General features: G+C 44.6%; 3 protein-coding genes across 5 annotated transcripts in view; 2 read left to right on the top strand and 1 right to left on the bottom strand.

Moving 5' to 3' along the window:
• Nucleotides 1-7,306, top strand: part of LOC112241938 — a 10,398-nt gene extending 3,092 nt beyond the window's left edge. The window contains exons 2-16 of one of the 3 annotated variants that reach the window (XM_024409961.2): nt 1,153-1,257; nt 1,405-1,538; nt 2,053-2,087; nt 2,345-2,430; nt 2,835-2,856; nt 2,976-3,058; nt 3,183-3,205; nt 3,411-3,481; nt 4,401-4,479; nt 4,696-4,721; nt 4,813-4,874; nt 5,250-5,316; nt 5,417-5,812; nt 5,907-5,978; nt 6,103-7,306. In XM_024409961.2, the coding sequence (XP_024265729.1) occupies nt 1,153-1,257; nt 1,405-1,538; nt 2,053-2,087; nt 2,345-2,430; nt 2,835-2,856; nt 2,976-3,058; nt 3,183-3,205; nt 3,411-3,481; nt 4,401-4,479; nt 4,696-4,721; nt 4,813-4,874; nt 5,250-5,316; nt 5,417-5,812; nt 5,907-5,978; nt 6,103-6,179 (1,338 nt within the window). In that variant the 3' untranslated portion in view covers nt 6,180-7,306. Of the gene's footprint in view, nt 1-1,152; nt 1,258-1,404; nt 1,539-2,052; nt 2,088-2,344; nt 2,431-2,834; nt 2,857-2,975; nt 3,059-3,182; nt 3,206-3,410; nt 3,482-4,400; nt 4,480-4,695; nt 4,722-4,812; nt 4,875-5,234; nt 5,317-5,416; nt 5,813-5,906; nt 5,979-6,102 lie in introns of all 3 variants that reach the window. The other 2 variants (XM_024409956.2, XM_024409949.2) reach the window with 2 other exon arrangements.
• A 17,515-nt stretch (nt 7,307-24,821) lies between these two features.
• On the top strand, nt 24,822-26,930 carry LOC112245977 (ADP-ribosylation factor-like protein 11). Its single transcript, XM_024414230.2, has one exon. The coding sequence runs from the start codon at nt 25,047-25,049 to the stop codon at nt 25,641-25,643; it is 597 nt and encodes a 198-aa protein (XP_024269998.1). The 5' UTR covers nt 24,822-25,046; the 3' UTR covers nt 25,644-26,930.
• Nucleotides 26,931-27,904: 974 nt separating this feature from the next.
• LOC112242008 (importin subunit alpha-4) lies at nt 27,905-59,602 on the bottom strand. The gene is made up of 17 exons (XM_024410006.2): nt 59,398-59,602; nt 57,094-57,138; nt 44,621-44,710; nt 42,507-42,536; nt 42,356-42,408; nt 41,965-42,060; nt 41,504-41,589; nt 41,223-41,309; nt 40,198-40,367; nt 39,973-40,017; nt 39,724-39,855; nt 39,197-39,325; nt 38,927-39,031; nt 35,466-35,537; nt 35,081-35,243; nt 34,899-34,993; nt 27,905-30,910 (listed from the first exon to the last, which is right to left on the bottom strand). The coding sequence occupies exons 1-17, from the start codon at nt 59,464-59,466 to the stop codon at nt 30,815-30,817; spliced, it is 1,563 nt and encodes a 520-aa protein (XP_024265774.1). The 5' UTR covers nt 59,467-59,602; the 3' UTR covers nt 27,905-30,814.
• Nucleotides 59,603-71,347: the final 11,745 nt, after the last annotated feature.

Raw genomic sequence — 71,347 nt, 5'->3', positions numbered from 1 at the left:
GTGAAGACACTTGCCAGTTGGTCCGTGCTTTGAGTACACATCCTGGTAATCCTTCTGGCCCCGCGACCTTGCGAATGTTGACCTGGCTAAATTTCTTGCTCACATCGGCTACGGAGAGCTGTTTGGCTGCTACTGTCTGAGCAGAGATGAGATGACTTTAAGGAATTCAAAATAATAAAGTAATCAAATAAAAACAAAGTAATATATAAAACTTGAAACATTGTATTATTTCATAGTAATTTCCTAATCTATTTATGTCTACCCCAGGGTTTCCTCAAACTCAGTCCTGGGTGTCCCCCAACTGCTCCCCAGTGGCATAGTGGTCTCAGGCACTGCATCTCAGTGCTACAGACCCGGGTTTGATCCCTTGCAGTATCACAACTGGCCGTGATCGGGAGTCTCATAGGGCATTGCACAATTGGCCCAGCATCGCCCGGGTTAGGGGAGGGTTTGGCTGGGGTAGGCCGTCATTGTAAATAAGAATTTGTGCTTAACTGTCTTGCCTAGTTAAATAAAGGTTAAATGTAAAAATTAATTGTGCTGAGCGATTACAGTGCTTTTCTAGGTCGTTTTGGTTAGACCAGAGTTTCCCAAACTCGGTCCTGGGGCCCCCACCGGGTGCACGTTTAGTTATTTGCCCTAGCACCACACAGCTGATTCAAATAACCAACTATGACCGAGTTTGGAAACCCTGCATTAGGGGAAATATATATACTCGTCAGCAGAGCGGAGAGAAAATCCCCCACCCCAAAACATCTTCCCGCGGCCATGCATTCCTTATGAGTTTAGTACAACTATCATACACACTCAGAACCCCCAAAATAACATGCATGGACGCCCAAAAATAACATCCATTGTTTGTTTGTAAACAATGTAATTGTAAACAAACACTGAATGGCTTCAAACCATGGTTAAAACTAATGTTTATCTCATGGATGGTCAGTCCTCCCATCCACAGCTCTGTGAATTTGATTGTTTACCTAACATTTAGACCTATTATGTGTTTTATTTGTATTTTTGGGGGGGAGATACGTGTTATGTAACCACTCAAATTCATAGATGCAAGGACTGACCATCTATGATAATCCCAGATTGTTGTTTGAATCCTAGATTGCCCCTTTAACTCTCTGCTCTGTGTTGTCTGAATTGCAGCTGTATTCATCAGGGATTATTTGCCAGAATTCGCCAGAGTTTGACGACTTGTTTGGTTTCTCTGTGGAAGACGTCCTTAACGAGTTGAAAAGGGGAAACAGACTGGTGAGGTTCATTTATTGTTTCCTTTGGTTGTTTGAAGGAATTAATTCTGTTTTCGTCGGATCAACTAGTTCTGTATGATGTTTAGTTTAATCTAATGTAGCCATTACAAAACAAACTGTTGCTTACAGTACTTTTTCTCCTCCCCAGATTTGTTACAGATGTAAGAAGAAGGGTGCCACGGTGGGATGTGAGGTGAAACGCTGTAAGAAGTCCTACCACTACCCCTGCGCTGTGCGAGATGGGGCCCAAAACGTCGATGACCACACAGAAGAGAAGTTTACGTAAGTGCGAGGCACAACGTCTTTTCTTTCTAAACAACTGGGAAATATATTTTTCAACTTCATTGCAAATGAGAGGTGGTTCTCACTTACCAACTTAAAGGGATACTTCAGGATTTTGGCAATGAAGCCCTTTATTTATTTAGTTGAAATTTTGCAGGATGAATTATTTTGAGATGCACCATCTTGTTTTCAAGTGTCCAAATGAAAAAGCAAAATCAAACAAACAATAATTATCCACTTCCCCAGAGTCAGATGAATGTGTGGATGCCATTTTTATCTCTGCATGCAGGTGGAAGGAAGTTGCTTACTAGGGTTAGCGCAATGCACTACCATAGACTTTCAGTCATTGCGCAAATGATAGTTAGCATTGACTCACGAAACTACCTCTAGCTTCCTTCATACTGGATGCAGAGACATACAAATGACATCCATTAGTTCATCTGACTCTGGGGAAGTAGATAAAGGTCATGAGCATGTTATTAAATGGGTCTCTGACTGTCTCTGTGTTTTACAGGTTGTACTGTCTGAAGCATAATCTGGCGACAGCAGGTGAGTTGGCTGGTTCATGCCTGTAGGCTACCTGAGTAACTGTTACTATAGTAGACATCAATGAATTTGTTTATCCCAATATCCATCTGGTTGTGTTTAGTTGATTTAAATACCTATTCGTCCATCAGGGCAAATCTTCCTGTCTTTGTACACAAACACGCAGCCTCTGCCGGTCCAGCTGGCAGTTCCAGCAAAAAGCTGTAAGTTAGAGGTTTTTCTTTCAATTGTTAATGAGGGATGTTTCTGTCTCAACACAGCAACCAATGAAACAGTGAGTAGAGCTTTGTCTACCAACGGTGATTCAGACACAACGATGAACAACAATGGAGAAACGTCACCCAAGGTCTGTATTCCACTGACTGTACTGTAATAACACACATACAGGACCATTGTGGAATGGATAGTTAATAGCTAGGCCTTTATATGACTGATTACCTGGTCACCATCATTGAACCACATCATCCAGCTAAATTCTGAGAAGCAAAAACAAATAAATGAATCTATTTCCGTTCCCATTTCCAACTGTTTTGTCTGGTCTGTGAGAGGAAAGAGGAAAGCCTCAGTCTAGAGCACATCGATAGTGGCATTGTCAAGTGAGTATGAGGAGGCGTTTTTCATTCCAAAACAACATCTTTGCTCCTTAATTTCTATCATTAATGTCAGTACAGTGCTTTATTATTTAGTTGTGAGAGCCTGGCATGTCTGTCTTTGTCACTTAGGCTGTATTGTAAAAAGCAGAAACCACAGTCGTTGCAGAAAGAGCTGAAAGGTGAGTCATTTGTCTCCATTGACTCACATCAACATAGACTTGACTTCTCCTTTGGTTGTGTTTCCCTGTAGTTTAAAGATCAGATTTATCATGTAGAAATGTATGTTTCAATTGTAAAGGACTTGATGCAGTGGCCGGATCCTCATCTTACCATAGTGACTCCAACATGTCTAGTAAACGACGGCAGAAACAAACACCCAAGGTGTGTATTTAGCTGTTGAGAATGGATGTGTCATCAGTTAAGAAAGTCATGGAATATGCTCATGTAATCATATATGATAATATCATAGTGAACCGTAATCTCTTTGCTTTTGCTGTTGGAACAGAGACGGTTGAGCTGCTCTGGCACGTAAGTAGGGAATTCATGTATGCATGTTAAAGTTGGGTGGTCTGTTTCTTTGATGCTGACCTGCCCTGTTCTGTTTTGCTTTTTGAGTGCATGTAGCTTTATTAACATTCTTTGCTGTCAAAAAGTGAAATATGTAAATATTTCTCTTTAATTCTCTGGACACCATTTTTCTGAAAACTGCAAGTTGTTACTTTTTCTGTCACAGACCGGAAGTGGAATCATCAAAAAAGTCCAGAAAGTGGAGCAGGATAATTCAGAACAGTTTCTCAAACTCAGGTTACGTTATTTTTCCTATTTTTCCAGTAGGCTCCCTTTTCATTATCTTGATTGTTGTCGATTTATATTTATACTGAACAAAAATGTAAATGCAACATACAACAATTTCAAACATTTTACTGAGTTACAGTTCATATAAGGAAATCAGTCAATTGAAATAAGTTCATTAGGCCCTAATCTATGGATTTCGCATGACTGGTCAGGGGTGTAGCCATGGCCCACCCACTGGGGAGCCAGGCCCAGCCAATCAGAATGAGTTTTTCCCCACAAAAGGGCTTTATTACAGACAGAAATACTCCTCAGTTTCATCAGCTGTCCAGTGGCTGGTCTCAGACAATCTCACAGGTGATGAAGCCAGATGTGGAGGTCCTGGGCTGAGGTTGAGGCCGGTTGGATGTACTGCCAAATTCTCTAAAATGACGTTGGAGTGGGCTTATGGTAGAGAATTAACATTAAATTCTCTGGCAACAGCTTTTGTGGACATTCCTGCAGTCAGCGTGCCAATTGCACACTCCCTCAAAACTTGCTACAGTGCTACAGAGACACTCGCTACAATGCTACAGAGACATCTGTAGCATTGTGTTGTGTGACAAAACTGCACATTTTAGTGGCCTTTTATTGTCCCCAGCACAAGCTGCAACTGTGTAATGATCATGCTGTTTAATCAGCTTCTTGATATACCACACCTGTCCGCTGGATGGATTATCTTGGCAAAAGAGAAATGCTCACTAACAGGGATGTAAATACATTTGTGCAAGAAATATGAGAGAAATAAGCTTTTTGTGCGTATAGAACATTTATAGGGTTTTTTATCTCAAGAAACACTTTACATGTAGCATTTATATTTTTGTTCAGTATAGTTTTTACAAAGACGAGTGATGCATTGCATTGATTAGTATTTGTGTATGTTCTGTAACAGACGGAGTTGTGAATGGAATTGACATGGAGTTAGCCCCTTTGGAGTCTGATCTAGAAGACAGTGTGTTCTCTGAACACAGGTAATGATGATGGTGCTCCAGTCTGGTATCAATAAAACTACTGTTTAGTCTGATGGGTATGAAAACCCAATCATGAGACATGTTATCTTTTCAGTGTTGAGGTGGTTCCTGTGTAGGCCAAATATTCTAGAAAGGGGGAGGGAGGGAGATAACAGTTGCCTGCCTCTGTATTGTACAGTGACGTTAGAAAAATAACATTGCTCTCTTACATCCCAGAAATCATGCTGAGGCTCTCACCAGAGGTAAAACATGTCAGGGTACACGCACACAGCATATTGCCAGGAGGTTTAATATCAAACCTGATAATAACAAAACCACTGTGGTTTTCCTCAGGATGTCAGCCAGAACCTGAACACAGTGACGATAGCGATGGGGACCAAACAGTCATAGACTCAGTGAGTTACACAACTCTGACTATTCTTGTCCAACACTTCCTGTGGCATTACTGTGTCTCTATCCTGGTCCTAAACTATTGGTTTGATCATTACTGTCTCTCTATCCTGGTCCTAAACTATTGGTTTGATCATTAGTGTCTCTCTATCCTGGTCCTAAACTATTGGTTTGATCATTACCGTGTCTCTATCCTGGTCCTAAACTATTGGTTTGATCATTACCGTGTCTCTATCCTGGTCCTAAACTATTGGTTTGATCATTACTGTCTCTCTATCCTGGTCCTAAACTATTGGTTTGATCATTACTGTGTCTCTATCCTGGTCCTAAACTATTGGTTTGATCATTACTGTATCTCTATACTGGATGCTGAGTCTCAGAGTCTGTTGCTGCCTGTGATGCTGTGTGTGGTGTCTGAAGAACCCTCTCAGGACCCAAACCTCTCAGGTAACTACTCACCTTCTACACTCCTTACTATCCCTACTTATCAGTTCAGTCTTGGAAAAGCTTTGATAATGCAGACATTTTTTGTTCTCTCTCCTCTCAGTGTGCAGTTCTCAGCCGTGTTCTGTGGCTAGTCCTGGTTCACCTGTCCTCTCTGGTCGACAGGGCAGCTCTCTCACACTTGGTCCCATCTCATCTGTCCACTCTGGTCCACTCAATGTCACCAACACACCTACTCGTACCAGTCCACCAGTCTCACCTGTCCCGCCTGATTGCCCTAACACCCCTGTGTCCTCTCCACACTCTGTATCCAATCATCCCCTGGCTGGGCCCGGATGCCTGGGCTCACCTATTGGTTCTGGCTCTGACTCTGCAGCCAGCAGAGTGTTCTGGAGAAGGTGTAACGAAGCAGGCTGTACACAGTCCATCTTCACCACCTTCTTCTCTGACATGGTCAGCATCTCCAATAGGATCCTGTCAGATAAGGCCAGTCAGGAGGGTGAGTGGCACGGTTGGGTTGTATAAAATAAAACCAGATGAATCCATGTTGGGAGCATATTATCAGAATCGGTGACTGTGTTTCTCGCTCTCAGATTATGATCTCTCTCTGAGAGTGATGGAGGCTTCTGGAAAATTATCACAGATGCTCTCAGAGCAAGAGAGAGGTGAGAATTGGTGGTTTAATTATTGGTGTACAGGAGTTTTCATAGCATTGTGTGAATGTTAAGGCTTCTTATTATTTTAAAGCTTGTGAAATCTAAATCTAATGTATTCTCCCCCTTTGTTCAGAGTTTAAGAAGAAGCAAATGGAGTTACAGAGCGCTACGGCAGCCATAAGGGATGCCAGGTCAGCCCTGAAGAGATAAGCAGCCCTGCCAGATCAACTACAACCCCCATAATCCACCTTCCCTCATTCAGTTCATTGGCATCACAAGATTTTATGGGGTGCATTATGCAGCCATATTGAGAATTTGATTTCACAATAGTTTTCACGTAGATCCACTTTCTTACCTTGTCAATATTATAATCCCCCCCAAAAGTACTGTTGTTGTTTATACTGTATGTTCAAACTCCGAGACCGAGAACCAATTATGAAACAAGAGGCTGCCATTTTGCTTGCCAGTAACAAAAGGATGTTTTACCTTTAAACAATATATATTTTTATATAAATATATATATTTCTATGAATAAATCCCAAAAAGTGTTGCTATTGTGTTGATAGCAAGTATACAAAACATTAAGAACACCTTCTCTTTCCATGCCATAGACTGACCAGGTGAATTCAGGTGAAAGCTATAATCCCTTATTGATGTCACTTGTTAAATCCACTTCAATCAGTGTAGATGAAGGGGAGGAGACAGGTTAAAGAAGGATGTTTTAGCCTTGTGACATGGATTGTGTATGTGTGCCATTCAGAGGGTGAATGGACATGGCAAACGATTTAAGTGCCTTTAAACGGGTAACCACCCAAATGACAGCCAGCCAATCATACTGGTTTGTGTCAAGAACTGCAACATTGCTGGGTTTTTCACACTCAAAACACTTTCCCGTGTGTATCAAGAATGGTCAACCAATGGTCAGCCAGCTTTACACTACTATGGAGTCAACATGGGCCCACATCCCTGTGAAACTCTTTCGACACCTTGTAGAGTCCATGCCCTGATGAATTGAGGCTGTTCTGAGAGCAAAAGGGGGTGCAACTCAATATTGTGTTCCAAATGTCTAGTATACTCAGTGTATATTTGTATGTGAAATTGTTGCATTGCGTAGTACCTCAAAGCATTCATTTCAATCATTTTTATATCCCGGACTGAAATTTTTAACATCTTCTGTACCTAGAACTTCTTATCTACATGATTAGGATTTAGAGTTATTCCTAAATCCTATGGGTAGGAACAACTTGCATGTGTCTAATTGCTCATCCACTTCTTTTAACCGCACTGTTACATGTTTCCACACTTTTTATTCATTCAGTAATAAATGAAGAACCAAACTTGTCTGTGGCAGATTAGAGTTCCCTGGATTTGAACCATGAACATTCTGCATGGCAACCGGCATGTTATGCCCTCCACCCTCACTATTACATCATGCTGTAAGCTATGGTCTAAAGTACGTAAGTTGTTTTTTGTGGTATCTTTACTTTACTATTTATATTTTTTACAACTTTTACTTTACTACATTCCTAAAGAAAATGTACTTTTTACTCCATATATTTTCCCTGATACCTAAAAGTACTCGTTACATTTTGAATGCTTAGCAGGATAGGAAAATTGTCTAATTCACATATTTATCAAGAGAACATCCCTGGTCATCCCTACTGTCTCTGATCTGACGGACTCACTAAACAGGCATAATTTACAAAGAGTTTGTGAGTGTTGGAGTGTGCCCCTGGTTATCTGTCCAAAAACATAAATGGTGCTCTTTGCTTAATAAGGAATTAGAACGGGTTTATACTTTTACTTTTGAAACTTAAGTATATTTAAAATCAAATACCTTTAGACTTTTACTCAAGTAGTATGTTACTGGGTGACTTTCACTTGTCATTTTCAATTAAGGCATCTTTACTTTTACTCAAGTATGAGAATTGGGTACTTTTTCCACCACTGTAAACCTGGTGTTTAGGCCAATCATATAAGCTCTGAAAAAGATCTGATGTGATTGGTCAAAAGAGCAATTAGTGAAAAAAAATATAAGTTATAAATTTCATTCCACGGAGGGCCCAGTGGGTCTGCAGGTTTTAGTTTTTTCCTTTCAATTAAGACCTAGACACCAAGGTGAGGGGAGTTCCTTACTAATTAGGGACCTTAATTCTTCAAGTACAAGGGGGGGGACCACTGCTCCCCCCCTGTCAACCCCTCGTGCCACACAGTTTGGGCACCACTGATCAAAGGTGTTCTGCCCTTGAGGTAAAGTGGCCTTCAGAACTGGATCCAATAAGGAACACTGTACTGAGCTGGTCAGTGTATTTTTATTGGTTCAGCAGTCTGGGGTCATATTGAGAAAGGCCAACTGGCACTTCGTACACAATTGGCATAGTCATGTCATAGAAATAAATGACTGATTGTTGGAATGGAATCAAAACTGGAACCAGACACTCGTCAAAGCAACCGTGACCCAGCCGTCTCACACTCCGCATGTCAGTAAATATATCTACAAATTATTTATAATAAGCATCATAAAAATAGACAATTATAATATTCCTGTACAGCTAAGATACTGTATAGTACATACATTACTGAAAAGTAACAATACCGTATGTCTGAAATAATCTGTAACATCTTTCAACACAAAATACTGCATCCAATAACTCAGCCAACCCAATGTTCTCCAGGAACTCTTTGGTTAGCTAGCTAGCGATTTGTTTTGCCATATTAGTATTGACATGAAATCAGTCAAAACACCTAAAAACAACACGTGGTATAAAACTAGCCAAAACTAACCAGGTAGGATTCCGCCCATGGCAGCTTCGTGTCGTTGTCTCTAGCTAGTTGATCGTTCAGAATCTTCACAAAGCACGGACTCATCGATGCGTGCGCAGTATTTTCATGATGTCGGCACAATTGGAATTTACCTTGGCATTTTTACGTGGCTCTTCCGCGATATGGATTGAATCCAGCCCTATGACAAGACAAACATTTTATAACATGAGACCCTCTTCATTTTGGAGCGTGGATATCACCAGAGTGATATCTGGCCATAGTGATAAGATACATACTCAATCTCACACACTCTCCCACAACCCACTGCACATCAGGAAGTGCAGATGTGCTCCTCACGTGTCAAGAACAAACTCAATCCACACGTATGATTGGAAGGAACAATGGGAAAATAAAAAAACTGGCCTTCAGAGACGCAGGATGAAACTACCAAATCGCAGAGGGAGACAGAAGATGATATCCATATCTAATAGGGCCTCTGAACAATTATTTAACAACCCTAATACAGTGGTTAGGGTAGTTTCTTCTGAATGTCCTTTGCCACCAATCTCATGTGCAGTAGACAGACAACCAGAAGCAGACACTGTGGCTAACACTAAGGCAAATGGTACAGCTGGGTGGCTCTGTATCAGACTGCAGGCCAGGGCCTTGTTAGCGCAGCTTTAACATAGCCCCCTTTGAGGGAGACTGTGGGAGGGGATCTGCGTGGTTCAGTGGTCAGTTCGGGTTCCACAGCAGCTGGCTCTGCAGATTAACTCTTTGAACAGGATGCATTGGATATGCCAGAAGGCCACAGTCTGGTTCACCGCCGTTAGGTGGTGCACACAGAACTTAAAGCAGAACTCCTCCAGATCTGAGAAACACGACAAGGTTAAACAGGAAGTAGGATGTTAACACTCCAACCATCACACCGGAATAGGAATTCAACCAGAACTCAACTGACCCTAACCCTCCTGGGTCATGTTCAGTAGGCACGAAATGGAAGAAAACGGTCTGAAACTGGGGAGGTACTAATTAAACCTGTCAAATGACAAACACTCGTCCTTCTTTGCTACGGTGTTCCCTAGTGAACACGTCTCTGGACTAGGCTTGGTAGAAGATGCACTAATGAACACGTCTCTGGACTAGGCTTGGTAGAAGATGCACTAATGAACACGTCTCTGGACTAGGCTTGGTAGAAGATGCACTAATGAACACGTCTCTGGACTAGGCTTGGTAGAAGATGCACTAATGAACACGTCTCTGGACTAGGCTTGGTAGAAGATGCACTAGTGAACACGTCTCTGGACTAGGCTTGGTAGAAGATGCACTAATGAACACGTCTCTGGAGTAGGCTTGGTAGAAGATGCACTAATGAACACGTCTCTGGACTAGGCTTGGTAGAAGATGCACTAATGAACACGTCTCTGGACTAGGCTTGGTAGAAGATGCACTAATGAACACGTCTCTGGACTAGGCTTGGTAGAAGTTGCTCCTAACCACAGCTACAGGGTGAAATATGATAATGCAGATTGGATGAAGGGTTACCTGTTGCTAGGTGCTAGAAATCTACTCAACATTGACATAACTCCACCCCTGGTTAACCACTATTGGCTTAAAAAGATCGGTGTCCCGCTAGCGGGACAACATCCGGTGAAACTGGAGGGAGCGCAATTCAAATAAATAATCATAAATATTATGGATTTTAAACATTTAGGTACATATAAGTGTCTTATATCGGCTGAAAGCTTAAATTCTTGGTCATCCAACTGCACTGTCCGATTTACAGTAGCTATTACAGCGAAAATATGCCATGCGATTGTTTGAGTATGGTGCCCCACATCAAAATGTTTTTCCACTGGCACAGGTTTCAGACATTCTCATATATAAAGATTAAATATTCACTTACTTCTGAAAATCTTCCTCTGATTTGTCATCCAAAGGGTCCCAGCTATAATTGTAGTGTCGTTTTGTTAGATAAAATCCTTCTTTATATCCCAAAAAGTCTGTTTATTTGGCGCCATCGATTTGAGTAATCCACTCGTTCAACTTGCAGAGAAAGGAATCTGAAAATCTACCCCTAAGCTTTGTTTCAACAAGTCAAAATAAATTTATATTTACTCCTCAGATACCCTAAAATGTAAACAAACGATAATATTTATTTTGTAAAGAAGTATGTTCAATAGGAAACCGATTTTAGCGGGTGCGTAATTTCTTCATGGAGTGTGCAAACACAAATTTCAAGACTTGGTCTTTCTACTAAAACTGTTATTTCTTATTTGTTTTTGAAGTTACAAGCCTGAAACCTTGACCACAGATTGCTGACACCCTGTGGAAGCCATAGGACTTGCATCCAGGGAGCTAATTTTCAATATGACCTTTCTCTTGCATTTCTAAGAGGATGGTCTCTCTCAAATAAAATAATTCCAGTTTGTTTTTCTTTGGATTTTCTCCTACCACATCTATTGTGTTATATTCTCCTACATTATTTTAACATTTCTACAAACTTTAAAGTGTTCTTTCCAATGGTAACAATTATATGCATATCCTGGCTTCAGGTCCTGAGCTACAGGCAGTTTACTTTGGGCACGTCATTCAGGCAGGAAGTGGAGAAAAAAGAGGCCTAGCCCTAAGAAGTTTTAAAAAGTCAAAACTAACACAATATTTGCCAGTACATTTCCAGCAATATTGCATGTCTGTCTTTGGTATGCACGTTTGTCTATCACTGTGTGTTGCTAGTTGATGAGGTAACCATCTTGTGGGATAGAAATACTTTCTCCACTCCTTCTCAATTAAATGTTACCTGCAAAGTAGGCTTCCATGGCAGATTAATGTATATCATGAGTAATTATAATTGAGCTGGTCATGGGTGCCCCTCAGCCACGCTCAAGGTCCTAAACGATATCTTAACCGCCATCGATAAGAAACATTACTGTGCAGCCGTATTCATTGATCTGGCCAAGGCTTTCGGCTCTGTCAATCACCACATCCTCATCGGCAGACTCGACAGCCTTGGTTTCTCAAATGATTGCCTCACCTGGTTCACCAACTACTTCTCTGATAGAGTTCAGTGTGTCAAATCGGAGGGTTTGCTGTCCGGACCTCTGGCAGTCTCTATGGGGGTGACACAGGGTTCAATTCTTGGACCGACTCTCTTCTCTGTATACATCAATGATGTCGCTCTTGCTGCTGGTGAGTCTCTGATCCACCTCTACGCAGACGACACCATTCTGTATACTTCTGGCCCTTCTTTGGACAATGTGTTAACAAACCTCCAGGAAAGCTTCAATGCCACGCAACTCTCCTTCCGTGGCCTCCAATTGCTCTTAAATACAAGTAAAACTAAATGCATGCTCTTCAACCGATCGCTGCCAGCACCTGCCCACCTGTCCAACATCACTACTCTGGACGGCTCTGACTTAGAATACGTAGACAACTACAAATACCTAGGTGTCTGGTTAGACTGTAAACTCTCCTTCCAGACCCACATCAAACATCTCCAATCCAAAGTTAAATCTAGAATTGGCTTCCTATTTCGCAACAAAGCATCCTTCACTCATGCTGCCAAACATACCCTTGTAAAACTGACCATCCTACCAATCCTCAACTTCGGCGATGTCATTTACAAAATAGTCTCCAATACCCTACTCAACAAATTGGATGCAGTCTATCACAGTGCAATCCGTTTTGTCACCAAAGCCCCATTTACTACCCACCATTGCGACCTGTACGCTCTCGTTGGCTGGCCCTCGCTTCATATTCGTCGCCAAACCCACTGGCTCCATGTCATCTACAAGACCCTGCTAGGTAAAGTCCCCCCTTATCTCAGCTCGATGGTCACTATAGCATCACCCACCTGTAGCACGCGCTCCAGCAGGTATATCTCTCTGGTCACCCCCAAAACCAATTCTTTCTTTGGCCGCCTCTCCTTCCAGTTCTCTGCTGCCAATGACTGGAACGAACTACAAAAATCTCTGAAACTGGAAACACTTATCTCCCTCACTAGCTTTAAGCACCAACTGTCAGAGCAGCTCACAGATTACTGCACCTGTACATAGCTCACCTATAATTTAGCCCAAACAACTACCTCTTTCCCTACTGTATTCATTTTATTTATTTCCTTTGCACCCCATTATTTTTATTTCTACTTTGCACTTTCTTCCACTGCAAATCTACCATTCCAGTGTTTTACTTGCTATATTGTATTTACTTCGCCACCATGGCCTTTTTTGCCTTTACCTCCCTTATCTCACCTCATTTGCTCGTATATATCGTATATAGACTTGTTTATACTGTATTATTGACTATATGTTTGTTTTACTCCATGTTTAACTCTGTTGTTGTTGTATGTGTCGAACTGCTTTGCTTTATCTTGGCCAGGTCGCAATTGTAAATGAGAACTTGTTCTCAACTTGCCTACCTGGTTAAATAAAGGTAAAATAAAATTAAAATAAATAATGAACAAAAATATAAATGCAACATGCAACCATTTCTAATATTTTACTGAGATACAGTTCTTATGAGGAAATCAGACAATTTAAATAAATTCATTCTGCCCTAATCTATAGATTTCACATGACTGGGAATACAGATATGCATCTGTTGGTCACAAATACCCTTAAAAAATAGTTAGGGGCGTAGATCAGAAAAGCAGTCAGTACCTGGTGTGACCGGATCAGAAAAGCAGTCAGTACATGGTGGGACCGGATCAGAAAAGCAGTCAGTACCTGGTGGGACCGGATCAGAAAAGCAGTCAGTACCTGGTGGGACCGGATCAGAAAAGCAGTCAGTACCTGGTGGGACCGGATCAGAAAAGCAGTCAGTACCTGGTGGGACCGGATCAGAAAAGCAGTCAGTACCTGGTGGGACCAGTATTTGCCTCATGTAGCATGACATCTCCTTCGCATAGCATTGATCAGGCTCTTGACTGTGACCTGTGGAGTGTTGTCCCACTTCTCTTCAATGGCTGTGCAAAGTTGCTGGATATTGGCGGGAACTGGAACATGCTGTCGTACACGTCGATCCAGAGCATTCCAAACATGCTCGATGTCTTCTGAGCATGCAGGCCATGGAAGAACTGGGACATTTTAAGCTTCCAGGAATTGTGTACAGATCCTTGCAACATGAGGTGATGGGGGGCGGATGCAGCACGACAACGGGCCTCAGGATCTTGTCACGGTATCTCTGTACATTTAAATTTCCATCGATAAAATTCAATTGTGTTCGTTGTCCGTAGTTTGTCTGCCCATACCATAACCCCATCATTACAACATTGACATTAGCAAACCGCTCACCCACACGATACTATACATGTGGTCTGTGGTTGTGAGGCCAACTGGACGTACTGCCAAATTCTATAAAAACACGGAGGCAGCTTATGGTAAATAAATTAACATTAAATTATCTGGAAACAGCTCTGGTGGACATTCTTGCAGTCAGCATTCCAATTGCAAGCTCCGTCAAAACTAGAGACATCTGTGACATTGTGTTGTGACAAAATTGCACATTTGAGTGGCCTTTTATTGTCCCTAGCATAAGGTGCACCTGTGTAATGATCATGCTGTTTAATCAGCTTCTTGATATACCACACCTGTCAGCTGGATGGATTATCTTGCCAAAGGAGAAATGCTCACTAACAGGGATGTAAACAAATGTGTGTGAAACATTTGAGTGAAATAAGCGTTGTGTATGGACATTTATGGGATCTTTTATTTCAGCTTAAGAAACATGGGACCAACACTTTACATGTTGAGTTTATATTTTTGTTCAATGTATATCATGTGTACCTGTTATTTGCAAACGTTGCCATGAAATAAGTAGCAGCAGTACAGAAACATTGCTAGACCTGCACATTCCTCACTCGCTAGATTCGCAATTAAAGGGCCAGATGCACAAGACGAATTACACAAACAAATCTTCCAGACCTAAAAATATTTTTATGTAAATGTGATTTAAGCATTGACATGGACTCAGAACATCACATTTGATTATTTCTCATGGAACTATTCTCATTTTGAGAGTGAAAAAATAATCTCAAACCAGGATTTTTTTTACTGAGAAAACACAATACAGGGCCCCCTTAGTTAAAAATAAATTTCGTGATTTCGATCTTGTCTCATGGCTGCAACTACCCAACAGGCTCGGGAGAGGCGAAGGTTGAGTCATACGTCCTTCTAAACATGACCCACCAAGCCGCGCTTTCTAACACCCACTCGCTTAACCCGGAAGCCAGCTGCACCAATGTGTTGGAGGAAACACTGTTCAACTGATGACCGAAGTCAGCCTGCAGGCGCCCGGCCTGCCACAAGGAGTCACTAGAGCGCGATGTGCCAAGTAAAGCCCCCCCGGCCAAACCCTCCCCTAACCCAGACGACGATGGGTCAATTGTGTGCCGCCCTATGGGACTCCCGGTCATGGGTGGTTGTGACACAGCGGCTTAGAACCCCAGGCTGTAGTGACGCCGCAACACAGCGATGCAGTGCCTTAGACCGCTGCGCCACTCGAGAGGCCCCTTTAGTTGTTTATTAACCATTATTTTACCAGGTATATTGACAGAAAACATTTACTTCTTGGACACTAAAGTCCCGTGGGAAGAGTTGCATAGGAGAGGAGAAGAATGTGCCTATTTGAAAGCTACAAATAAGAATGACTAGCACGCGACATGCTTAATTTTTTAAAAGTAGTTCTCATGCTATTAAAAGGTTGGAGACCCCTGGTGTAGAGGAACTCCAGAAAGGAGCGGTAGACGGGGTAGGAGAAATGGTCGATCTCTATCACCTCCATCAATCCTCATTCCAATGGTACTGGAGAGTGAGAGAGGACTGTTAGCTGTTATGAAGTGCTCACAACTAGCAGTAGAGAGGTAGAGGACAGCTGTAAGCCAGTTAATCAGTTAACATAATTAAATATTCTCCATTTAAGTGTCTGGGTCCTTGAAAAGCACTCTGTACAACTTGTGTTTTATTATATTCTGAAACAATGCCACATTTCTTTACTCACTATGAAAGATAGAACTTGCAATGGGTCTGGTAAAACAACTTGACTCAATAGCCCATTCATCTTCCAACTTTCACTATAATCCAGAAAGTTCTTAGTATGTAATGATGTTAGCTGGCTAACTTGATCTTGCTTCGTTAGAGCCCAGTGAGCAACCTACCTGACGTGGAGCATGGCCTGTACGTGGATGTTTGCGCCGTCCACGCTGAACTTGAGGTCGGCCATCTCTGGGATATCAAACTTCTCCTTCAGAGACTGGGCCGCCATCAGGAAGTCATCATGCTCCGGATAGAAGACACGCACAATGCTCTGTCAACAGGGGAGGACACACGCATAATGTTCTGTCAACAGGAGAGGACACACACACAACTCTCTGTCAACAGGAGAGGACACACACACAATGCTTTGTCAACCGGAGAGGACACATGCACAATGCTCTTTCAACAGGAGAGGACACACACAATGATCTGTCAACAGGAGAGGACACACACACAATGATCTGTCAACAGGAGAGGACACACACACAATGCTCTGTCAACAGGAGAGGACACGCACACAATGCTCTGTCAACAGGAGAGGACACACACACAATGCTCTGTCAACAGGAGAGGACACACGCACAATGCTCTGTCAACAGGAGAGGACACACACACAATGCTCTGTCAACAGGAGAGGACACACACACAATGCTCTCAGGACCAGGGAGTAGGCAGGGCCAGACGCTATCTGGAGGGGAGGAGAGGAGTGAACGTTAGAGGAGGTAGTGTATGTACTCACCTTTTGCACACAGAGACCCTGCAGGCCCACCAGGCGACAAGGTGTCAGCTGATTCCCATTGTTGCCCAGCAGCACAACTGAGAGAAACACACACAGGCTGATTAAATACAAATATTAAACACATCTCATATCAAACCCACGTTCAAACAGTGGTCACTCTCACTCAACTCTCCATTCTCAACCACAGCCAGAGGAGGTTTGACCTCAGGTGACGCTAACAGCCACCTTGTTCTGCAGACAGTTGGACAAACTCCTGGGGTTGGGCTGGTTGGCTGTGGACCCTGGCCCCACCTGGCAGTTATTGTAGCCCCACCCATACAGGAGGGGCAAACAGGAAGGGCTGCATACAGGAGGGGCAAACAAGAAGAGCCAGAGAGTCACATTCAACTGATTAACTTGATTTTCTTCAGGTTTAATAATACAGATCTAACAGCAGTACCCTGACAATACAACAGGTTCATTCTAGAATGGTGTCAGTCGCTGGATCACTGTGACATAAAGCTGAATCAACAGATGTTAACAATAGGGCCTTTATATCAGAGCTTAGGTTTATAGGTTCACAGTAAGGGAGTTTAGACCAGGGCACAATGGTAAGGGGTTTAGACTGCACTGTTTCTCAATCTCAACCCATGGTCTGTGGAATGTTGTTGGGAAGCCCCTCAGATGGTTATCTGACAGACACAAGTGTTATTTGGAATATAAGTAGTCCTCCATGGAGAAATATAATATAGGGCAGATTCCATCTTTCACTCTGTCTTTCCCTGCTTTCTCCATCCATCCAATAAAAAAATAAAAGTATCACATTTTCTTCCCAGTTGCAACCTTGTCTCATCGCTGCAACTCCTTAATGGGCTTGGGAAAGTCGAAGGTTGAGACATGCATCCTCCGAAACATGATTTACCTAGCCCCTACTTCTTAAACACACTCCACGCAGGAGTGGACGACCGAAGTCAGCTTTCAAGTACCCGGCCCACCACAAGGAGTTGCTAGAGTGCGATGAGCCAAATAAAGCCCCCCGGCCAAAACCCAGGCAGTAGTGGTGCCTCAGCATTGCGATGCAGTCCCTTAGACCGCTGCACCACTCGAGACCTCACCATCCATCCATCCATCTCTCTCTATCCTTTCAGGATAGTCAGTTTAAGAGGGTATGTTTGGCAGCATGAGTGAAAGAGGCTTTGTTGCGAAATAGGAAGCAGATTCTAAATTGAATTTTGGATTGGAGATGCTTAATGTGGGTCTGGAAGGAGAGTTTACAGTCTAACCAGACACCTAGGTATTCGTAATTGTCCACATATTCTAAGTCAGAACCGTCCAGAGTAGTGATGCTGGACGGGGGTGCTAAGGAGTATTTCTGTCTGTAATAAAGTCCTTTTTGGGGAAAAACTCATTCTGAATGGCTGGGCCTGGCTCCCAAGTGGGTGGACCTATGCCCTCCCAGGCCCACCCATGGCTGCACATCTGCCCAGTCATGTGAAATCCATAGATTAGGGCCTAATGAATATATTAAATGGACTGATTTCCTTCTATGAACTGTAACTCAGTAAAATCTTTGAAATTGTTGCATGTTGAGTTAATATTTTTGTTCAGTACAGATGACCTCATTGGCAGAGGTTCCAAATGCACAGGCCTGCAGTATGGACAAGAGCTTCTCCCCCCTAAAGTAAAAAATCAGAAAAATAAACACAATAACAAGGCTATATACAGGGGGTACCGGTACTAAGTCAGTGAGCCGGGGGTACAAGTTAGTTGAGGTCACTTGTACATGTAGGTTGGGGTAAAGTGACTATGCATAGATAATAAACAGCAAGTGGCAGCAGTGTACAAAACAAATGGGGGGGCATTTGATTGGCCATTTGATTAATTGTTCAGCAGTCTTATGGCTTGGGGGTAGAAGCTGTTAAGGAGCCTTTTGGTCCTAGACTTGGGGCTCCGGTACCACATGCCGTGCGGTAGCAGAGAGAACAGTCTATGACTTCACTGACAATTTTATGGGCTTTCCACTGACACCGGCTATTATATACACAGTTGAAGTCGGAAGTTTACATACACCTTAGCCAACTACATTTAAACTCAGTTTTTCACAATGCCTGACATTTAATCCTAGTAAAAAAAATCCCTGTCTTAGATCAGTTAGGATCACCACTTTGTTTTCAGTATGTGAAATGTCAGAATAATAGTAGAGAGAATGATTTATTTCAGCTTTTATTTCTTTCATCACATTCCCAGTGGGTCAGAAGTTTACATACACTCAATTAGTATTTGGTAACATGCCTTTAAATTGTTTAATAACTTGGGTCAAACGTTTCGGGTAGCCTTCCACAAGCTTCCCACAATAAGTTGGGTGAATTTTGGCCCATTCCTCCTGACAGAGCTGGTGTAACTGAGTCAGGTTTGTAGGCCTCCTTGCTCGCACACGCTTGTTCAGTTCTGCCCACAAATTTTCTATAGGATTGAGGTCAGGTTTTTATGATGGCCACTCCAATACCTTGACTTTGTTGTCCTTAAGCCATTTTGCCACAACTTTGGAAGTATGCTTGGGGTCATTATCCATTTGGAAGACCCATTTCCAACAAAGCTTTAACTTCCTGACTGATGTCTTGAGATGTTGCTTCAATATATCCACATAATTTTCCTAACTCATGATGCCATCTATTTTGTGAAATGCACCAGTCCCTCCTGCAGCAAAGAACCCCCACAACATGATGCTGCCACCCTCATGCTTCACGGTTGGGATGATGTTCTTCGGCTTGCAAGCATCCCCCTTTTCCCTCCAAAAATAACAATGGTCATTATGCCCAAACAGTTCCAGTTTTGTTTCATCAGACCAGAGGATATTTCTCCAAAAATAACAAGCTTTGTCCCCATGTGCAGTTGCAAACCGTAGTCTGGCTTTTTTTAATGGCGGTTTTGGAGCAGTGGCTTCTTCCTTGCTGAGCGGCCTTTCAGGTTATGTCGATATAGGACTTGTTTTACTGTGGATATAGATACTTTTGTACCGTTTTCTCCAGCATCTTCACAAGGTCCTTTGCTGCTGTTCTGGGATTGATTTGCACTTTTCACACCAAAGTACGTTCATCTCTAGGAGACAGAACGCGTCTCCTTCCTGAGCGGTATGACTGCTTCGTGGTCCCATGGTGTTTATACTTGCATACTATTGTTTGTACAGACGAATGTGGTATCTTCAGGCATTTGTAAATTGCTCCCAAGGATGAACCAGACTTGTGGAGGTCTACAATTTGTTTTCTGAGCTGTTGGCTGATTTCTTTTGATTTTCCCATGATGTGAAGCAAAGAGGCACTGAGTTTGAAGGTAGGCCTTGAAATACATCCACAGTTACACCTCCAATTGACTCAAATTATGTAAATTAGCCTATCAGAAGCTTCTAAATTCATGCCAAAATTTTCTGGAATTTTCCAAGCTGTTTAAAAGGCACAGTCAGCTTAGTGTATGTAAACATCTGACCCACTGGAATTGTGATACAGTGAATTATAAGTGAAATAATCTGTCTTTAAACAACTGTTGGAAAACTTAGTTGTGCCATGCACAAAGTAGATGTCCTAACTGACTTGCCAAAACTATAGTTTGTTAACAAGACATTTGTGGAGTGGTTGAAAAATGAGTTTTAATGACTCTAACCTAAGTGTATGTAAACTTCCCACTTCAACTGTAGGTCCTGGATTGTAGGAAGCTTGGCAGCAGTGATGTACTGGGCAGTACACATTACAACAGTGGCGCTATAATTGACAGATGCTTATATCTCTTGATCTGTTGTACTCAGAGTGATGCAATTTGGCACACATGCTCAGGGATGAGTCTAGCTAACCTGTAAAGTATGATTCAGACTTGGTCGCATGGTGGCACTGTTGGATAGGAAAAATCATTCATGCAAGCTCATAGCGGCCATATTGTTTGAGCACGAGTCTTGAAAATATATTGTTTGAAAATGTGCAACTATAGCGGCTATATACCAAATTTGGTCCCCCAAAAAGTGTCCAAAATACATCAAAAGCATATTACATTGCATGATCAGTTTGATTTTGAGTTCTGATATTTGGCAAGTGTGCTAAGCAGCACAGAAGTAGCTCATCCTAAGGCAATATGTCCAATTTGTCCACATTTTCATTCTAACCTAGCACAAACCCAACTAATCACCAAGTCCTATTTGAATCAGGTGGGTTAGTGTTGGGCTGGAACAAATATGTGCAACCTGAGGAATGGATTGTGAAACACTGACCTTACCTGTGGTCAATTCTAAATCAGGTGACCTGAGACATAGGGTAAAAAAAAACTTGATACTGTTTTAATGCAGAGTGTCCGGAAGTGAGAGACAACAAATGATGTGACTTGTCAACATTCAGCAAGACCAATTGAATTCAGAGCTGCAGAGACAGTCACTTTCCTATGAAATAAATAGGTCGAAGGTCACTAGAGCACTGTCTGGCTTGACAAACACTAGACACAAGTCTAGATCATTTTGGCATAAATCGAAATTGAATCATTTTTTCAAGAACATCAACAAAAACACACACACATACATATAGTCAGATGTTTGGTAAACAACAGGTGTGTAGACTAACAGTCAAATGTTTACTTACAGTCCTTCCCAACAATGCAGAGAGAGAGAAAAAAGATGAATAATACAACAGTATTAACCTGCAACAATAAGAGTGTTACCGTGGCAATATACACAGAGTACCAGTAGCTAGTAGATGTGCAGAGCTACAAGGTAGTTGCGGTTGATATGTACATACTGTATAGGTAGGGATAACGTGACTAGGCAACAGGATAGATAATAAAACAGTAGCAGCAGCACAAAGGGTCAAAGCAGATAGTTAAATAGTTAACCATTAGCTACCCACAGACATACTATTTAGCAGTCTTATGTTTTCGGGGTAGAAGCTGTTCAGGGTCTTGTTGGTTCTAGACTTGGTACATTGGTACCGCTTGCTGTGTTGTAGCAGACAAACATTTATGACTTGACTAGCTGGAGTCTGAACATTTTTAGGGTCTTCCTTTGACACCGCCTGGTATAGAGGCCACTGCCCTAGTGATGTACTGGGCCGTATGCACTACCCTCTGTAATGCCTTGCGGTCGGATGCCAAGCAGTTACTATACCAAGCGGTGATGCTGCCAGTCAAGATGCTCTCAATGGTGCAAATGTAGAACTTTTTGAGGATCTCGAGAGCCCATGCCAAATCTTTTCAGCCTCCTGGGCAGTGGAGGCTGCTGAGGGGAGGACGGCTCATAATAATGGCTGGAACGGAGCGAATGGCATCAAACACATTCAAAACATGTTTCGGAAAAGCTGACCACGCTGACCAAGCTGACCAAGCTGACCAAGCTGACCACGCTGACCAAGCTGACCAAGCTGACCACGCTGACCACGCTGACCACGCTGACCAAGCTGACCAAGCTGACCACGCTGACCAAGCTGACCAAGCTGACCAAGCTGACCAAGCTGACCAAGCTGACCACGCTGACCAAGCTGACCAGCTGACCACGAGTCCATTTTGTTGATCCCTGCCTACAGACAGAAACTAAAACAAGAGGCTCCCACGCTGAGGTCTGTCCAACGCTGGTCCGACCAAGCTGACTCCACACTCCAAGACTGCTTCCATCACGTGGACTGGGATATGTTTCGTATTGCGTCAGATAACAATATTGACGAATACGCTGATTCGGTGTGCGAGTTCATTAGAACGTGCGTTGAAGATGTCATTCCCATAGCAACGATTAAAACATTCCCTAACCAGAAACCGTGGATTGATGGCAGCATTCGCGTGAAACTGAAAGCGCGAACCACTGCTTTTAATCAGGGCAAGGTGTCTGGTAACATGACCGAATACAAACAGTGCAGCTATTCCCTCCGCAAGGCTATCAAACAAGCTAAGCGTCAGTACAGAGACAAAGTAGAATCTCAATTCAACGGCTCAGACACAAGAGGCATGTGGCAGGGTTACAGTCAATCACGGACTACAGGAAGAAATCCAGCCCAGTCACGGACCAGGATGTCTTGCTCCCAGGCAGACTAAATAATTTTTTTGCCCGCTTTGAGGACAATACAGTGCCACTGACACGGCCTGCAACGAAAACATGCGGTCTCTCCTTCACTGCAGCCGAGGTGAGTAAGACATTTAAACGTGTTAACCCTCGCAAGGCTGCAGGCCCAGACGGCATCCCCAGCCGCGCCCTCAGAGCATGCGCAGACCAGCTGGCCGGTGTGTTTACGGACATATTCAATCAATCCCTATACCAGTCTGCTGTTCCCACATGCTTCAAGAGGGCCACCATTGTTCCTGTTCCCAAGAAAGCTAAGGTAACTGAGCTAAACGACTACCGCCCCGTAGCACTCACTTCCGTCATCATGAAGTGCTTTGAGAGACTAGTCAAGGACCATATCACCTCCACCCTACCTGACACCCTAGACCCACTCCAATTTGCTTACCACCCAAATAGGTCCAGAGACGATGCAATCTCAACCACACTGCACACTGCCCTAACCCATCTGGACAAGAGGAATACCTATGTGAGAATGCTGTTCATCGACTACAGCTCGGCATTCAACACCATAGTACCCTCCAAGCTCGTCATCAAGCTCGAGACCCTGGGTCTCGACCCCGCCCTGTGCAACTGGGTACTGGACTTCCTGACGGGCCGCCCCCAGGTGGTGAGGGTAGGCAACAACATCTCCTCCCCGCTGATCCTCAACACTGGGGCCCCACACGGGTGCGTTCACTCGGCCCTCCTTTTTCTGTAGTCTACCATCAGCTCCTTTGCCTTGCTGACTTTGAGGGAGAGGTCTCTGACCTCCCTACAGGCTGTCTCATTGTAGTCGGTGATCAGGCCTACCACCGTCGTGTCGTCAGCAAACAATGACGGTGATGGAGTCGTGCACAGCTGCGCAGCGACCATTAAAATAAACACCCACCAAACATGAATGATGCCATAATCCTCATAAATCAGGTTTTGCAAGAAGCCTGATCTCTCTCTTGATCACTCAGTTAATCATGGGGGGTAAGCTTGAACATTTGCTACGTTGTGGAATGTTTTGTACTGAACAACACGTTTCCTCAAAACGTTCTCTTGCGTACTCTAACAGACTTTAAGATACGTTTGCTCCCGTTCGGTGGCTGTAGCAAGGTGTGGGTTGAAGCGATGAGTGACGTATATAAAGGGCAGTGGCCATGTTAACAGCGTTCCCCAACCCACAACCTCCCTGTTTTTCAACTGTTCGTTAAGTACATGTCAGGTTCACATGAAGAGATTCGGAAGACAGACGCAGGAATGCGTAATAGGGTTTTTATTTAGCCCAAATTACGGCGAGCCATGTAAAGGCATGGGGACGAAGACCAAACAAACACATACACAAAACACAGTGTTGAAACCCAAACAAAAGAGTTAGGAGTACCCCGAATACATACACACACGCACAAACACTCGGGAGGAGACCCGTAATAACCTGCGCAATCCACAAGGGCACGAAAGCTCAAAACACACAACACAGGTACTCACACACACTAACGGACATTGTAACAATAGTCGACAGCCCAATGGAAACCAAAGGGCACACTTATACATGTACTAATCAGTGGGAATAGAGGACAGGTGTGCGTAATGAAAGTTCCGGAAGGATCCGTGACAGTACAGCAGTTTCCGTTCAATTGGACGTACTGAACGCAACACAGTTGATTCTGTGGGCGTTTCCTGTTTTATTCACTCTAATCTAAGGGTCAGAACAGAGGTACATTTAATACAGATCCTTGGTCAAAGTGGCTGTGCCCTTCTGTTTGTGTATTTGTTTGATAACAAGAATGTTTTATTTTTACCCCTATGGTATCCAATTGTTAGTAGTTACTATCATGTCTCATCGCTACAACTCCCTTACGGGCTCGGGAAAGACGAAGGTCGAAAGGCATGCGTCCTCCGAAACACAACAAGGATATCCCTACCGGCCAAACCCTCCCTAACGGACCCCCGGTCACGGCCGGCTGCGACAGAGCCTGGGCGCGAACCCAGACCCTAGACCACTGCGCCACCTGGGAGGCCCGATAACAAGAATGTTTAACACATCTTGTTGCCCCTCATGTCAGCAAATTGCACCTCCATCTCCCATTTGTGATTTTAGTAGCTCTGAAAATAAACTACCCACAATCAACTTCTCATCAACTAATTGAATTATTTAACTGCCACAGGTGTAACCCAGAGCCATGGTTACCATCCCCAGTGATTGAGATCCCAGTCAGCTGGGTTGATTAGTCCAATGGGAGCTAGCGCTGGCTTAGAAAGCTGCATGCAAACACATGAAAATAACTAGATGATATCTCACTTGGTTATGACTGTTCAGTGACATTCAGCTGTGCTGTAGGAGCCTCCATTTCAGCACAAAAGGTGTAATGGCAAGCAGCTGGAATACATACTCACAGACCAGCACGATAAAGAGGAATCGGGACCTTGCTGATAACTGAAGACGTGATGATTCATTTCTAAGCCTTGATGTTTAACTGATCTGCTCCACTCATTGGACTATTAAAGGACAAGCTTAGATGGACTCCAACCATCACAGATCTGCAGAAACCTTCCATAAAAACCTCAAAGTCCTGTCTGACATGGGTCTGGCCCTGTGCAGACAGTCTCACAGCCACACGGCCAAAGTGGTTCTAGTGGGCCTGGACGGGGCGGGGAAGTCCACCCTCCTTCACCGCCTTCTTAGGGGCGAGCTGGCGCACACCACCCCCACCGTAGGCTTCAACGTGGGCTCGCTGGAGATGGACTCTGGCCCGGAGCTGACCGTGTGGGACATAGGGGGCCAGGGGGGCATGCGCGCCCAGTGGGGAGACCACATGGAGGAATGCGATGCCCTGCTGTTTATGGTGGACGGGGTAGACCGGGTACGGATCGGGGAGGCAAGGGCGGCGTTGGGGAGAGTGCTGGGGGATGAGAGGGTGAGGGGGGTCCCCCTAATGGTGCTGATTAATAAGATGGACCTCCCAGAGGCCATGGGGCTCCAGGAGGTGACGGGCGGGCTGGGGCTGGAGCAGTGCTGGGATAGAGACTGGGAGGTGCAGGGGTGCAGCGCTCACAACGGCCTGGGGCTCCAAGAGGCCCTGGACTCTTTGGCCACACTCATCAGAAAGCGCTGAGGGAGAACTCAGACACACACACAAGGATATATGGAAAACTTTGGCAAATACACAGATCAATGGACAAGGAATGGGCTCTCATATACAAACAGGTAAAGAATAGGCACACACACATTTGGACAAAAGGGAACATGTGAGGCTTTTCATAAGCTAACTGTGCTCCTATCACTAACTAGCCCCATGTCTCACAGTATGCATCATGCCAGTAGGTTATTTGAATATAGAAACAGTTGTGACATTCACTATGAAGGAAACTATTCAATGGGACTTGAGATTCACAGATTGGAATTAAATGGCTACTTTTATCAAAAGGACAAAACCCCAATGAGATCATCCACCTGTTTTTACACTCACTAACAATGACATGTATTTTACATGAAACTAATCTCCCCACAGCAATGTCACAAGTGCCACTCATTTTTACAATTGACAGAAGATGCAGTATCCTTCTACACCACAAGGTGGTCTCCTTATTTAGCCACAGTCCTGCTGGTTATAGTTTCTCCCTGGAAGTTAAATCAATGGTTACTACTCCGGATTGAAGTGTTGACACTACCAGACTGAAGGGATTGGTGATAGACAGTTACATTAAAATAGAGCTTTTAGTCGTATATTCAGTAAAGCTGATTACTTTTTATTGGTCTTAAGTATTTGGGAGCAAATGTGTCAGGTATATTTATCCAGGTACCATGTACAGCAACTGTAAATCACATACATGAGAGCAGAGTCACTTTGTCCCTTCTTTGGGAATAAGAATCTCTCACCAATTCTTCCAGACAGACAATACACCTTGATGTTACTGTATCAATCAGAAAGCTTGCAGCAGTGAGGATCCAATGGCTAACAGCACATTTATTTTGGTTAGGATCAGTAGTACAGAGAACATGTCCTAAGGATGAGATGAGAGGAAGTGATGTCGTAATCAAAATCCCCTGATTGATTAGCAGAATGTGGCATTGATGGGTTTGTTTGTGGTGAATGTAGTGTCTTCAAAGTATTTACACCCCTTGGAATTTTCCACATTTTGTTGTGTTACAGCCTGAATATAACAGATTAAAATGTTGATTTTGTGACACTGGCCTAGACACAATACGCCATAATGTCGAAGTGGAATTGTTTTGACATTCTTACAAATTCTTTAAAACCTAAAAGCTGAAATGTCAAGTCAATAAGTATTCACACCCTTTGTTATGGCGGATCAATGCACAACCAAAGATACAGGCGTCCTTCCTAACTCCGCTGCCGGAGAAGGACACCGCTCAGGGATTTCACCATGAGGCCAATGGGGACTATAAAACACAGTTGAATGGCTGTGACAGGAGAAAACTGAGGATGGATCCACAACACCATAGTTACTCCACAATATTAAACTAAATGACAGTGAAAAGGAGAAAGCTTGTACAGAATAAAAATTTTCCAAAACATGCATTCTGTTTGCAATAAGACACTAAAGTAAAACTGTGAAAAATGTGGCCAAGAAATAAACTTCATTTCAATAATAAAAGTTGTGTTTGGGGCAAATCCAACATCACTGTCTGCTTTACAGCTGATACGGAGACAAATTCACCTGTCAGCAGGACAATAACCTAAAACACAAGGCCAAACATACACTGCAGTAGCTTACCAAGACAACATTGAATGTTCCCGAGTGACCTACTTACAGTTGACTTATATCAGCTAGAAAATCTATGGCAAGACTTGAAAATGGCTGTCTAGCAATGATCAACAAACAATGACAGAATGAAGAATTTTTAAAAGCATAATGGGCAAATGTCACACTTCCCAGGTGTGAAAATCTCTTAAGAGACTTACCCAGAAAGACTCACAGCTGTAATCGCTGCCAAAGGTGTTTCTAACATGTCCACTCAGGGGTGTGAATATTTCTGTACATTAGATTATAGTATTTCCTTGTCTTGGTCATTACAGGGTATTGTGTGTAGATGGGTGAGAATGTTGTTGATTTCATCCATTTTGAAACAGGTATGAATGCTTTCTGAGACACTATGTATAGGTGGAAGGAGGGGTGATATGTCAAAATGGGTTACAATTATCAAACAAAATAGGAGTAGAACAAATCGCTCTCTTCAGCAGAGCGCAGCATTGACTATTCTAGTGGCAGACTCCAGCAATATGAGACACCACAAGAACATCTCCCATTCTGGATGCTCCAACAGCTTCTAGCATTTTGTTTCTTTTTTCATTAGTACATTTGTCGTTGAGTTTTTTTTTTGTTTCTTATAAATTAAAAACAAAAAAGTCAATGAATTTCCACTCACTTCTTTAATGTGCACAAGAGTTGAAAGCATCAGCAAGCCACCTTAAAAGTGAATTCTTCTATCTAAAATGTATAAATGAAACTAAGGCCAAAACACTGACATTTTATTAAGTTCTTTAAAAACAACTTTTCTCTGGCAAGTAAAAATCTTGCAACAAACATAAGCTTGTATCGTTTTCTGATACAAGACAAAAAAATTGTAATTCTTTAAAAGTGTCTCGGTCCGTCTAGGGATAGTTCACAACACCCTCTAGGGTTTAGTTCATCAGTAATAAACAATTCGCTTTGAAAACCCCCCTATTCCAAACCCACTCCTTACAAATCCTTCCCGGCTTGTTGTGTGCGCTGTTTGAATGGGCCATAACAGAGGAACATAAGTCCAGACAAGGGACCAGGGGTTTGTGTTAGCGTTAGCCCTCACACTTCCTAGATCCTGGAAACAAACTGGGACTGGCTATGGACGGTACAAAGACACAGTCTGTCCCTACAGACAGACATAACTGTATCAGGTTCATCAGCATGTCATCACAACCCATTATGAATTTAAACATTTAAAAAAAAATGAAAATCAAAAACGTCAACGGAACAACCTCCCCGTCAGTCTTTGACAATAAGTAGCCAATGTTATCGTTCTGCAGAGTGAGTCCGTTTCAACAATGACTGTTCAGCTGCAGCAGCTTTGTACAGGCTTTATGGAAATATATATTTATATATTCTCAAGAGACAAGTTTAAGAGAGATACACATTCAGGAAGCTTATGAACTGTGACCTCATTTAAAAAAATAAAAATAAAGTTCTGTATAGGTCAGAGGTCGTGTTCGATCCTCTTTTAGTCCGGTCTTCTTTCCGCAGGAAGAGAGAAACAATTAATACTCAGACATGTGCATAAGACAGAAGAAAATCTACAAGTAAAAATAGTAACCCTGGAGGCTCCACATACTTGACCTAGAGATAGGGGACTCCTGGACGGCGGCGGCCGGGGGGCGCCATTGAGGCAATCTCCATTTTTTTTTAAAGTAGTCAATTTTCTTCTTCAAAATGGCTGATCCCTCCTGATGACCCAGTTGGACATTACTCCAACAGGGTCACCAGGAGGGCTTAGCCAATGAAGTTGGAAGTTCCACCCAGTTGACTACATTAAAATGGTGGAAGCCCTCAATGGCACTGCTCATTCTAATATGACCTTTAGCCACTAGGGGCCTCAGTGATTTTCTATACCTGGACCAGAAAAAGACAAACCTTGCAATCTTTTCTATTTCAACATAAAATATAAAAAAATTTTTATAAGAATTAGGTAATACTTTTTTTGTTGTTGCCAAATATAGGTTTGTTTTAGTTTTCAGTCAACTCTTCTGTTGGAGTTCCCAACAGTGGGTGTGTTCTTCTGACCAGGTGTTTCTGATGCATTCCAGATCTTACAAAGTCTGGATAGGTATTTTACATTCAGCTAACCAACTCATATGTTACAGAAATCTTTCAGTCGATGACGTGGCACACAACCATTAGTTAATGCAAGCAATGTCTGCGAGACCTATGCCATCACTACCTGCTCTCCACAGGAAGTGACATCACTTCTGCAGCAGGATTTCATGTCCTGCTACAGAAACAGGGCTACAGTGTTTTCCTCGTCGACATTGCATCATTGTACCGGTCCCATTATGGCGTCTGTGAGAGAATGGGCAGCGCTATTGAGGCCATCTCCATTTTGAAGTAGTACATTTTCTAATACTTCTATGAGTTTGTAAACAAACTAAAAGGGTGCATATTGCCACCTGTGGTGTGTTGTTTGAACAGGTATTAAGCCACGGTTGGCTGCCACCTGCAGTTATGGAATGTTTACTCAAGAGTAGAATTCATTGGCTGATGACCTAGATGGAATTATGTGAGCCTTCCTTAACCCATAAGAAGTCTTTAAAATGGTGAAAGTCTTAAATGGAGTTGCCCATGTTAAAATTAGCTTTTGGGCCCTAGTCCTCTACCATTCTCTGTGATTTTCCTCCAACCTGAAGCTTTTTTATTTTGCTCTCCCCTGAATTAGAGCAAAATTGCAAAACAATTATATACTTATACGAACCAGTTTTGCAGCATTATGTATTTTTTTAATTACATGTATTTCTTATAAATAAAAATCCATAACTCATGATTCAAGAAGTCAAAAGCAAAAAAATAAAATAAAGTGAGTCAAAATGTCTCGTCAGTCTGCCTAAAAACCTCTCCCTGCCTAAATCCCGCCTCTTCCGGTCCTGGGACTTTGGGGACGAGGACAGGGTCCATGCCTGTTCATGGTTTCGCTCTGAGGTAAACATCTTTAATTGGGGGCACTCGGACATCAAGGGAGAGGGAGAGCGAGCGAAGGTCCTCGACCAGGGGACAATCGAGGTGAAGCACAAAAATAAACCGCAAATAAACTGCAGTATCCTTTCCGATACCGCAGTATCGTGATATTGTTTTCTAAAACAAATATGCAAAGAAACTATTCCCAAGTGTCTTCAACGGGGTGTTTTTGTGCGAGTGTGTGACATTTGGCAATTCAAAAATATTGCCTCAAAAGGCTTTTTCTTCCTTTGTGATTTTCACGTGACATTTCAAAGCATTTGCTAAGATTGCCTGAGATCCTCCCCACACGGGTGGCCAGATTGTACTGGTGCTGGAATAATTACCTGGACCCGTTTGTATTGGGTTGCCAGGTTGTGGTGGCAGGTGGTAGTTTTAAGTAACCTTTCAGTGCAGAGGTGGCGTATTGTGGAGTTGGTGGGTGAATCCTTCAATCGCAAGGTGGGTTGCCATGTTGGAGTAATAGTGATGGTAGTAGGTGGGTTCAATCCTTCTGTATTAGGTTGCCAGATAGATGGATGAATGTCTGGGGTTGGTTAGACAGTACTAGTGAAGCTGGCTCCTAGAACTTGAACTCCTTCTGCAGGCTGGATGCGGGGTCAAAGTTGAAGGTCCCTCCTTGGGTGGCTTCAGGAATCAAACTGGGATCCTCATCAATCTAAGAAGGAGAGACCAAGAAGAGGAATGGTGAGGGATGTGTGTGTGTGTGTGTGTCAGCGTTTCTGTTAGCTGGTAAAAGACGATAAATAAACATGGGTGCCGACCAATTGTCCAGGAGAAAAGGTAGAATTCCATTGCAAAACAATGCTTTTTAGCCTATTCATTTATGGGAATACATTTGACTGGTCATGCTTAAAAATCAATCTAGGTTAATTTGCTGAATTTAGTGGGATTAAATTGGCACGTGTGTATTTGTGTTAGTCGTTGTGTGTCCTAATATTTATCACACGGGCACAGCACGTGTGAGGCTAGTGTGAGGCGGAACTCTGTCAGACAGCAAGAGGGCTGCTGCTACAGCTCCTCAAAGAGCTTGTGATGGAACATTTTATGTTGGTGCTTTTCTATTTATGAATTTCTGTGTTCTGCGTTTGTGCTTTTCTAATAACCGTTTGTGTTCACGCAAGTGACTGAACGAATCCTCACTATCAAAATCTGCAATTTGGCAGTATCTGCAATTCAGCTCAGAGAGAAGAAGCCTTGTGAGGTATTGGTCTGTCACATGAATGACGCAAACATTAATGATGAATTATGAATAAGCTAAATCATGCAAATATAACTTGTCTGTATATAAAAGAAATCTAACGGGACTGCCCTGGAGGAGCTCCTAATCAACATGTGTACTTGGTGCATTGAGTTGGTTGGAACCTCTCCAATTAACAAAACAAAAGATTCCTTTAAGTTTGACTTTGTCCCTGGTGTAGAATTTCCACGACAAACTCATTAATTGCTGCTGGAGTCCAATCATTGCGCAACAATTCTAAATTCCAATCACATGTTAAAAACAGTTAGATGGCCACAATTAAAAAGAACATTTTTTTTTACACTGAACAAAAATATAAACGCAACAAGTATTGGTCCCATGTTTCATAAGCTGAAATAAAAGATCCCAGAAATGTTCCATATGCATAAGTCTTATTTCTCTCAAAATTGTGCACAAATTAGTTTATATCCATTTTAGTGAGCATTTCTTCTTTGCCAAGATAATCCATCCACCTGACAGGTGTGGCACATCAAGAAGCATGATCATTACACAGGTGCACCTTGTGCTCGGGCCACTAAAATGTGCAGTCGTCTCACACAATGCCACAGATGTCTCGTTTTGAGGGAGCGTGCAATTAGCATGTCCACCAGAGCCGTTGCCAGATAACGTAATGTTCATTTCTTTACTATAAGCCATACAATGTATCATGTTTGGGATGCTCTGGATCATGTGTGTTACAGCGTGGTCCAGTTCTCACCAATATCCAGCAACTTTGCAGAACCATTGAAAAGGATTGGGACAACAGGTCACAGTCAACAGCCTGATCAACTCAATACAGAGGTTGATGTGTCGCGCTGCATGCAGCAAATGGGGATTACACCAGATACCAACTTTTTAAAAAGGTATCTGTGACCACAGATGCATATCTGTATTCCCTGTCATGTGAAATCCATAGATTAGAGCCTAATCAATTTATTTCCTTATATGAATTGTAGCTCAGTAAAATCTTACATTTCTGGATGTTGTGTTTATATTTTTGTTCAGTATAATTCAACTGGTAAATGAAGCACGCTTCCCATTCATGTCGATTGGCAACGGTAGGCAGGCGGTGAAGCGCGTAAAAATGTCTGTCCTCGGTTTCAGGATTAATGGTCTGGGGCTGTTTTTCATGGTTCGGGCTAGGCCCCTTAGTTCCAGTGAAGGGAAATCTTATTAACATTCTAGACAAATCTGTGCTTCCAACTTTGTGGAAGGTCCTTTCCTGTTTTAGCATGACAACACCCCTCTGCACAAAGCAAGGTCCATACGGAAACGGTTTGTCGAGATCAGTGTGGAAGAACTTGACTGGCCTGCACAGAGTACTGACCTCAACCCCATAAAACAACTTTGGGATGAATTGAAACGCAGAATGCGAGCCAGGTCTAATCGCCAAACATCATTGCCCGACCTCACGAATGCGTGTGGCTGAATAGAAGCAAGTCCCCACAGCAATTTTACAACATCTAGTGGTTTTATGACTTAACAGCCGGTCATAAATAGTTTGCAGAAACTCTTTCTTGCCCTGCAGTATTGGAAGACTAACAAAAGGAGTTTCAGAGAGACTTTTGCCGGCAAAAAAAACTCTAAAACGGCCAAAGAATGAACTTAGGAACAATATTCATTAGATAGGAATGTTATCAATGGTAAGACAGGATCGAAAGAAAAATCATTTCATATGGTTTATTATTTTGTGTTGTCAAGGATGGTATGACAAAGTAACTTACTCTGACCGTGCACACGTCCTATGTATCAAGTTTACATTAAATGTGGTATAAAATGATTAAATATGAGAATCATTCTGTGAAGATAGCAATGTGATTTTAGCCTTCTAAATGAATTGTGTTTTTCATATAAACTTGTGCCCAGTCAGTAGCCACGTCCAAGTGAGCTCAGAGTTAGTGTCAGCATGACGGAACGCCCCTTTGGCCAGAGTGCTTAAAAGGACTCGCTAAGAATGAACAGACAGACCAAGCAGACGGACGGTGTAAACCGAACGTCATGAATGGTTAAAACTACAAGACCAAAAAGAGGCGAGGTCGCGGCCCACACGTTGAAATGGTTAGAAACGTTGTACTGAGACCAGACAGCGTGGAGCGGTGGCTACACGGCTGAAAATGGTTTAAACTCTACAGACCAGCCGACATACAGCGCGAGGTGAATGTCACAAAATGGTTCAAACTAGGAAACTCTCAATCTCTACAGAAGAAGATAACCTCACCTAGGAGACCAGAAACACTCAGTCTGCAGCTGTGCATGTAAAAAGTGGTCCTAGAACTTTGACTAAAAGACACGAGGTGGGAAGGAAGAATCCCTCCCATACAACCATTGGTACGTCTGAAGTATCTATGCTAACGAACACTCCAAGACCAGAGAAGCTCTACAACTAAGGACATTGTGACCTCTGGTGGATAATCAGAGCCTTACATCAAGCCACTACCCATAGACGGATCGATTGGTTTCTGAGACAGAGAAAATATATATTGCATATCTAATCTGAATGAGCAGTGGTTAGGGTGCTAAGTATATAAGTATAAGTATTTCCATGAACGCAGCTTCCAAAATGTATGTACGATAAGTTGACTCTCTCCCCTCCCATTATGTAACAAGCTGTCATACGGTGTCAGTTCACTAGGGACTTTTAATCTCATGTAAGTGTGTATTATTTAGTTCATTATTTATTTACTAAGCCATTTTGTGTATTTCTGATTCATCAATGAGGTTAGGGTTCTTTCAGATATCAGGGAGTATGCAGTGTTCAGAATAATAATAATACATGAATAATCGACTGTTATTGACGTAAGAGATGTCTGTATATCTTTAGAGGTTAAAGTCGAGAGATAGCAACTCACCAAACAACTTTTACCGTGGTGCCCCAAATGTCTAATGAGTTCATTGTTACATGATTCATTTCAATTGAGTAACAATTAAACATAGTTTAAACACAGTCATCAGATTAATGATAGTCACGACACCTACTTGTATGAATTTGTGATCTATCGTCCCACAACTGTCCCAGAGTCTGTTTAGAAAAGGCTATTTATTTCTTGTAGAGAACGACAAGCTGACCAATAGAATAGGTCAACTTTTCTAATATGGGGGATAGTAGATTGACAGGCTAGTGATTTTGCTGTTAGTTACTGGTCTTGTTGTCTGAGGAAAAGTTCAGGTGGACAGTTATTCTAACATCTTCAAAGTTTGTAAGAAGGATGCACACCGTTGCATGTTCTGTTAAGATGAATTACCTTAATCAAAATGTGATGTATTTCTGAGCACCGTGGGTGGACGCCCTAATCAGGTTACGCACCCAATGCATATGGGTCGGTTAATGAAAATGCTGCAGGTCAAATGTCTGGTGCTACATTTTCCTAACAGAAGCCCTGGACTGTGTGTGTGATTTACAACTCACATCGTCGCCTGAGAAGTACTGGTCAATAATCTCGAAGGCTAGTTTGTAGATATCCTCATTCTCATGTTGCTGTAGATTCTCAATCTTCTCCAGACCTGAGCGGAAAGCAGATCAGAAAGCAACAATTCACTTCAGACACACACTACCTCCTCTAGCCATCATGAGAATATGCAGGCACACACCTCCACACTCCTCTATGATCTCAGTGATGGTGCTGGCCTCATCCCCGGCCATGATGAGGACGTTCTTGAGGCCATCTAGGAGTACCTGGACCACCTGGGAGTCCTTCGCTGAAAGCAGGCTGCAGAAAGGAGGGACTACATTCTGCTGCACCAAGTACTCCACCTACACAAACAAGAAGACAGCAGTAAGCAATTCTGACAAATCACTGCTGACACTTATGATTGTGTAAGCAGGTTCAGTCACTGGCATTAGATTAGTTCATAAACTCACTGGTCTGAACGCTCCAGCTCTAGAGGCCCTGGCATGACAATGCAGCCCCATACCTGTCCATGTCTAAGTCAATAGTCTATCTAATAGAGGTTGCAATGTGTGTGACAGACTCACCTGGTCTTTCCGGCCACTGATGGTGAGGTTGCTGATGGTCCACGCTGCCTCCTTCTGAGTCCCAAAGTCCCCCTGGCGACACACGGGTTGTCAGCACTACGTAACATATCACCACACAGCAATGACAGGAAGATCATCTCTCTCAGGCTCACACAGACACCAGCCATGTAGGCACGGGGGAGCCAGGACCACCCAATCAGATATATCCTGTTTTATCATCTCTACTAGACAGTGTTCCAAACAGGCAGAGGTAGGTAGTGACATGTACAGTTTTGCTTGCAGCGGCACAACTGAGGGGAAGGAGAAATGCCCAGCCAGCCAAGAAAAGATCCTTCAAAGTGGAGAGGTTCGGAAGAGGGTAAATCCTACCGTGGCAAGAAAAATATGATTGAGTTTACTATGGCAATTGATATCTGCACTGTTAATTTATTACCTGAATACAAACCTCGATGTTTAATCTCATGCTGAAATGGGTCTGATTTGCATACTAGACTAGAGACATTTCGATATGGATTGTTGTAACACTTACCTGATCCTCCTTAACATTTAATTCTGAGTTAAACATGTAACATCACACTTAGAGTAAAATGTTTTTAGTACGAATTCACCATCACATGTACTTGTAATATGAAATATTTCTCTCATGAATGCTATTGAACTTATTCAGATGTCTCGAGTACCATTTACCTTTTTATGAAATTGAGCACCTTGATAGATATTAAAACAACTTTGAATAAGACTAATTTAAACTGTACAGTCTACAGATTTTCTTAAATGTCAGTCTTCATTGGAGACTACCTGTGCTGGAGGACATCTGCAATTTAGCATTTTTATTAGGATCCCGTTAGCTGCTGCTAACACAGTCACCACTTTTCCTGGTGTCCACAAGATGGTGCTGGCAGGCTTAAACAATACATTTATGTCAAATAAACTGCACTAAGTTGTTGTTCTTGCCGTCAGTTAGGTGTAAAAAAATAAAAATACCACACAAAACATGTAACAAGTACTGAAAAAGTTGTGACCGGAAACTTTTTTAAATGAACCCTTGTGTTTTTACTCTTACTTGAGTAGTTTAAGAAGGCTACGTTTACTTGAGTAAATCACAATCTACTGTAAGTAACAGTAATTTTACTTCAATTTTTAGTACTCTACCCACCTCTGCAAATGGGACATTACTTGTATTTTTACCTAAACATGCAAACACCATCAGATAGAATTCATAGTAAGCAGTGAACTGGCATGACCTTCAGATGCACTGGCATGACCTTCACTCATGGAATGGGTGGCCAAAAATAACTAACTGAAAGCCACACCCCAATATACCATGCCACTGCCTCCTCTATTTAGTAAACAAGTCAGGTCACAATCCAGTGCATTTATCAGTCAGTAAGAAACTGGTCCTGAACATTACAACTAAGAGCACTGTATTTGGTACAAATCATTCCCTAAATTCTAGACCTCAGATGAATCTGGTCATGAATGAATGGTCTGGCTGTTGAACAAGTTGAGGAGACTACAATCTAAGGTAACGCCAAGTAATTTAAACTGTCATGGTCAAAACATATAGATTCAATGGTTGTAAAGATGGGGAGAGGTCTAGCGGTAATAAAGAGATGCTCTGCTTTTTTGACACCACACTCCAAAAATCAAGTCCTGCAGGCTCTAGTTTTGTCTAATCTTGATTATTGTCCAGTCGTTGTGGTCCAGTGCTGCAAGGAAAGGCCTAGTTAAGCTGCAGCTGGCCCAGAACAGCAGCACATTTTGCTCTTCATTGTAATCAGAGGGCTGATATATATACTATGCTGCCAGTCTCTCTTGGCTAAGAGTTGAGGAGAGACTGACTGCATCACCTGTTTTCATAAGAAACCATATTGAAAATCCCAAATTGTTTGCATAGTCAACTTACACACACACACTTATCCCACCAGACATGCCACCAGGGGTCTTTTCACAGTCCCCAAACCCAGAACAAATTCAAGAAAGTGTACAGTATTATATAGAGCCCTTATTGCAAAGAACTTCCATCTCATATTTCTCAAATAAACAGCAAATCTGATTTTAAAAAACATAAAGCAACACCTCACAGCACAACGCCTCTCCCCTATCAGACCTAGATAGTTTGTATGTATGCATTCATATGTAGGCTACGTGTGCCTTTAAAAAAAATGTATTTAGTTCTGTCCTTGAGCTGCTCTGGTCTATTGACGTTCTGTATTATGTCATGTTTTGTGTGGGACCCCAGGAAGAGTAGCTGCTGCTTTTGCAACAGCTAATGGGGATCATAAAAAAAATGTTTTGTTAGCTTTAATTATGCAAAATTCTCTCTCAGCCTCATTGCAAAATAGCATGAGAATGTGTTGTCACAATGCCAGGCCAAGTATCATGATACCACGGGGGGGAAACTTCAGCGGCCTAGCGTCCTGTTCACCCCAATACAACATATTTCATTTAAAGTTCACATTGTTCACCGTATAATAGAATACTGAAAAGGCCTACCTATGATGTGGCTGGAGGAATGACTACATGTGCATAATGATTTGAATGTCATTGTCATGAAACCACCTTTACTCTTCAGTTAAGACTCCCTCCCTCATAAACACTCACCTCTCTCTCCCACAAACACACTGTTCCCAACTTTAAAAACCTTAGGTACCAAACAGAATGTAAGGAGCACCAAAAATATATATTTTTTACACTTTAGTCTTCCATTAGGCCTATAAGAATCCTAACTTCGAAACACATCTCATGAGTAGCAGACACTTTCCCTTTCTTCCTGTGCCAACCAATAATTAGTGTCCGGGATTAGTTTAAAAACGGCCCTCGAACATGGTGTGTGAAATTATATCAAATGCGTGCGACATCGCGCAGAAAGAACAAAAGGTATCTCCGGTAATATGGGTGATATTTTTAACCGTTTGAGATCCAGATGTTTTCTTTCCTGTGAAGCTGCAGACATGCCTCTTGTGAAACCGGGTTTCCTCTCTGCGTGACGGTGAATTTGCAAAGCCTATCAGACTGGCCTGTACTCTTGGTTATACCAGGGATGAAATTATACAATGTATCAACTTCTCTCACTCTGCACGCTGCTCCAATGTATCAAATGTAACAGAAGACTGACCAGGGTCTGCACCCCCCCGCCATCATAGCTAAATGATATTTTAAAAAGTGATTCAGGAAGAGCGGACAGAGAGAAGCAGGTGAGTGGTGGCTGGAATTGGATACGGCTGGCTGATTACAGATGCCACACATGATATGCAGACATTATTGGGCTGGCGCAAACAAGAGACTTGTTGATGTTGTTTAAATACAACTGAATTTAGAAGCAAAACTGATTTAACAAACATTTTAGAAAAGGCGCGAGTACTTCATGGCAAAATGTGTAGAATTGCAGGAAGTTTTTTGGGGGCCAAATAACACATTCTGGCTACGCTACTGACAGACGCACACCACAGATCTCTCACCTTGGCCAGTTGGTGGATAATCAATGGGATGAGTCCTGCGTCGATCACAGCCTGAACCTGCTGCTGGTTCCCAGCCGTGATATTGGACAGGAACCACACTGCTTCCTGTAGATGAACCAATCACAGACAGTTATGCCACAACACTTCCTATTAACAGTCCAATCTCACACAGTCAAACCAAACAATTTCCTGTTGGCCTGCTAACCATTGACATTGGCTTTTCCCCTCCCCGTTTCCGTTCCCTCTCGGGGGAGTGTGTGTGTGCTCTACCTTGTTGATCTTCTCTTTGGGGTGTGTGAGCAGGTTGGGGAAGTGGGAGAGGACGTCACAGTTGAGAACCATCTGTGTCTGCTCGTCTGTCCCTGTCACAATGTTGCCTACTGCCCTCAGCGTAGCAGTCTGCAGGAAGTGACAACACAGCAGGTCAACACCCACAATGTCAGCGTGTCAGAAAAGACAACACACCCTGATGTATTACTTAGAAAAACGAATTGTTTCCTCCCTTCCTTGAAATGATCACTGATCTGTATGTTGTAAGGAAAGCTAGGAGTTTCTTCAACATATGGCTGCAGTTTTACTAAAGTACACCTAGCCCTCATGATCAGTAAAGCCAAGGTTTTAATACTTGTTGATTTAAAATGAATGTTTATTGGTCACATGCAATAACATCTGCTAATCAATGATTCATTTTATAAGCATACTACACTATACCAGTGTGTTTGGGTCTAAGTCTGAATGTTATCAGTTACCATGGTAATTGTTCCCAATTCTATGGTGTCCCTGTTGAGCCATCTTACCTGAACTTTGACCTCCTGGTGGCTGAGCAGAGGAACGAGGAAGGGGACTACGCCAGAGTCTATCACCATCTGAATCTGCTCGTTCCCACCATCCGTCAGATAGGACAGAGCCCACACCGTGTCCACCAGGATCTACACAAGTATGTCAACGAGTCCAATAAGTGTTGTTTTAATGGGGCTGCGGATGTCAAAATTATGGTATGCGAATTGTACCATTTAGGGGTAATGAAAATGCACTTCCATACTTACATTTATATCTGTGTGGTATAGAAGAACACACAGAGCTGGAACAATCTGGAAAAGAGAAAACAGTTTGAGGTAGAGAGAGGAAAAGATGGTGTGAAAAGCAGACGAGAAATGTGGTCATGTAAGGTATGTCTCTAAACATTCCTCCTAGTGATGAGTCATTTGGCTGACTGGCTGGAGAGACTCACGATAACACTGCTCACACACACGGTACCCACATGTACATACCTCCTGTACTGTCTCCATGGGGGGTGGTGGCTCCTTGTTGCGACAGAGGTTTACGATGACCCAGGTGACGTTGCGGAGGAAGGAGATGGGGATGGAGGGGTTAATGAAGGACAGCAGGGGCTTGACCACACCCAGGGAGATGACATAATCTCTGCACTGTGGCCCGTCGCCTGGGGGAGAAGCATCACAGGTCAGGGGGTCATCATCTGGGCACAGCGTTTTTCCTGGTTAGGTAGTGAGCTATGACAAATACAATGAAGGTAAATGAAGACAACAATATGAAGTGGATGTAGAAAGTAAGTCAGTTCTCAACAGAACGTTGAAGCAACAGAACGTTGAAGCAACAGAACGTTGAAGCAACAGAACGTTGAAGCAACAGAACGTTGAAGCAACAGAACGTTGAAGCAACAGAACGTTGAAGCAACAGAACGTTGAAGCAACAGAACGTTGCGGCGCGGGTTCTCCACTGTTTTGGTGCCCTGGTTACTACGCTGTGAACAGCGTGACGTGAACCCTGTGACCGTGTGAAAGCAAAGTCCCAATATCTGCGGTGCTGCTCGTGGCAACGTCATTTCGCTGACATGCTGGCCACACCACTCGTTACGCTCGCACGGCAAAATAAATGTACACATACGTTATTCACCTTAAAATTGGTTGCCAACAGCGATATAAAGTACACAGACGACTGGAGGAGAGATTACTAGAAACTTATCTGTGGATTAATTGTCAGAGTAGAGAACACACTATTGTGTGACTCAAAAATGGGTAAGAATTCTACAAAGACTTGTGCATTTCAGGTAAAATAACAACTCAAATGTTTATATCACAGGACAAATTAGCTCGCAACAGCAAGGTAGCTAGCTAAATGTCCATGAATGTTTCATGTGTTTCAACCTGTCCCAAAAATAACAGTTGGTTCAGAGTTAGTTTTGATATGTCAACCTGTGTGTCGTCATCTGGTGTGATTGGACCAAAACGAACATGCTGACTACAGCGGGCACGCGCATGTCAGTATCTTTACTCACCTATGATGTTGCCTAGTGCCCACACAGCCTGTTCACACACATTCTGATGGAGAGAGTGGAGCAGTCGCAGGAACAGGGGAACAGCATCTGTTCGTACACACAGAGAGAGTTAGGAATTGACATATCACAATTTCACACACAACGATAACATAACAGAAGCATTAGTGAAGCCGGGCAGAGAGACGGAGCCCAGACAGACAGTCAGAATAAGAGCAGGGCAGAGAGACGGAGCCCAGACAGAGTCAGAATAAGAGCAGGGCAGAGTGAGCTGCTGAACTTACTGGATTTGACCACAGCCTGGGTCTGTTGTGAAGTACCAGACGCTATGTTGGTCAGGGCCCAGGCTGCCTCGAACTGGAGAGACGGACTAGCGCAGAGAAAGGAGGGAAAGAGTGAGAGACAGAATGAGAGGCCTTCCATTAATATCAACCCATCTTCATCCTAACCCCACACACACACATTGTCCTGGGTGTGTCTCCATTCCTGACCACAAGGTCCTGTGTGTGTTATCCTGAACACAAGGTCCTGGGAATGGGGAAATATTTTGTTTGGGTTGGCTAAAAGAGAAATGGGCCAAGGGACTCTCCTGTGCCTCACACACACACACACACCTTATCTGCATCATATCTCCTAGACATTAATCCTGTCAGACTACAGGATTACCTCCCAGTAAATGTCCCAACAGTGCATTAGTAGAGACAGTCAAAGAGAGGACATTTGTCTGAGGCAGCAGCAGACTCACTTGTCGTCTCTCTCCAGACATTTGACTAGGATGGGCAGGATGCCAGACTTTATCAAGTCATCAATGGGAGGGTTTCTGTCACTGGAGAGGAGTTTTCTGACAGACAAAAACAGGAAGTGTTATGTTTGAGTTATGGAAAAGAAAACAGGGTTTGAGAGATACAAAGCAGAGAGAAGGACAATGTGATCACACATCTTATTCTACTTGAGAAAATTATATTTTCCCTAACCCTCAACCCAATTCTAACAATAAAACGTAACCCTAAAAATAGACAGTTTACAAGTGAGGACCGGAAAAATGTCCTCACTTCTCAGAATTGTAGTTGGTTTACTATTCTTGTGAAGACTTCAGATACTCACAAGTATAGTAAAAGTTGTACACACACTTTTACCTGGCAGCCTGTACGGCACTGAGCTGTATCACAGCGTTATCACTGGCGGCATTCTTCAGCGGGACAGAGAACACACACGTTACAGCACCACACTCAGAGGATGTCTTTTAGTTAACAAGTAGACGTGTGTGTACATGAAGTTGAGGCTGACCTGTAACATAACTTCTAGTGTGACGTTTTGCTGTAAAGACAGAAGGGACAACATCAGTACCAGGTTACAGAGCAACAACATGGGGGGAGGGGATACAATTCACATAAACATCCATTTAACAAATCATTCTGAGGAGACACAGTGCTGATTTCCCTGTGGCTGCTGCCGAGTTGGTGTGTTGACCGGCCGGTTGAGGCTGTGTGAGCTCACAGGCTGAGAATGTCATGCTAGCCTATCACTACACTTCATCTTGTAGCAGCTAAACCAGGCCAGACCAGGGCCTATTCCTCATTTCATTAACTTAGTGACAGGTCTCCAGTCAGCAGGGTAAAAAGCTCCTCTTTACCCTTACATCCCCCTGTGGATCCCCATACAGTGCATTCGAAAAGTATTCAGAGCCCTGGACTTTTTCCACATTAAAGCCTTGTTCTAAAATTGACATTTTTGTGGAATATATATTTTTATTGTTCTCAATCTACACACAATACCCCATAATGACAAAGCAAAACCAGGTTTAATTTTTTAAGTAACCTGAAATATTACATTTACATAAGTATTCAGATCCTTTACTCAGTACTTTGTGGAAGCACCTTTGGCAGCGTATACAGCCTGGAGTCTTCTTGGGTATGATGCTACACGCTTGGCACATGTATTTGGGGAGTTTCTCCCATTTTTCTCAAGCTCTGTCAGTTTGGATGGGGAGGTTCGCTGCACAGCTATTTTCAGGTCTCTCCAGAGATGTTCGATCCGGTTAAAGTCTGAGCTCTGACTGGGCCACTCAAGGACACTCAGAGACTTGTCCCGAAGCCACTCCTGCGTTGTCTTGGCTGTGTGCTTAGGGTCATTGTTCTGTTGAAAGGTTAATCTTCACCCCAGTCTGAGGTCCTGAGTGCTCTGGAGCAGTTTTTCATCAAGGATATCTCTGTACTTTCCTTTGTTCATTATTCACCCGATTCTGACTAGTCTCCCAGTCCCTGCTGCTGAAAAACATCCCCACAGCATGATGTTGCCACCACCATGCTTCACCATAGGGATGGTGCCAGGTTCTCTCGAGACATGACGCTTGGTATTCAGGCCAAAGTGTTGAATCTTGGTTTCAACAGACCAGAGAATCTTGTTTCTCATGATCTGAGTCTTTAGGTGCCTTTTGGCAAACTCCAAGAGGGCTGTCATGACTTTTACTGAGGAGTGACTTCCGTCTGGCCATTCTACCATAAAGACCTGATTGGTGGAGTGCTGCAGAGATGGTTGTCCTTCCGGAAGGTTCTCTGATCACCAGAGGAACTCTTGAGCTCTGCCAGAGTGACCATTAGGTTCTTGGTCACCTCTCTGACCAAGGCCCTTCTCTCCCGATTGCTCAGTTTGGCCGGGTGGCCAGCTTTAGGAAAGGTTTTGATGTTTGTAAACTTCTTCCATTTAAGAATGATAGAGGCCACTGTGTTCTTGGGGACCGTCAAACATTTTTTCGGTAACCTTCCCCAGATCTGTGCCTCGACACAATACTGTCAATTCCTTCAACCTCATGGCTTGGTTTATGCTCTGAGATGCACTGTCAACAGTGGGACCTTATATAGACACGTGTGCCTTCCCAAATCATGTCCAATCAATTGAACTGACCACAGGTGGACTCCAATCAAGTTGTAGAATCATCTCAAGGATGATCAATGGAAACAGGATGCACCTAAGTTCAATTTCAAGTCTCATAGCAAAGGGTCTGAAAGATGTTCATTTGTAATACATTTCCAAAAATGTCTAAAAACCTGTTTTCACTGTCATTATGAGATAGTGTGTATATTAATGAGGATTTATTTTAAAATCCATTTTAGAATAATGCTGTAACTTAACAAAAATGTGGAAAGGGGGAAGGACTGAATACTTTTGATGCACCGTACATCATACAAACCATAGAGACCAGGGGGTTTCAGACCCATGTCTAGATGTCACACATAGAAATGGATTGTATAGCACGAACACAACCGATCTCCAGGAGGGTTGGCCACGCCTGTCCGGCTGGTCCTACCTGACAGATAGTCTAGGCAGTACATTTCCATCTGTAACAAGTCTGTCAGCTCAGCGCAATAGCAAATGGGTCGCTAAAGTGACATCACACCCACCCCTTTGAAGTCAGAGTCTATGTCGGAGTCCTCAAGACTGTCCTCCTGTGGGACGTTCCTCTTCTTCAGTAGATGCTTGTCTCGTTTGTTCTGACGGAAGAGAGGGAGAGATGAAAGAATAAACCAACACATTGATGAATACTGAAATATATGACAGAGTAGCAACACTAACTTCTACAGCACCAATACTTAAGTGGGAGCTGGATATCGGTCAAAAAACAGCTGACCCTCACATCCCTAGGATGTGCGTCATCTCTGGGACCGGAGTTTGTCTGCCCAGAGACATCTGGGGTACAGTTGGGGACAAAGTACAAACCCTGTGTCGCTATGGGGATGTCCTCTATAAGATTACTCAACTTTAGATACAGTGCCTTCAGAAGGTAATCACACCCATTGACCTTTTCCACATCTTGTGTTACAAAGTGAGATTAAAATGGATGTTATTTTATTGTCATCAACCATCTACACAAAATACTAGAATGTCAAAGTGGATTACATTTTTATAACACTAAATACACTGCATCTTGTTTAGATCAGTATTCAATCCTCTGAGTCAACACACATTAGAGTCACCTTGAGCAGTTGTGGAATCTGTTTATTCTGTGCAGGCTTCCTTTTCACCGTGTCATTTAGGTTAATATTGAGGATTAACTACAATGTTGTTGATCCATCCTCAGTTCTATCACAGCCATGGTGAAATCCCAGAGCAGTTCCCTTCCTTTCCTCCTACTGAGTTAGGAAGGGCGTCTGTATTTTCTAGTTACTGGGTGCATTGGTACACCATGCAAAGTGTAATTAATAACTGCACCATGCTCAATGAGATAGTCAATGTCTTTAAGACATCTACCAATAGGTGGCCTTCTTTGCGAACCTTTGGAAAAACTCCCTGGTCTTTGTTGTTGAATCTGTGCTTATAATTCACTCACTGTGTGGGGTACAGAGATGAGGTAGTCATTTAAAAATTAAGGTAAACACTCTTATACAACACAGAGTGAGTCCATGCAACTTAGGTGAATTGTTAAGCACATATTTACTCCTGAACTTCCCCTACTCGTTGAACAACTCATTCCAAAATCATCGAGTTGGTCCTCCCTTTGCTTCTAGAACAGCCTCCACTCTCCTGGGAAGACTTTCCACTAGATGTTGGAACATTGCTGCGGGGACTTGTTTCCATTCAGCCACAAGAGCATTAGAGAGAGGTCGGGCACTGATGTTGGGTGATTCGAGGTCGGGGCTCTCTGCAGGCCAGTCAAGTTCTTACACACCGAAAAACCATTTCTGTATGGGACTTGGCTTTGTGCACAGGGGAGTTCTACTGAAACAGGAAAGGGTTTTCCCCAAACTGTTGCCACAAAGTTGGAAGCACAGAATCACCTAGAATGTCATTGTATGCTGTAGCGTTAAGATTTTTCCTTCACTGGAACTAAGGGGCCTCGCCAGAACCATGAAAAACCGCTCCAGGCCATTATTCCTCCACCAAACTGTACAGTTGGCCCTATGCATTGAGGCAGGTAGTCTTCTCCTGGCATCTGTCAACCCCAGATTCGTCCGTTGGACTGCCAGATGGTGAAGCGTGATTCATCACTCCAGAGAACGCTTTTCCACTGCTCCAATGGCGGCGAGCTTTATACCACTCCAGCCGACGCTTGGCATTGGTGCATGGTTATCTTAGGTTTGTATGCGGCTGCTCAGCCATGGAAATCCATTTCATGAAGCACCCAACGAACAGTTTGTGGTGACGTTGCTTCCAGAGGCCGTTTGGAACTCGGTAGTGAGTGTTGAAACCGAGGACGGACAGTTTTTACGCGCTACACTGGTCCAGTTCTTTGAGCTTGTGCGGTCTACCACTTCGCGGCTGAGCCGTTGTTGCAGAGCTCTTCTGTCAGGCCATTCTACTGACAATGTATGTCTAAGGAGATTGCATGGCCGTGTGCTCAATTTTATACACCGGTCAGCAACGGGTGTGGCTAAAACAGTTGAATCTACGCATTTGAAGGTGTCCACATACTTTTGTATATATAGAGCATTTAGGCTTTGTAACATGTCGGTTCAATGATCTACTCATTTTATGCAGCCATGGTATTTTAGTGGGGCAATCAGAGAGAGAAGAACACGTGATCGAGAGGAAGAGCGAGCTGCGTCGCGAGATATCTTTACCTCGAAAATACATTATCTAAACGATTGATAGTTGGTGCTCAGCAGTCATAAAAGTAAGCCTTATTTACTTTGAAGAACTAGGAAGGTGATTTCGTCAGACAGCAGCTCTATAGAGATGACTTGGAATTAAATAGTCAAATACAATATACACAACTGAAATATTTCACTAAAGTAAAGTGAATAAATGCCAGGTAAGTGATAACCAGTAATGGGCAGTCACTACCCTCATTGGGACTGTGTTGTTAGGGCATTCAACACACATGATGCATAGCACATTTAAAATGTTGAAAAAAAAAAATCACAACTATTTTTTATATATAATCGAACCAACATTAAAAAGCACTAAGAGACACACACCAACTGTAAGGCTCCTAGGGTACAGCGAGACACACACCAACTGTAAGGCTCCTAGGGTACAGCGAGACACACACCAACTGTAAGGCTCCTAGGGTACAGCGAGACACACACCAACTGTAAGGCTCCTAGGGTACAGCGAGACACACACCAACTGTAAGGCTCCTAGGGTACAGCGAGACACACACCAACTGTAAGGCTCCTAGGGTACAGCGAGACACACACCAACTGTAAGGTACAGTGAAACACACAAATGCACACGCAACAAAAATGAGTATACAGACACACTGGTGTTGAAGAGTGTGAAAGACACACACACACACACGCTCAGCATGCGAGTCAGGGGTAGGAGGGATATTCCCTTGGCCTACATTCCAGTGTGTGCTGCAGTCCCGGGCCGTGCGTCACTGCTGGTGACTAACCAGCCCTGTGCTGCTCTCTGCTCCGGCAGGCAGCACTAACAAACCCTATTCTCCCTCACCCGCTTTCACCCATCAACAGCTATGTCTCACTCTCTGAATCAGTGGTAACTTCCCTCAGTTTCTCTTCCTCAACCAAGTGACTCAGCAAATCCCAATCAGCATCATGAAGTAAAAAGAGTGAGTGACAGACTCAAAAGCCTTGACGAGGGGGGTTGTTTTAGCGTCTGAGAAAAAAAACAGGAAGTGGAAGGAGAGTTAAGAGTGTGTCAAAGCCCAGAGGGGGGGTCTAGCAGAGGACGATAGTAGGGGGGAGGAAGTAAGATTCAAAGCCATGAACAGGGTAGTCTTTTGCGTCAGAGAGATCACAGAGTCAACATGAGAGTAGCGGATTGTTAGACATATGAGTGAGAGATAGCTACGTATCACAGGAGGGGGTCAGAGCAACCCTTCAGTCTCTGGCTCTTTACAAAGGTGTAAACAGAGCAGCTGCATGGCTACCAAACTAATTTGTTGTATTGTATCCAACAGTATAACCTGTATATTAAAAGGATTCAGATTTAAGCCAATTTTTGCTTGATCTGAAAATGTGGTTGGAAGCTCCGTAAAGAGGGTGTGACGCAATTCTGCAGCCTCTGGAGGCATGCAGAGGCCAAATCAAGCTCTGTACCAAACATTTAAACAACTGCACCGTATAGCTCCGCAATGACATGATTGGTTGACGGGTAGGTGGGGGCGGGGAGGTCCTGTATAAACAAACTCACTTCCTTGAGAACTTCCTTCACAACAGCTCTGCAAAGCGCAAGTACACTATATACAGTACCAGTCAAAAGTGGACACACCTACCCATTCAGGGGTTTTTCTTCATTTGTTTCTACATGGAAGAATAGTGAAGACGTCAAAACTATGAAAACACACATGGAATCATGGAGTAACCAAAACAAAATATATTTTATATTTGAGATTCTTCAAAGTAGCCACCCTTTGCTTTAATGACAGCTTTGCACAGTCTTGGCATTCTCTCAACCATCTTCATGAGGTAGTCACCTGGGATGCAATTCAATTAACAGGTATGCCTTGTTAAAAGAAAGAAAGAAATTCCACAAATGAATGTGTTTGAGCCAATCAGTGGTGTTGTGACAAGGTAGGGGTGTTATACTAAAGATTGCCCTATTTGGTAAAAGACCAAGTCCATATTATGGCAAGAACAGCTCAAATAAGCAAAGAGAAACAACAGTCCATCATTACTTTAATACAAGATTCTTCAAGTGCAGAACTTTGAAAGTTTCTTCAAGTGCAGTCACAAAAACCATTGAGCGCTATGATGAAACTAGCTCTCATGAGGACAGCCACAGAAAAGGAGGATACAGAATTACCTCTGCTGCAGTTCATTTAAATTAACTGCACCTCAGATTGCAGGCCAAACAAATGCTTCAGAGTTCAAGTAACAGACACATCTCAAAATCAACTGTTCAGAGGAGACTGCATGAATTAGGCCTTCGTGGTCAAATTGCTGAAAAGAAACCACTACTAAAGGACACCAATTTGAAGAAGAGACTTGCTTGGGTCAAGCAATGGACATTAGACCGGTGGATGTCTGTTCTTTGATCTGATGAATGTGACATTTTTGGTTCCATCTCACAAAGACACGGTTCCATCTGCCGTGTCTTTGTGAGATGCAGAGTAGGTGAACGGATGATCTCTGCATGCGTGGTTCCCATTGTGAAGCATGGAGGAAGTGGTGCGATAAATAAAATCAGTATTTATAAAATATATAAAAATCACTACAGATCACTGGTGACACTGTAGGTGATGTATTTAGAATGCAAGGCACACTTACCCAACATAGCTACCACAGCATTCTGCAGCGATACACCATCCCATATGGTTTGAGCTTAGTGGGACTATCATTTGTTTTTCAACAGATCAATGACCCAAAACACTTCCAGGCTGTGTAAGGGCTATTTGACCAACAAGGAGTGATGGAGTGCTGCATCAGATGACCTGGCCTCCACAATCAACCTACCTCAACCCAATTGAGATGGTTTGGGATACGTTGGACTGCAGAGTGAAGGAAAAGCAGCCAACAAGTGCTCAGCATATGTGGGAACTCCTTCAAGACTGTTGGAAAAGCATTCCTCATGAAGCTGGTTGAGAGAATGCCAAGAGTGTGCAAAGCTGTTTTTATTTTGGTATATTTTTTTTCACCTTTATTTAACCAGGTAGGCTAGTTGAGAACAAGTTCTCATTTGCAACTGCGACCTGGCCAAGATAAAGCATAGCAGTGTGAGCAGACAACACAGAGATACACATGGAATAAACAATTAACAAGTCAATAACACAGTAGAAAACAAAGGGGGAGTCTATATACAATGTGTGCAAAAGGCATGAGGAGGTAGGCGAATAATTACAATTTTGCAGATTAACACTGGAGTGATAAATGATCAGATGGTCATGTACAGGTAGAGATATTGGTGTGCAAAAGAGCAGAAAAGTAAATAAATAAAAACAGTATGGGGATGAGGTAGGTGAAAATGGGTGGGCTATTTACCAATAGACTATGTACAGATGCAGCGATCGGTTAGCTGCTCAGATAGCTGATGTTTGAAGTTGGTGAGGGAGATAAGTCTCCAACTTCAGCGATTTTTGCAATTCGTTCCAGTCACAGGCAGCAGAGTACTGGAACGAAAGGCGGCCAAATGAGGTGTTGGGTTTAGGGATGATCAGTGAGATACACCTGCTGGAGCGCGTGCTACGGATGGGTGTTGCCATCGTGACCAGTGAACTGAGATAAGGCGGAGCTTTACCTAGCATGGACTTGTAGATGACCTGGAGCCAGTGGGTCTGGCGACGAATATGTAGAGAGGGCCAGCCGACCAGAGCATACAAGTCGCAGTGGTATAAGGTGCTTTAGTGACAAAACGGATGGCACTGTGATAGACTGCATCCAGTTTGCTGAGTAGAGTGTTGGAAGCCATTTTGTAGATGACATCGCCGAAGTCGAGGATCGGTAGGATAGTCAGTTTTACTAGGGTAAGCTTGGCGGCGTGAGTGAAGGAGGCTTTGTTGCGGAATAGAAAGCAGACTCTTGATTTGATTTTCGATTGGAGATGTTTGATATGAGTCTGGAAGGAGAGTTTGCAGTCTAGCCAGACACCTAGGTACTTATAGATGTCCACATATTCAAGGTCGGAACCATCCAGGGTGGTGATGCTAGTCGGGCATGCGGGTGCAGGCAGCGATCGGTTGAAAAGCATGCATTTGGTTTTACTAGCGTTTAAGAGCAGTTGGAGGCCACGGAAGGAGTGTTGTATGGCATTGAAGCTTGTTTGGAGGTTAGATAGCACAGTGTCCAATGACGGGCCGAAAGTATATAGAATGGTGTCGTCTGCGTAGAGGTGGATCAGGGAATCGCCCGCAGCAAGAGCAACATCATTGATATATACAGAGAAAAGAGTCGGCCCGAGAATTGAACCCTGTGGCACCCCCATAGAGACTGCCAGAGGACCGGACAGCATGCCCTCCGATTTGACACACTGAACTCTGTCTGCAAAGTAATTGGTGAACCAGGCAAGGCAGTCATCCGAAAAACCGAGGCTACTGAGTCTGCCGATAAGAATATGGTGATTGACAGAGTCGAAAGCCTTGGCAAGGTCGATGAAGACGGCTGCACAGTACTGTCTTTTATCGATGGCGGTTATGCTATCATTTAGTACCTTGAGCGTGGCTGAGGTGCACCCGTGACTGGCTCGGAAACCAGATTGCACAGCGGAGAAGGTACGGTGGGATTCGAGATGGTCAGTGACCTGTTTGTTGACTTGGCTTTCGAAGACCTTAGATAGGCAGGGCAGGATGGATATAGGTCTGTAACAGTTTGGGTCCAGGGTGTCTCCCCCTTTGAAGAGGGGGATGACTGCGGCAGCTTTCCAATCCTTGGGGATCTCAGACGATATGAAAGAGAGGTTGAACAGGCTGGTAATAGGGGTTGCGACAATGGCGGCGGATAGTTTCAGAAATATGGGGTCCAGATTGTCAAGCCCAGCTGATTTGTACGGGTCCAGGTTTTGCAGCTCTTTCAGAACATCTGCTATCTGGATTTGGGTAAAGGAGAACCTGGAGAGGCTTGGGCGAGGAGCTGCCGGGGGGGGGCGGAGCTGTTTGCCGAGGTTGGAGTAGCCAGGAGGAAGGCATGGCCAGCCGTTGAGAAATGCTTGTTGAAGTTTTCGATAATCATGGATTTATCGGTGGTGACCGTGTTACCTAGCCTCAGTGCAGTGGGCAGCTGGGAGGAGGTGCTCTTGTTCTCCATGGACTTCACAATGTCCCAGAACTTTTTGGAGTTGGAGCTACAGGATGCAAACTTCTGCCTGAAGAAGCTGGCCTTAGCTTTCCTGACTGACTGCGTGTATTGGTTCCGGACTTCCCTGAACAGTTGCATATCACGGGGACTATTCGATGCTATTGCAGTCCGCCACAGGATGTTTTTGTGCTGGTCGAGGGCAGTCAGGTCTGGGGTGAACCAAGGGCTGTATCTGTTCTTAGTTCTGCATTTTTTGAACGGAGCATGCTTATCTAAAATGGTGAGGAAGTTACTTTTAAAGAATGACCAGGCATCCTCAACTGACGGGATGAGGTCAATGTCCTTCCAGGATACCCGGGCCAGGTCGATTAGAAAGGCCTGCTCACAGAAGTGTTTTAGGGAGCGTTTGACAGTGATGAGGGGTGGTCGTTTGACTGCGGCTCCGTAGCGGATACAGGCAATGATCGCTGAGATCCTGGTTGAAGACAGCGGAGGTGTATTTGGAGGGCCAGTTGGTCAGGATGATGTCTATGAGGGTGCCCTTGTTTACAGAGTTAGGGTTGTACCTGGTGGGTTCCTTGATGATTTGTGTGAGATTGAGGGCATCTAGCTTAGATTGTAGGACTGGCGGGGTGTTAAGCATATCCCAGTTTAGGTCACCTAACAGAACAAACTCTGAAGCTAGATGGGGGGCGATCAATTCACAAATGGTGTCCAGGGCACAGCTGGGAGCTGAGGGGGGTCGGTAGCAGGCAGCAACGGTGAGAGACTTATTTCTGGAGAGAGTAATTTTCAAAATTAGTAGTTCGAACTGTTTGGGTATGGACCTGGAAAGGATGACATTACTTTGCAGGCTCTCTCTGCAGTAGACTGCAACTCCTCCCCCTTTGGCAGTTCTATCTTGACGGAAGATGTTATAGTTTGGTATGGAAATCTCTGAATTTTTGGTGGCCTTCCTGAGCCAGGATTCAGACACAGCAAGGACATCAGGGTTAGCAGAGTGTGCTAGAGCAGTGAGTAAAACAAACTTAGGGAGGAGGCTTCTGTTGACATGCATGAAACCAAGGCTTTTTCAATCACAGAAGTCAACAAATGAGGGTGCCTGGGGACATGCAGGGCCTGGGTTTACCTCCACATCACCCGCGGAACAGAGAAGGAGTAGTATGAGGGTGCGGCTAAAGGCTATCAGAACTGGTCGCCTAGAGCGTTGGGGACAGAGAATAAGAGAAGCAGGTTTCTGGGCATGGTAGAATATATTCAGGGCATAATGCGCAGACAGGGGTATGGTGGGGTGCGGGTACAGCGGAGGTAAGCCCAGGCACTGGGTGATGATGAGAGAGGTTGTATCTCTGGACATGCTGGTTGTAATGGGTGAGGTCACCGCATGTGTGGGAGGTGGGACAAAGGAGTTATCAGGGGTATGAAGAGTAGAACTAGGGGCTCCATTGTGAACTAAAACAATGATAACTAACCTGAACAACAGTATACAAGGCATATTGACATTTGAGAGAGACATACAGCGAGGCATACAGTAATCACAGGTGTTGAATTGGGAAAGCTAGCTAAAACAGTAGGTGAGACAACAGCTAATCAGCTAGCACAACAACAGCAGGTAGAATGGCGTTGACTAGGCGACTAGGCAACGGGGCCGACAGATAAAACATAAACAAGCAGAATGGAGTACCGTGATTAATGGACAGTCCAGCGTGCATCAGCTATGTAGCCAAGTGATCAGTGTCCAGGGGGCAGCGGTGGATGGGGCAGGGAAGCTGGACTGGCGAGTGTTATCCAGGTTGAAAAAAAACTAACAATGACTAAATAGCTTGTAGCTAGTTAGCTTCTGGAGGTTCTTGAGTGTGTTCTAAAAATTAAAAAATAATAGCGATTCCGTATCACATTGGGCGAGGCAGGTTTCCGGAAAGGTATAAACAAATTAAAAATCAAAAAGAGATAGAAAGTAAATATGGGTCCAGTGAGTGTTTGGGACGCGGCGATTCAGACGGTTAGCAGGCCTGTGCTAACAAGCTAACAGTTCGTAGGCCCGGGCTAAACAAGGTAGCAGTTAGCGGACCGGAGCTAGACAAGCTAGCAGGCCGAATTAGCAAGCAGGGAGATAGCGAGGGCTAGAGAGTTAGCCTTTGGGGGACGTTGCGATGGGGGGAGTCTGTTTATTCCTCTTCATGCGGTGACATCGATAGACCGGTCGTGGGCCCGGGTATAGTAGCCCAGGAGTATGCTACGGTGGTAGCACAGGTGCGCTGGCCGGGCTAGCTTCACGCTAAGTGTGTGGAAACGCTAGCCAGGAGTAATCATCCGGGGTTGCGGTTTAGCTAGATAGCTAGTTGTGAAGATCCAGCTGAAAAATGTTCTGTTTGCGGTGGGAATCCGGGGATGAAAAATAAATAGGTCCGTTATGCTCTGGTTAGAGTCGCATTGTTCAAACTGGCGAGAGCTTTCCGAGCTAAAGGTTAGCTGATGACCGGTTAGCTGAAGACCGCTAGCATAGCTGGTGGTTAGCTGGCTAGCTTCAGTTGAGGGGTTCCGGTTCCGAAGTAAATATAAATACTTTAGGAAAAATAGCTACATTGGGTGAGGCGGGTTGCAGGAGAGTATTTGGAAGCTTAGGTTTAGCAAAATGTTTTTAAAGAGATATGCGAAGAAAAATATGTAAAAAACGAAAAAGAAACGATATATACAAGGGACACGACGCGACAGGACGACTTACTGCTACGCCATCTTGGAGTACATAGGCAAAGGGTGGCTACTTTGAAGAATCTCAAATACAAAATATATTTTGTTTTAGTTACTACATGATTCCATGTGTTATTTCAAAGTTATGATGTCTTCACTATTATTCCATTCTACAAATAGTAAAAATAAAGAAAAACCCTTGAATGAGTAGGTGTCCAAACTTTTGACTGGTACTGTATATACAAAAGTATGTGAACACCCCTTATTGGATTGGGCTACTTCAGCCACACTAGTTGCTGACAGGTATATGAAATCGTGCACAGAGCCAAGCAACCTCCATAGACAAACATTGGTAGTAGAATGGCTTTACTGAAGAGCTCAGTGACTTTCAACATGGCAGTGTTATAGGATGCCACCTTTCCAACAAGTCAGTTGGTCAAATTTCTGCCCTGCTAGAGCTGTCCCGGTCAACTGTAAGTGCTGTTATTGTGAAGTGGAAACGTCTAGGAGCAACAATGGCTCAGCCTCTAAGTGGTAGGCCACACAAGCTCAGAACAGGACCGCCGAGTGCTGAAGCGGGTAAAAGTTGTCTGTCCTCTGTTGTAACACTGACTACTGAGTTCCAAACTGCCTCTGGAAGCAACGTCAGCACAAGATCTGTTCATCGGAAGCTTCATGAAATGGGTTTCCATGGCCGAGCAGCTGCACACAAGCCTAAGATCACCAAGTGCAATGCCAAGCATCGGCTGGAGCGGTGTAACGATCACCGCCATTGGACTCTGGAGCAGTGGAAACACGTTATCTGGAGTGATGAATCACACTTCACCATCTGTCAGTCTGATGGAAGAATTTGGGTTTGGCGGATGCCAGGAGAGCGTTACCTGCCTGAATGCATAGTGCCAACTGTAAAGTTTGGTGGAGGAGGAATAATGGTCTACGGCTGTTTTCCATGGTTAGGGCTAAGCTCCTTAGTTCCAGTGAAGGGAAATCTTAATGCTACAGCATACAATGACATTCTAGACGATTCTGTGCTTCCAACTTTGTGGCAACAGTTTGGGGAAGGCCCATTCCTGTTTCAGCATGAAATGGTTTGTCGAGATCAGTGTGGAAGAACTTGACTGGTCTGCACAGAGCCCTGACCTCAATCACATCGAATACCTTTGGGATGAATTGGAACACCGACTGTGAGCCAGGCCTAATCGCACAACATCTGTGCTCAACCTCACTAATGCTTGTGGCTGTCCCTGCAGCAATGTTCCAACATCTAGTGGAAAGCCTTCCCAGAAGAGTAGAGGCTGTTATAGCAGCAAAGGGGGGACAAACTCCATACGAATGCCTGTGATTTTGGAATGAGATGTTCGAAGAGCAGGTGTCTACATACTTTTGGTCATGTAGTGTATGAATGGCCTGACTTCTGCAGAGGCCGTATCACTGTAAATGCTGCAAGGCCAACGCAGGCGTCAGATTGACCATGTAGCACCTTTTAGCAGACAAGCACACCAAGCATCTCAGGATAGATTATATCTGAATATACTTTTAAATCTCTGTTAATCACTAGGATGTAGTCTGTTAGAGATCATCACTAAGTCTGACAGTAGAGTATACAGATACAGTACACAGGTCTGCAGATCAAGGTGAAGGGTGTGGCTGAATGACTGAGGTGAATAAGAATTGGGCTAACAGTTTCAGGGGTCAGTTGTGGTCAAGGGCTCCATTCAAACTGTGATTCCCATGAGATCCCTGGTCCTGGGAGTTAGTGATGGGGGGGGGATTTATACAGTTTCATATCTGGATATTATTTCTGACATACATATATGCATGAGAAGATATCACAATATTATTTTTGTGCTAGTTTGCTGTACCAACATGTTTTTTTGGGTGGGGGCACTTTAATTTCCATGACTCGTGGCTCCCTCTCATCCCTCTGCAGCAGACATATGGTGAGCAATATGTTCGCAACATCGAATATCAATAAAATCACAGTATGGAATCAATACATATGTAATCATGAGAATCGAAATACATATTGTATCGTGATAATATCGTATCGTGAGGTCCCTGGCAATTCCCAGCCCTACTGGAAGTAGGGTTAAATTGCTCTTAGTCCGTTTAGCTTTTTTCCAAATTTTGGTTGGGATCTAGGGAGGATAAACTGATCCTAGATCTGTGCCCAAGAGCAATTTCTACCTGCAGCATATGACTGCAGTAGGTCAAACAAAGATACCTATGATGTCATGGTGAGGAGGCAGTTTACATGGGTCAGAGGTAGTTTACATGGGTCAGAGGTAAATCCAGAGAGGTGAAAGGTCATGGTTGGAGACAGAGTGTTAGACTGGGGTTAGTGCCTCTATAGAGAAGGGGATCATTCTGTATGGACAAAGAGGAATACACAGCCTGTCTGGGGCAAGACACAGGTTGAGAAAGAAACAGCCTGTTTAAAGGTCTGTGTAAGCAGAGAGGTGAATACTAACACATTAATATAGGGAGCAGTAGAAGCACCGCTACAAAGTCGTGCGTCAACAAAAGTATTAAAATGAGGCTTCTTCACTCACCTTTCTCAGTTCCACTGTCACGTCATTTCGATGTCTTCTCATAGTCTGGAACACAAACGAAGCAATATGAGAAAGAAAATCCTTTATTTATAAAAACATTTTTAAGGAGAGTTATTCATAACAACATCTCTCTGGACTCAGGTCAGAACATAGGAATTGAGGGGACTAATATGTAAACTATAGTCTAACAGCATAACAGTAACACCACTGGATGTGGTTACGGTTCAGGTTAATCAATGTGTTTGTGTACCAGTATTAGTGAGCGTGTCCCTCTGCAGCAGAGATATGGTGAGAAATGTGTTTGAAACATTGAATCGGAATAGAATCGTATCTGCACCTAAGTGTCATGATAATATCTTATCATGAGGTCCCTGGCAATTCCGAGCCCTAACCGGTGTGTTCGCAGTCCACTCATTGCTGTGAGCTGGTCTCAGATCTTGTGACTGTCGCTGCAGTTCATATTGCCATCCTAAATAGCCCCATACGTCACGTGGGTCAGTAACATCATACACAGCCTTGGTCTGGTCTTACCCCTGTCTAGGGAGGCTGAGGTGCAGAGAATCTGAGTGAGACACCTTCTCCTCTCTCTAACATCCAGACAGTGTCCCAGTCAAGAGCATCGGTGTGAGCACCGACTAGATCAGCAGAGGGCCAGTGTGGGTCTATGCAGGCTTTTATTCTAGCCAAGCACTAACACATCTGATTCATCTAATCTGGATTCAGATTAAAGACAATGATTAGTTTATACATATATTAGGCTGTAGCCTAAACATAGCTTGACCAGTGGGCAGTGTCCTGAGTCAACAGGGAGTGTTCCCCCTGGATACAGTGACCTGGGATGAACAATTAAGTCCAAGGCCACAACACTGACGGAGCAAGTCCAAACATGTTAGACTTTACATAGCAAAGCAGATATTTGATAAGTAATGCTGGCTGCATCTCACATGATGTCCCATAAGGCTGTTTAGTGAGAGAGAGTTTAACTGGGAGGAATTGGTCAAAGTTGCCCCTTCTGCTGGAGCAGGGTCAGATCATCCTAGTGGTTAAGGTCAGGATTTGGGTTAACCAAACTCACCCTAGATCTGTGGCTATGGGAAACTTTAACCTCAACCAAACCCCAATATATGATTTTCCCACTGCCCACCCCAATACTACAGTGTGTGTGCCAAATTGTTTCAGTAATCAACCATTGCAGGAACATGCAACTCTGGTCCCAGATCAGTGCTTCTTAGGGCTTAATCTACCTCCTGGACCCTCCACTAGGCCCCAGATCAGGTTGTACCACCTGGGAGAACCCAAGCTAGACATCCAGGATGCCAGAAATAGCCCTAGTGACGCACTTTGCAATGTCTGCCTGTCCATCATAGTAGCCATGTGTTTGTAACGTTAGCTTGCGGTTTCAAAACAAGCACTTATGGGACTGGTCCACATCCCATGGTTTTAGATGGCTCCCAAAGACAAATCAACTACTATCTTCATCTACCATTTAGAAAACTCATTCCAATGGGAGCCTTCATACACTGGGGATATCTTAAAGATGACTCTTTTGTATAACTCTGTAAAGACATAAAACAGAGTGTGTGCGTTATTGTCAAAGATACCACAGCTAACCAATATAAATACGTGAAGTCAGTATGCCATAGTTTAACATTGACAGCTCGGCCATAAGATACCGACCTAACGTTATGCAGATAAAAAGTTGGTGTGTGGTGGAACTAGCAAGTAAACCGATTCAAGTGAACGTCAGCATGCAGTCCTAACATAATAATTCAATCGACATATTAACCGAGCTAGCTAACTGGCTTATATAAACAGCTAACCATAAGATCATTTACAGCACAGGCAGTCGTTCAAAAAATGCCTATTTTAGCTGGTCACAGTTAGCTAGCTCATTATTGTTGGACAAGGCAAGGGTACTAACCAAAAAGATATGGAGCTACTGTCAGTTCTGAACAGGGTTCAGGTAGTTAGAGAGTCTATGTAGCTAATACATGCTTCTGCTAACTACCGTCTTTGGATTTGGCCAGTTGGGCTGTCAACTATATTCTGCTTTCAAAACAGGTGGTAGCTAAGTTAACTGCTTAGGTAATCAGCTAGGTAATAGTTCGTCGTTAGCGAAGCCGGCTGAGCACATTGCTAGCTTACGTTACAATCTTTGCTTTCAAGCTAGCTAGCTAGCTAACTAACTAACACGGCTTCATCACAAGCTTGTCAGACAAGGCCGGTGAAGATAGCCGGTGTCTAAAGTAAAAATCCAACACGAATCACTGGTAACCCGCTCTATCCAAATGCGAGGCATCCTACCTCGACATCGCGTCCCTTGTTTTTGAAGCTCTTGATACGGTGGTTATCCAAGTCGGCGTTTTCTGCCATGTCTGTTTGCTTGGTTCGTGAGTACTCCGGCGTTTGATCTCCAGTGAAAGGCAGAGCACTGTAAATATACTGCTGAGCACAGAGGCGACCAGACGTGATTCAGATGGGTAGTATGAGGGAGGAGCTCGGTGACGGGCTATCCTATTTTTGATGGGCTGTTTTAGAAATGGCTCGCAAAGCCATCATCATGGTTCATTTTTAAATATCATTCATTTAAAACATTTTGAAAATCTGCAGACACCTCAGTGAGTCATGTACCTTGGCTTAGCCAAAAAATATTTTCCCATCAGGAAATTGTCCTATTCACTACATGGTACACGGTGTCATAAAGGCATCAGTAAGAGACGCCTGTGAATCAAATCAAAATCAAATCAAACTTTGTGTCACTTTATTTGCCGAATACAACAAGTGTAGACCTTACCGTGAAATGCTTACTTACAAGCCCTTAACCAACAGCGCAGTTCAAGAACTAAGAACATATTTACCAAATAAACATAATAAAATTAAAATAACGAGGCTACTGTATATACAGGGGGTACCAGTACCGAGTCAGTGTGCGGGGTACACTGTGTTTGGACCATGATAGTTTGTTAGTGATATGGACACCAAGGAACTTGAAAATCTCGACCTGCTCCACTACGGCCCAGTCAATGTTAATGGGGGCCTGTTTGACCCGCCTTTTCCTGTAGTCCACAATCAGCTAATTTGTCTTGCTCACATTGAGGGAGAGGTTGTTGTCCTGGCACCACACTGCCAGTTCTCTGAGTTCCTCCCTATAGGCTGTCTCATCGACCTACCACTGTTGTGTCGTCAGCAAACGTAATGATGGTGTTGGAGTCGTGTTTGGCCATGCAGCCGTGGGTGAACAAGGAGTACAGGAGTGGACTAAGTACACACCCCTGAGGGGCCCCACTTTTGAGGAGCAGCGTGGCAGACATGTTGTTGCCTACCCTGACCACCTGGGAGCGGAAGTCCAGGATCCAGTTGCTGAGGAAGGTGATTAGTCCCAGGGTCCTGAGCTTAGTGATGAGCCTCATTGAGGAGCAGCGTGGCAGACATGTTGTTGCCTACCCTGACCACCTGGGGGCAGAAGTCCAGGATCCAGTTGCAGAGGAAGGTGATTAGTCCCAGGGTCCTGAGCTTAGTGATGAGCCTCATCGGCACTATGGTGTTGAACGCTGAGTTGTAGTCAATGAACAGCATTCTCACATAGGTGTTCCTTTTGTCCAGGTGGGAAAGGGCAGTGTGGAGTGCGATTGAGATTACATCATCCGTGGATCTGTTGGGGCGGTATGTGAATTGGAGTGGGTCTAGGGTATCTGGGAGGATGCTGTTGATGTCAGCCATGACCAGCCTTTTAAAGCACTTCATTGCTACCGACGTGAGTGCTACGGGGCGGTAATAATTTTGGCAGGTTACCTTCGCTTCCTTGGGCACAGGGACTATGGTGGTCTGCTTGAAACATGTAGGTATTACAGATTGGGTCAGGGAGAGGTTGAAAATGTCAGTGAAGACACTTGCCAGTTGGTCCGCGCATGCTTTGAGTACACGTCCTGGTAATCTGCTTTGTGAATGCTGACCTGTATAAAGGTCTTGCTCACATCGGCTACCGAGAGCGTTATCACACAGTCATCCAGAACAGCGGGTGCTCTCATGCATGCTTCAGTGTTGCTTGCTTCGAAGCAAGCATAAAAGGCATTTAGCTCGTCTGGTAGGTTTGCGTCACTGGGCAGCTCGCGTCTGGGTTTCCCTTTGTAGTCCCTAGTAGTTTTCAAGCCCTGCCACATCCGACGAGCGCCAGAGCTGGTGTAGTAGGATTCAATCTTAATCCTGTATTGACGCTTTACTTGTTTGATGGTTCGTCTGAGGGCATAGCGGGATTTCTTATAAGAGTCCCGATTAGTGTCCCGCTCTTTCAAAGTGGCATCTCTAGCCTTTAGCTTGATGCAGATGTTGCCTGTAATCCATAGCTTCTGGTTGGGATATGTACGTATAGTCACTGTGAGAATGACGTCGTCGACGCACTTATTTATGAAGCAGATGACTGAGATGGTATACCCCTCAATGACATTGGATGAATCCCGGAACATATTCCAGTCTGTGCTAGCAAAACAGTGTTTGTTTGTGTGCTTACTATTCACATCAAATTGTGGAAAGGGGAAAACAATAGAAAATATTTGTCTACTATATGTAGTTTCTATAAAAATCCATCTCCATTATGAAATGCATGGCAAGGCTTGTATGATTCCTTCATCAAAGCATGACTTATGGTGTTTTCACATTTAGTCAGTCCTCTTTAAAGTGAACTCTGGGGTACAGAAAAAGCTAAATAACTCAGTTCACTTTGTATTCATACTGCCCTTGCCTTTAAATGAGGAATCAACTCTTTTGCCAGTTCACTTCCACTATTTAGAAAGGAACCAATATCCTTTTCCAACATCCACTCTGGGTTTTAACAAAGTGTAGGACAAGCCATTCAATCAAAATGCATTAGCGGACAGCTAGATATACCTACTTACATTTTAGAAGCTAATAGACTGCATTTAGTTAAAATATGAGACATAATTGTAATCCGTAGTTACTATTAACATTTGATTGCTATTTATTCTGTAACCAATAGAATAACTGCACAATAAATAATGCTGTAATTGAAAATTGTACACCCAAGGTAGGCTACTGTCCCTTTAAGAGCTAGAATAGAGTTTGTGCCCTCTTGTGATTCTCACCAAATCTGTTGTCTACTCACACTATTCAAACCCCACAATCAATTAATAGCTTAAAGCTCTCTTAGCCTTTATATCACATATTTCAAACAAATAATCTGAACTAAAAACATCCTTGACAATCACTAATCAATATACAAAAAAAGCACATTTTTTCCCCACAAAACTGCACATCAGCTTCTCTTTTGTGGCAACAATGTGAGGGTATATGGCAGGGGGAACAGGGTTGCAGTAGTCTAGTGTGTCAGGGTTTATGGCAGGGGGAACAGGGTTGCAGTAGTCTAGTGTGTCAGGGTTTATGGCAGGGGAAACAGGGTAGCAGTAGTCTAGTGTGTCAGGGTTTATGGCAGGGGGAATGGTGTTGCAGTAGTCTAGTGTGTCAGGGTTTATGGCAGGGGGAATGGTGTTGCAGTAGTCTAGTGTGTCAGGGTTTATGGCAGGGGAAACAGGGTTGCAGTAGTCTAGTGTGTCAGGGTTTATGGCAGGGGAAACAGGGTTGCAGTAGTCTAGTGTGTCAGGGTTTATGGCAGGGGAACGGTGTTGCAGTAGTCTAGTGTGTCAGGGTTTATGGCAGGGGAAACAGGGTTGCAGTAGTCTAGTGTGTCAGGGTATATGGCAGGGGAAACAGGGTTGCAGTAGTCTAGTGTGTCAGGGTTTATGGCAGGGGAAACAGGGTTGCAGTAGTCTAGTGTGTCAGGGTTTATGGCAGGGGGAACGGTGTTGCAGTAGTCTAGTGTGTCAGGGTTTATGGCAGGGGGAACGGTGTTGCAGTAGTCTAGTGTGTCAGGGTTTATGGCAGGGGAATGGTGTTGCAGTAGTCTAGTGTGTCAGGGTATATGGCAGGGGAAACAGGGTTGCAGTAGTCTAGTGTGTCAGGGTATATGGCAGGGGAAACAGGGTTGCAGTAGTCTAGTGTGTCAGGGTTTATGGCAGGGGAATGGTGTTGCAGTAGTCTAGTGTGTCAGGTTTTATGGCAGGGGAATGGTGTTGCAGTAGTCTAGTGTGTCAGGGTTTATGGCAGGGGAATGGTGTTGCAGTAGTCTAGTGTGTCAGGGTTTATGGCAGGGGAACGGTGTTGCAGTAGTCTAGTGTGTCAGGGTTTATGGCAGGGGGAATGGTGTTGCAGTAGTCTAGTGTGTCAGGGTTTATGGCAGGGGAAACAGGGTAGCAGTAGTCTAGTGTGTCAGGGTTTATGGCAGGGGAATGGTGTTGCAGTAGTCTAGTGTGTCAGGGTTTATGGCAGGGGAAACAGGGTTGCAGTAGTCTAGTGTGTCAGGGTTTATGGCAGGGGAATGGTGTTGCAGTAGTCTAGTGTGTCAGGGTTTATGGCAGGGGAAACAGGGTTGCAGTAGTCTAGTGTGTCAGGGTTTATGGCAGGGGGAATGGTGTTGCAGTAGTCTAGTGTGTCAGGGTTTATGGCAGGGGGAATGGTGTTGCAGTAGTCTAGTGTGTCAGGGTTTATGGCAGGGGAAACAGGGTAGCAGTAGTCTAGTGTGTCAGGGTTTATGGCAGGGGGAATGGTGTTGCAGTAGTCTAGTGTGTCAGGGTTTATGGCAGGGGAAACAGGGTTGCAGTAGTCTAGTGTGTCAGGGTTTATGGCAGGGGGAATGGTGTTGCAGTAGTCTAGTGTGTCAGGGTATATGGCAGGGGAAACAGGGTTGCAGTAGTCTAGTGTGTCAGGGTTTATGGCAGGGGAAACAGGGTTGCAGTAGTCTAGTGTGTCAGGGTTTATGGCAGGGGGAATGGTGTTGCAGTAGTCTAGTGTGTCAGGGTATATGGCAGGGGAAACAGGGTTGCAGTAGTCTAGTGTGTCAGGGTTTATGGCAGGGGAAACAGGGTTGCAGTAGTCTAGTGTGTCAGGGTATATGGCAGGGGAAACAGGGTTGCAGTAGTCTAGTGTGTCAGGGTATATGGCAGGGGAAACAGGGTTGCAGTAGTCTAGTGTGTCAGGGTTTATGGCAGGGGAAACAGGGTTGCAGTAGTCTAGTGTGTCAGGGTATATGGCAGGGGAAACAGGGTTGCAGTAGTCTAGTGTGTCAGGGTTTATGGCAGGGGGAATGGTGTTGCAGTAGTCTAGTGTGTCAGGGTTTATGGCAGGGGAAACAGGGTTGCAGTAGTCTAGTGTGTCAGGGTTTATGACAGGGGAAACAGGGTTGCAGTAGTCTAGTGTGTCAGGGTTTATGGCAGGGGAAACAGGGTTGCAGTAGTCTAGTGTGTCAGGGTTTATGGCAGGGGAAACAGGGTTGCAGTAGTCTAGTGTGTCAGGGTTTATGGCAGGGGAACGGTGTTGCAGTAGTCTAGTGTGTCAGGGTTTATGGCAGGGGGAACGGTGTTGCAGTAGTCTAGTGTGTCAGGGTATATGGCAGGGGAAACAGGGTTGCAGTAGTCTAGTGTGTCAGGGTATATGGCAGGGGAAACAGGGTTGCAGTAGTCTAGTGTGTCAGGGTTTATGGCAGGGGAAACAGGGTAGCAGTAGTCTAGTGTGTCAGGGTTTATGGCAGGGGGAATGGTGTTGCAGTAGTCTAGTGTGTCAGGGTTTATGGCAGGGGAATGGTGTTGCAGTAGTCTAGTGTGTCAGGGTTTATGGCAGGGGAATGGTGTTGCAGTAGTCTAGTGTGTCAGGGTTTATGGCAGGGGGAACGGTGTTGCAGTAGTCTAGTGTGTCAGGGTTTATGGCAGGGGAATGGTGTTGCAGTAGTCTAGTGTGTCAGGGTTTATGGCAGGGGAAACAGGGTAGCAGTAGTCTAGTGTGTCAGGGTTTATGGCAGGGGGAATGGTGTTGCAGTAGTCTAGTGTGTCAGGGTTTATGGCAGGGGAAACAGGGTTGCAGTAGTCTAGTGTGTCAGGGTTTATGGCAGGGGAATGGTGTTGCAGTAGTCTAGTGTGTCAGGGTTTATGGCAGGGGAAACAGGGTTGCAGTAGTCTAGTGTGTCAGGGTTTATGGCAGGGGGAATGGTGTTGCAGTAGTCTAGTGTGTCAGGGTTTATGGCAGGGGAATGGTGTTGCAGTAGTCTAGTGTGTCAGGGTTTATGGCAGGGGAAACAGGGTAGCAGTAGTCTAGTGTGTCAGGGTTTATGGCAGGGGAATGGTGTTGCAGTAGTCTAGTGTGTCAGGGTTTATGGCAGGGGAAACAGGGTTGCAGTAGTCTAGTGTGTCAGGGTTTATGGCAGGGGGAATGGTGTTGCAGTAGTCTAGTGTGTCAGGGTATATGGCAGGGGAAACAGGGTTGCAGTAGTCTAGTGTGTCAGGGTTTATGGCAGGGGAAACAGGGTTGCAGTAGTCTAGTGTGTCAGGGTTTATGGCAGGGGGAATGGTGTTGCAGTAGTCTAGTGTGTCAGGGTATATGGCAGGGGAAACAGGGTTGCAGTAGTCTAGTGTGTCAGGGTTTATGGCAGGGGAAACAGGGTTGCAGTAGTCTAGTGTGTCAGGGTATATGGCAGGGGAAACAGGGTTGCAGTAGTCTAGTGTGTCAGGGTTTATGGCAGGGGGAATGGTGTTGCAGTAGTCTAGTGTGTCAGGGTTTATGGCAGGGGAAACAGGGTTGCAGTAGTCTAGTGTGTCAGGGTTTATGGCAGGGGGAATGGTGTTGCAGTAGTCTAGTGTGTCAGGGTTTATGGCAGGGGAAACAGGGTTGCAGTAGTCTAGTGTGTCAGGGTTTATGGCAGGGGAATGGTGTTGCAGTAGTCTAGTGTGTCAGGGTTTATGGCAGGGGAATGGTGTTGCAGTAGTCTAGTGTGTCAGGGTTTATGGCAGGGGAAACAGGGTAGCAGTAGTCTAGTGTGTCAGGGTTTATGGCAGGGGAATGGTGTTGCAGTAGTCTAGTGTGTCAGGGTTTATGGCAGGGGAAACAGGGTTGCAGTAGTCTAGTGTGTCAGGGTTTATGGCAGGGGGAATGGTGTTGCAGTAGTCTAGTGTGTCAGGGTATATGGCAGGGGAAACAGGGTTGCAGTAGTCTAGTGTGTCAGGGTTTATGGCAGGGGAAACAGGGTTGCAGTAGTCTAGTGTGTCAGGGTTTATGGCAGGGGGAATGGTGTTGCAGTAGTCTAGTGTGTCAGGGTATATGGCAGGGGAAACAGGGTTGCAGTAGTCTAGTGTGTCAGGGTTTATGGCAGGGGAAACAGGGTTGCAGTAGTCTAGTGTGTCAGGGTATATGGCAGGGGAAACAGGGTTGCAGTAGTCTAGTGTGTCAGGGTATATGGCAGGGGAAACAGGGTTGCAGTAGTCTAGTGTGTCAGGGTTTATGGCAGGGGAAACAGGGTTGCAGTAGTCTAGTGTGTCAGGGTATATGGCAGGGGAAACAGGGTTGCAGTAGTCTAGTGTGTCAGGGTTTATGGCAGGGGAATGGTGTTGCAGTAGTCTAGTGTGTCAGGGTTTATGGCAGGGGGAATGGTGTTGCAGTAGTCTAGTGTGTCAGGGTTTATGGCAGGGGGAATGGTGTTGCAGTAGTCTAGTGTGTCAGGGTTTATGGCAGGGGAAACAGGGTTGCAGTAGTCTAGTGTGTCAGGGTATATGGCAGGGGAAACAGGGTTGCAGTAGTCTAGTGTGTCAGGGTTTATGGCAGGGGAAACAGGGTTGCAGTAGTCTAGTGTGTCAGGGTTTATGGCAGGGGAAACAGGGTTGCAGTAGTCTAGTGTGTCAGGGTTTATGGCAGGGGGAATGGTGTTGCAGTAGTCTAGTGTGTCAGGGTATATGGCAGGGGGAACGGTGTTGCAGTAGTCTAGTGTGTCAGGGTTTATGGCAGGGGAAACGGTTGCAGTAGTCTAGTGTGTCAGGGTTTATGGCAGGGGGAATGGTGTTGCAGTAGTCTAGTGTGTCAGGGTATATGGCAGGGGAAACAGGGTTGCAGTAGTCTAGTGTGTCAGGGTATATGGCAGGGGAACGGTGTTGCAGTAGTCTAGTGTGTCAGGGTTTATGGCAGGGGAACGGTGTTGCAGTAGTCTAGTGTGTCAGGGTTTATGGCAGGGGGAATGGTGTTGCAGTAGTCTAGTGTGTCAGGGTTTATGGCAGGGGAAACAGGGTTGCAGTAGTCTAGTGTGGCAGGGTATATGGCAGGGGGAATGGTGTTGCAGTAGTCTAGTGTGTCAGGGTTTATGGCAGGGGAATGGTGTTGCAGTAGTCTAGTGTGTCAGGGTTTATGGCAGGGGAAACAGGGTTGCAGTAGTCTAGTGTGTCAGGGTTTATGGCAGGGGGAATGGTGTTGCAGTAGTCTAGTGTGTCAGGGTTTATGGCAGGGGAAACAGGGTTGCAGTAGTCTAGTGTGTCAGGGTTTATGGCAGGGGGAACAGGGTTGCAGTAGTCTAGTGTGTCAGGGTATATGGCAGGGGGAACGGTGTTGCAGTAGTCTAGTGTGTCAGGGTATATGGCAGGGGAAACAGGGTTGCAGTAGTCTAGTGTGTCAGGGTTTATGGCAGGGGAAACAGGGTTGCAGTAGTCTAGTGTGTCAGGGTTTATGGCAGGGGAACGGTGTTGCAGTAGTCTAGTGTGTCAGGGTTTATGGCAGGGGAAACAGGGTTGCAGTAGTCTAGTGTGTCAGGGTTTATGGCAGGGGAAACAGGGTTGCAGTAGTCTAGTGTGTCAGGGTTTATGGCAGGGGAACGGTGTTGCAGTAGTCTAGTGTGTCAGGGTTTATGGCAGGGGAAACAGGGTTGCAGTAGTCTAGTGTGTCAGGGTATATGGCAGGGGAAACAGGGTTGCAGTAGTCTAGTGTGTCAGGGTTTATGGCAGGGGGAATGGTGTTGCAGTAGTCTAGTGTGTCAGGGTATATGGCAGGGGAAACAGGGTTGCAGTAGTCTAGTGTGTCAGGGTTTATGGCAGGGGGAATGGTGTTGCAGTAGTCTAGTGTGTCAGGGTATATGGCAGGGGGAATGGTGTTGCAGTAGTCTAGTGTGTCAGGGTATATGGCAGGGGAAACAGGGTTGCAGTAGTCTAGTGTGTCAGGGTATATGGCAGGGGAAACAGGGTTGCAGTAGTCTAGTGTGTCAGGGTTTATGGCAGGGGGAACGGTGTTGCAGTAGTCTAGTGTGTCAGGGTTTATGGCAGGGGAACAGGGTTGCAGTAGTCTAGTGTGTCAGGGTTTATGGCAGGGGAACGGTGTTGCAGTAGTCTAGTGTGTCAGGGTTTATGGCAGGGGAAACAGGGTTGCAGTAGTCTAGTGTGTCAGGGTTTATGGCAGGGGAAACAGGGTTGCAGTAGTCTAGTGTGTCAGGGTTTATGGCAGGGGGAATGGTGTTGCAGTAGTCTAGTGTGTCAGGGTATATGGCAGGGGAAACAGGGTTGCAGTAGTCTAGTGTGTCAGGGTTTATGGCAGGGGAAACAGGGTTGCAGTAGTCTAGTGTGTCAGGGTTTATGGCAGGGGAATGGTGTTGCAGTAGTCTAGTGTGTCAGGGTATATGGCAGGGGGAATGGTGTTGCAGTAGTCTAGTGTGTCAGGGTTTATGGCAGGGGAAACAGGGTTGCAGTAGTCTAGTGTGTCAGGGTTTATGGCAGGGGGAACAGTGTTGCAGTAGTCTAGTGTGTCAGGGTTTATGGCAGGGGGAACCGGGTTGCAGTAGTCTAGTGTGTCAGGGTTTATGGCAGGGGGAATGGTGTTGCAGTAGTCTAGTGTGTCAGGGTTTATGGCAGGGGAAACAGGGTTGCAGTAGTCTAGTGTGTCAGGGTTTATGGCAGGGGAAACAGGGTTGCAGTAGTCTAGTGTGTCAGGGTTTATGGCAGGGGAACGGTGTTGCAGTAGTCTAGTGTGTCAGGGTTTATGGCAGGGGAAACAGGGTTGCAGTAGTCTAGTGTGTCAGGGTATATGGCAGGGGAAACAGGGTTGCAGTAGTCTAGTGTGTCAGGGTTTATGGCAGGGGAACGGTGTTGCAGTAGTCTAGTGTGTCAGGGTTTATGGCAGGGGGAACGGTGTTGCAGTAGTCTAGTGTGTCAGGGTATATGGCAGGGGAAACAGGGTTGCAGTAGTCTAGTGTGTCAGGGTTTATGGCAGGGGAAACAGGGTTGCAGTAGTCTAGTGTGTCAGGGTTTATGGCAGGGGAACGGTGTTGCAGTAGTCTAGTGTGTCAGGGTTTATGGCAGGGGAACGGTGTTGCAGTAGTCTAGTGTGTCAGGGTTTATGGCAGGGGAACGGTGTTGCAGTAGTCTAGTGTGTCAGGGTTTATGGCAGGGGGAACGGTGTTGCAGTAGTCTAGTGTGTCAGGGTTTATGGCAGGGGAACGGTGTTGCAGTAGTCTAGTGTGTCAGGGTTTATGGCAGGGGAACGGTGTTGCAGTAGTCTAGTGTGTCAGGGTTTATGGCAGGGGGAACGGTGTTGCAGTAGTCTAGTGTGTCAGGGTTTATGGCAGGGGGAACAGGGTTGCAGTAGTCTAGTGTGTCAGGGTTTATGGCAGGGGGAACAGGGTTGCAGTAGTCTAGTGTGTCAGGGTTTATGGCAGGGAAACAGGGTTGCAGTAGTCTAGTGTGTCAGGGTTTATGGCAGGGGAAACAGGGTTGCAGTAGTCTAGTGTGTCAGGGTTCATGGCAGGGGAAACAGGGTTGCAGTAGTCTAGTGTGTCAGGGTTTATGGCAGGGGGAACAGGGTTGCAGTAGTCTAGTGTGTCAGGGTATATGGCAGGGGAACGGTGTTGCAGTAGTCTAGTGTGTCAGGGTTTATGGCAGGGGAAACAGGGTTGCAGTAGTCTAGTGTGTCAGGGTTTATGACAGGGGAAACAGGGTTGCAGTAGTCTAGTGTGTCAGGGTTTATGGCAGGGGAAACAGGGTTGCAGTAGTCTAGTGTGTCAGGGTTTATGGCAGGGGAAACAGGGTTGCAGTAGTCTAGTGTGTCAGGGTATATGGCAGGGGGAATGGTGTTGCAGTAGTCTAGTGTGTCAGGGTTTATGGCAGGGGGAACGGTGTTGCAGTAGTCTAGTGTGTCAGGGTTTATGGCAGGGGAAACAGGGTTGCAGTAGTCTAGTGTGTCAGGGTTTATGGCAGGGGGAATGGTGTTGCAGTAGTCTAGTGTGTCAGGGTTTATGGCAGGGGGAATGGTGTTGCAGTAGTCTAGTGTGTCAGGGTTTATGGCAGGGGGAACGGTGTTGCAGTAGTCTAGTGTGTCAGGGTTTATGGCAGGGGAAACAGGGTTGCAGTAGTCTAGTGTGTCAGGGTATATGGCAGGGGAAACAGGGTTGCAGTAGTCTAGTGTGTCAGGGTTTATGGCAGGGGAAACAGGGTTGCAGTAGTCTAGTGTGTCAGGGTTTATGGCAGGGGAAACAGGGTTGCAGTAGTCTAGTGTGTCAGGGTTTATGGCAGGGGAATGGTGTTGCAGTAGTCTAGTGTGTCAGGGTATATGGCAGGGGAACGGTGTTGCAGTAGTCTAGTGTGTCAGGGTTTATGGCAGGGGAAACGGTTGCAGTAGTCTAGTGTGTCAGGGTATATGGCAGGGGGAATGGTGTTGCAGTAGTCTAGTGTGTCAGGGTATATGGCAGGGGAAACAGGGTTGCAGTAGTCTAGTGTGTCAGGGTATATGGCAGGGGAACGGTGTTGCTGTAGTCTAGTGTGTCAGGGTTTATGGCAGGGGGAACGGTGTTGCAGTAGTCTAGTGTGTCAGGGTTTATGGCAGGGGGAATGGTGTTGCAGTAGTCTAGTGTGTCAGGGTTTATGGCAGGGGAAACAGGGTTGCAGTAGTCTAGTGTGGCAGGGTATATGGCAGGGGAAACAGGGTTGCAGTTGTCTAGTGTGTCAGGGTTTATGGCAGGGGAATGGTGTTGCAGTAGTCTAGTGTGTCAGGGTTTATGGCAGGGGAAACAGGGTTGCAGTAGTCTAGTGTGTCAGGGTTTATGGCAGGGGAATGGTGTTGCAGTAGTCTAGTGTGTCAGGGTTTATGGCAGGGGAAACAGGGTTGCAGTAGTCTAGTGTGTCAGGGTTTATGGCAGGGGAACAGGGTTGCAGTAGTCTAGTGTGTCAGGGTATATGGCAGGGGGAACGGTGTTGCAGTAGTCTAGTGTGTCAGGGTTTATGGCAGGGGGAATGGTGTTGCAGTAGTCTAGTGTGTCAGGGTTTATGGCAGGGGGAATGGTGTTGCAGTAGTCTAGTGTGTCAGGGTTTATGGCAGGGGAATGGTGTTGCAGTAGTCTAGTGTGTCAGGGTATATGGCAGGGGGAACGGTGTTGCTGTAGTCTAGTGTGTCAGGG

Source organism: Oncorhynchus tshawytscha, linkage group LG03, assembly GCF_018296145.1.
Source record: "Oncorhynchus tshawytscha isolate Ot180627B linkage group LG03, Otsh_v2.0, whole genome shotgun sequence".
Lineage (NCBI taxonomy): Eukaryota > Metazoa > Chordata > Actinopteri > Salmoniformes > Salmonidae > Oncorhynchus > Oncorhynchus tshawytscha.
This window is presented reverse-complemented; position numbering and strand designations above follow the sequence as displayed.

Coding starts and splice junctions, on each gene's coding strand:
- LOC112245977 (XM_024414230.2), top strand. CDS start 25,047: ATGGACTCCAACCATCACAGATCTGCAGAAACCTTCCATAAAAACCTC.
- LOC112242008 (XM_024410006.2), bottom strand. CDS start 59,466: ATGGCAGAAAACGCCGACTTGGATAACCACCGTATCAAGAGCTTCAAA. Junction 40,368..41,222: donor GGCACTAGGCAACATCATAG/GTGAGTAAAGAT, acceptor CTTCTCCCCCAG/GCGACGGGCCACAGTGCAGA. Junction 35,244..35,465: donor TCAGTGGCCGGAAAGACCAG/GTGAGTCTGTCA, acceptor TTGTTTGTGTAG/GTGGAGTACTTGGTGCAGCA.